At 51.8% G+C, this 60,948-nt stretch overlaps 2 protein-coding genes across 5 annotated transcripts; one reads left to right on the forward strand and one right to left on the reverse strand.

Annotated features, from left to right (window-relative positions):
- The first annotated feature begins 9,777 nt into the window (after positions 1-9,777).
- TMEM161A (transmembrane protein 161A) lies at positions 9,778-24,421 on the forward strand. 3 transcript variants are annotated; one of them, XM_050934064.1, is made up of 12 exons: positions 9,778-9,802; positions 12,785-12,888; positions 13,213-13,293; positions 14,176-14,273; positions 14,654-14,810; positions 16,825-16,976; positions 19,223-19,283; positions 20,196-20,339; positions 20,842-20,955; positions 21,419-21,593; positions 22,150-22,246; positions 22,942-24,421. In XM_050934064.1, the coding sequence occupies exons 2-12, from the start codon at positions 12,791-12,793 to the stop codon at positions 23,211-23,213; spliced, it is 1,449 nt and encodes a 482-aa protein (XP_050790021.1). In that variant the 5' UTR covers positions 9,778-9,802; positions 12,785-12,790; the 3' UTR covers positions 23,214-24,421. The 3 variants fall into 3 exon arrangements, with proteins under 3 accessions (XP_050790021.1, XP_050790020.1, XP_050790019.1); XM_050934063.1 differs by lacking the exon at positions 9,778-9,802 and adding an exon at positions 9,860-9,958; XM_050934062.1 differs by lacking the exon at positions 9,778-9,802 and adding an exon at positions 12,007-12,039.
- A 6,566-nt stretch (positions 24,422-30,987) lies between these two features.
- SLC25A42 (solute carrier family 25 member 42) lies at positions 30,988-60,565 on the reverse strand. 2 transcript variants are annotated; one of them, XM_050934085.1, is made up of 9 exons: positions 60,476-60,547; positions 46,212-46,298; positions 45,054-45,173; positions 42,138-42,249; positions 39,704-39,729; positions 38,031-38,197; positions 37,237-37,353; positions 36,457-36,608; positions 30,988-36,085 (listed from the first exon to the last, which is right to left on the reverse strand). In XM_050934085.1, exons 2-9 carry the CDS (start codon positions 46,215-46,217, stop codon positions 35,760-35,762), a joined length of 1,026 nt encoding a protein of 341 aa, XP_050790042.1. In that variant the 5' UTR covers positions 46,218-46,298; positions 60,476-60,547; the 3' UTR covers positions 30,988-35,759. The 2 variants fall into 2 exon arrangements, with proteins under 2 accessions (XP_050790042.1, XP_050790043.1); XM_050934086.1 differs by lacking the exon at positions 46,212-46,298 and having other exon boundaries at positions 60,476-60,565.
- Between the last annotated feature and the right edge of the window lie 383 nt (positions 60,566-60,948).

Genomic DNA, 60,948 nt, shown 5'->3' on the forward strand with positions numbered 1-60,948 from the left:
TTTGGGGACAGATTTTTCAAAGGTATTTAGGTGTCTAAAAATGCAAGTAGGTGCCTAAGGGGGTTTTCCAAAGCTGCTGAACCGATTACAAATGTCAATGCCTTGGCAAGCCTGGCCCTGAGTGTTCACTGCGGCAGCTGCATGATGTAGCCAGAGGACCACGAACTTGGCGAGCTCCTGCTGCCAGGAGCAGCTGCAGGGGGCTGGAACCTGGGGGTACAGGGGACACTTCCTGAGCTCACAAGCCAGACATGAGGCTGAACGTGTTAATGGCACCAGAGCTGCAGGGGAATTTGCTGGCAAAGGGAGCTGAGCCAAAATGTGACATTGAGATGTTACCCTTGACTGTTGCTACAGACCCCCAAACTCTGGCCAAGTGCATAGAGGAAAGGTCTGGGAACTTTTCCCTATCTCGGGCAGCAGAGATTCTGGGTTGGGCCAGGTCTGGGAATATCAAGCGCTACCCAAGGAGCTGCGCTGCTGGTTGATGAGGATACTCATCTGTTGCTGCTTGAATTTGTCTCAAGACTGGTTACATTGCTGCAAGAAAGGAATCAGTTCAATCCACCCCGGGCCTTTTCCTCGCTTTGGAGCGCGGCATGTGAGCTGGGTAGTGAGACCGCGTCTCAGCTCATCTCTCCTGCTCAGGAATTGGCTTTGCTTCATGGCCTGCACTATTCTGCAGATTAACATTAGTGTAAATAACTCTTTACCATCAGCAGCTACTGTTCAAGGCTCCCAGCAAAGCATAGCCCTGCAGCGCCCAAGCCTGCAAACACACGAGCCTGTGGAAAGCTATATCATGTGAGCAATCCCGCTGAAAGTCATTCCTACAGGAGTAAAGTATGTGCATGCTGGATCGGGGCCTGGGGGGCAGTGCTACTGGTAGCACAGGTGCAGTTGTTAAAGTTAAATTTATGGGCTAGTCCTTTAGCTGGCTGAAAGGTGCGCCACCGAGTCACATCAGCTGAGGATCTGGCCTGGGCTTTACCCCGGGGTCCAGAAGAGGCAATCCATATGTGGTGACCTTCCAGCCAGGCTGCCAGAATGCTGTGGGGGACCGAGGAAGAGGCAGAGGGGAATTCTTGTAGGTGACTGGCTGGCTGAGTTACTGGTGAATTGGTTGTGTGGATGCTGCTGAGATTCAGCTGCACTGTTCATAGTGTATTCAGGCACTGAGCACTTCAGGTAGGCATCTGCTAGGGATTATTTACACAGAAAGAAATAACTAATATTCTTCACTGACCCAACTTTATCCAGAGAGAGGGACAGGGACTAGCTGACTCGCCCCTCCGGGCAACTTGACAATGTGTGAGTCCCTGGGCTCAGAGTGCTGGGTTAGCACAGACCCCAGATGTGATTCTAGGGCAAGGGAAGGCTTCAAAATGTCCCTCTCTCCAGGCACTTCCTCTTCCCTAAGTGCTCTAAACAGGATTCCCGCCCTCCTCATCTGCACTCCACAGGGCTGCAGCCCCTGCAAGGAGAAGAGACAAAGGGAGACAGATGTGCGGAACATGTGGATGCCAAGGAACTGATTTCCCTGGCAACAGAGGGCTGCATTGTCAGTCGCTCCTCTCCTCGGTCAGCACCAAGTGCTTTTAGAGAGGTATGGAGGTTAACCCTTCCTCCGCTGGTCCTCCGAAGACCAGCTGGGCAATCATCAGATGTTAATATTCCATTGCCGTAAGGGTAGGGCACTTGGAGCTAGGGTTAAGGTTCCCACGGGTAGAGCTTCCCGCCCTAGGGTTAGGGTTCCTAAGGGTAGGGCACTTGGAGCTAGCTTTAGGGTTCCTATGGGTAGGACTTCGAGCCCTAGGTTTAGGGTTCCTATGGATAGGGCACTTGGAGCTATGGTTAGGTATCCTATGGGTAGGACGACCCACCCTAGGGTTAGGGTTCCTAAGGGTAGGGAACGTGGAGCTAGGGTTAGGGTTCCTATGGGTAGGGCACCCCGCCCTAGGGTTAGTGTTCCTATGGGTAGGGCAATTGGAGCTAGGGTTAGGGTTCCTGTGTGTAGGGCTCCCCACCCCAAGGTGAGGGTTCATAAGCGGGACACACTCTGGCACACTCAGCATCAGCCCCGGCACCTTCTAGCTGGACGTACCTATTTCATTTAGCAGCACAGCAGGTGTGTTCCACCAGATGCCCCTGGGACAGCCAGCAGCTTGGCAGGGGCTCTGCCTCGATGTACCTGGTACATACAGCAGATGCCTTCTACCTTAGCAGCATGGCAGGAAGGTGGGTTCTGCCTTGCTGTACCCCATGCATCTGGTCACGGGATGGGTTTCCACCTGGAATGTTCTGCAGCACCTGAACTGGAAAATAAGAATAAGAAGCAGAGCTCGATAGAGAAGCATCAGAAACTCCCAATGGCAAAATACTGCCCAGGGGACTGCTCTCCTTTATTCCAGAGACAGCCCCTGGCAGCTACGCTCTGAATTCAACATGGCACCATGCCCACGCCATGGACTCCACCCCCTTGGCTGCTTGCTGGGAGTACATATCCCCTGCTCAAGTGGCTATAGAGAGGTGCTCAGCTACTCTGATTCTAAGCACCGGATAAATACCCAGCGAGGTCAGAACAGGGGTCTAGAAAGGTCTGGCAAAGCACAGGAGGTGACGAACAGACTACGTCATGCTTTGGCACATGGTTCCTCTCGTTCGGTCATGGCTGCAGCTCCACCTCCCTCTTCATTCTGGTTAGTTCCTTTTCCCAGAGCACATGAGGAGCTCAGGCCTCAGCATTTGCGCTTCCTAGACTGAAATTCACAGGATGCAACTCAAAGCAGCCCTAGCAGGCTGCCAGGGATGGCTGAACGCATGCCCTCTCCCTGCGGCCACTTTGCCTGCACCCCCTCGCCCCAGCCCCCTCTATGAAAAGGGCAGCCTGGGTCCCAGTCCCAATCCTAGTGGGGCCACATCACAAAACCAGCATCACATTCCCAGCACACTGAGAGTGAGGGCCCCTCTCATGCCTCGGCTAGGCCCCTCCTTTGGCAGGAGGGCAGCATGGGGGGGTGGGATGCTCACCTTGCCACTGCCAGCTTTGCAGGCCAAAGGAGGAGCTGTCACCATCTTTCCCTGGCGCTAAAGCCCCTAAAAGAAGTTAGAGGTAAAAGGCACCTATGCGCGGGGAGGGGGGAATTCCAGGCCCTTCTGTATCCATCCTGCTGCCTAGGATGAGCGTCCCTCCGCCCCCAAGAGCAGACACAGGAAGGGCCTGGGTGGCGGGGCTGGAGGGGAACAGCTTGTTTATAGACTGAGGCGCCGGGGGGAACCTGGAGCAGCCCAGGTGAGAACTCTGATGGCAAACAGCCAGGTAGCAAGGGAGAGCATTCGTCTCTCGCTAAGCCCAGCTCTGCACAAAGGCTGTATGGGAGAGGGGAGTGACAGCCAGGCAGCTGGCTGGGATCACTTTCTTTTGCATCAAAAACTTAAAAACCCACCTTTGAAGTTTTTCCCGCAGCAGCTCACTTACAAAATGGAATAATTAAAGGCAGCTTAAGCTCTGCCCGTGACAGTCATTTGCATGCCAAAGCTACCGTTAAGATATTAGTCACTAGGTCGACTTATTTAGTGATTTGCAGGCGTCAGTTATCCAGGGCTTAGAGTCCCTCTGCCTTTAGCTTCCGTATGCCTGGGATCATAGCTGGACTACAAAAACTAGTGTCAAGGCAACGCTAAGGTGGAGGAATAGCCTGTCTGAAAGTCGAGTGATTCTGGACAGGCTGCCTCTCCCGTCAGGTTAACCCAGCCCTGTCACTTAGCCAGTCTGGACTTTACGACTTGCAATAACTAATGGCAAAGGCTGGGGTGGGGTGTGTGTGAAAGGAGTTTAAAGGGTGTTAGGCACCCAGCTCAGGTTCTGTTCTCTACTCTGCCACAGACTCCCTGTGTAACCTTGGGCAAATCACGTAACCTCTGTGCTTCAGTTCCCAGCTGTATATTAAGGATTATATTTAACAAGGAGGCAGACCATGCTACAGGGCAGGTTGATGTTGCAGGAGACATTTTAACTGTCTTGGTGTTTGATTGCTTGATTTGTCAGCGCCACTGTTACATTCAGGCTGTGGTTTTGCATTACATTTCCGGGGTGTGTGTGGGGGGGTATTTAAGACATGAAGGAATCTGGTGGATGTGAGACAGTGTGGGTGACAATGTCACCAATGAACCCAGCCTGCAGCACTCAGATTCTCCACGGGACTGGGGCTGGAGAAGCTGACAGATATGTCCTTACCTTACGAGTGTCATCCTTTAAAACACATGGGTAAAAAACAAAATCCCTATTGAAACGTCTGAAGGGGTGTGCACAGAAGAGCTGGTTTGTCTGCTTAACACGTACAGTGCAGCAGCTAAACTGATTGCCTTCAAACATGGCTTGATTCCCCCCCGAAGCGCATGATGCCAACAAGCTAAGGCTGACATGTCCACAGTTTTCTTGGAGTGATTCAAGCACAACCATTCGGACTGGGATGCATGCAGCAGTGTAGGATTTTCCACTTTCACGTCACTCAAAAATTGCTTAACTGCTTTTGATCCAACTTCCTCTCTCACACCCACCAAGAATTCACTATTGGGCTATACCCAGCACAGCCAACTTCAGCGGCCTGCTCCGGGGCCCCTCCCTTCCTAGAGACAGCACATGGGGGAGCGATGTCAGAGCTCCTCTGCAGAACGCCTCCCAGGCAGCTAATGGCACGTTTACGGGCAGCACCTCGATACCACCGTGATGGGCGCCATTGAAATACCTAAAGAGATTAAATGCTGTCAGAACAATTGTCCCAAACTGGAAAGAAAGGAATAGAACCAGGCATCCTGGCTCCCAGGCCTGTTCCCCTGCTCCAATCCCTTCCAGGGCTGGGGGTAGATCTCAGGCGGCCTGCTCAGGGAGCATGGGCTTAGGGTGACCAGATAGCAAATGTGAAAAACCAGGATGGGGGTGGGGGGTAATAGGAGTCTATATAAGAAAAAGACCCAAAAATCAGCACAGCCCCTACAAAATCGGGACATCTGGTCACCCTGCATGGGCTGCACAGCCTGCTCTCTGAACACACCCAGAGTGGCAGGAGCAGGCAGCAAAGGAGACGCTGCTGGGCCAAAGGCCTCGCTAGTCAGTACCAAGACGGGAAGGGGCTCAGTCCTGGCACACTCCGTGGGAGCCCCTGGGGGACTCCTGGCCGGCCGGCTCAGCAAGATGTCAGGATGTCAGACCAGGGGAGGCTGGGAGCCTGCCCCGCTGCCCGTTCCGGCCCAGAGAAGGGTGCAGGTATCGTGCTCTCCCAGCAGCTCCAGGCACAGACCTGTGCATCCTCTCCATTGGTTTGGTTTGCTGAGACCCCTCCACCCCCCGGTGCATTCACACCCTGCCTCTCACCACCACCATGCTGGCCACCTTTCTCCCACTTGGTGGACTGGGTACCCCCGCCTCCTGGTGCACCATAAAGTGACCCCCTCTCCATACTGCAGAACAGATGAAATGATGCTGTGCACATCCAACCCCCTCCCCACCTTAGGAAAGTGCTCTCCTCCTTGAGAACACCGCCCCCGCCCCCCCCCCCCCACATGGGGCTGGGGCAGCTGATCCAGAGCCATTTCCCAGCAGCCATTGTCTATTGGGATGGAATTTAGGAAAATAAAATAATCAAGCCGGGGAATAACCCGGGAGCCCCCACTTGCTGCACATCCACTCCTGGGGCAGCTCTATCCCAGGGGGCAGTTTCACGGCCTGCGTGCTGCAGACAGGCTCTGGAGAAGGGCATCCTGCCCACCCTGGCCCAGGCGCGGTAGGGAAGGTTAGAAGCGACACCTAGTGGGAAAGGAGCATCTTGTCGGCCTCTAAAGGGGACTGAGTGAGGCGTATTCAGGACGACTCCGCTCCCCTGCCTCATGGCAATACTCATGGCACAGGCCAGGCAAGCAGCAGCCCCGGACGGACCCCCTGTGCCCAGTGGCTGTAGCCTGATGACACAAGGAGCCCCAGCATCCCAGAGTAATATTGCCAGCCCCGTTCAGCCGGGAACCCTGAGTCAGGCCTCAAGACAATCATGAGATTGGCTTAAAAATCACAAGATTCTGGGGGGAAACAATAACATTGTGGTTCTTCGGAGTCACGTTAGCAAGCCTGCCTCTGCAGTCAGGCAGGCAAGACACTTCCTTCTTTTTAACGAAAGCCCAGAGTTTCCCCTCACCCCATGACTCCAGGATCTGAAGCTTTAGGGAAAGTGCCAAATTCACGAGAGCTGGTGTGATGGCAGAGCCAATTCAATCAAGCTTTCTAGGACTAAGGTCTCAGCTGAAGTAAGTGGAGGCTGTACGGGTGCCCAGCATCTCTGAAAATCAGGCCCTTTCAAAGTGTTTTAAACTGGGACCCAGGAGCCTTGATTCCCAGCCTTCCCTGCTCTAACTACTGGACCCCACTCCCCTCCCAGAACTGGGAATAGAACCCAGGAGTCCTGATTCCCAGCCTCCCCTGCTCTAACACAGTCTAGCCTCAACTCCCCTCCTGGTCCAGGAGCCAAACGCCACATTTGCCTCTCCAGCTGCACTCGCCTCCCTTAGCTGGGAATGGAACCCAGGAGTCCTGCACTGTAAACACCAATTTCTTACCTTGCCCAGCAGAAGGTGCTTCGCTGGGGAGGTCAGGGAATCAGTTCTGGGGTAAGTCTGACTACACAGAGGGCCCTCTGTACAGCCCAAAGGGCTCTCTGATGTGTTTTCACACACCCCATCGTCCTCACAACCCTTTTCATGCTCTTCCTGGGAGACATAAATGCTGTCATGCTGTAATGGAGGGATAAATCCAGGGAGGGAACCCATTTATCTTACAAGGAAGACTTGGGCAAAAGGACACAGTGTGCGGGCGAGATTGTTATCATCCGTTCTGAAGCACTGTCGCTCCCATCTCAAGGTAACACAGGAGAAGGAGGCATAAAATATTACAGAAATTCGCATATTTAAAAATGACATATGGCTGCCGCTCCCCATTAAATGGCCCAGAGTCCTGAGCAGAGGGAGAAAGGACTATGCAGTGCAGTGCCCCAGACAGCCAGGGCAGCAGGCTGCAAATCCAGCACCTACCACCCAAGCAGTTAATTGATTTTTGCTAGTGCCAGGGAAAGGGCCCAACCTGGCAGCCCCAGAAACTGGATTCTCCATTGTCCCGCACCTTTGGCAGTCCTTTGCATTGAGGATGTAAACCACAAGTGTTTCACACCCTCTGTGCACGAGTGTTAATGACTCCACAAGGTGCAATGCAATGAACAATCAAGCCCCTCTCTGGGTATGGCACAGGCAGAAGCTCCCGCACCCTGCACACTGCCCTCCCAGTCTGATTCACCCCTAAACCAGAGGGTTGGGAGGTGAGAGAGGAGTTCAGTCTCTGCCCCCAGCTCAGTTCAGGGACACCTGCCCCTAGAACGGGACTGAGACCAAACAAACTCATGACACAAAGAGCCAGCACTGCCCACCTGGTCTAGGATTGACCCTGCGACCGGCCCTGCACCCTGCTCCGGCCTCAGTCGCCCAGCACAGAGACGCAGTTAACCCTTTGTCTTTAAAGCATTTTTGGTAACATTTTGAGGGTGAGAAGGGAATCTGGAGGGAGCAGGGGACATGAATCTCTGAGTCTCTCTAGTCCTTTACAGGGGGTGGGGGAACGGGAGTGGTTTGGCCATTTCCAAAGCACATGGACAGAATCATAGCTTGTAATCCCTCTGCTAAATCCCCTGCTGTTCCCCGGCCAGAGTCCAAGCCACCATCCTGCTCTCTCTATGGAAGGCCAGGAACTCTGTGCTTTCTCTGATCCCTAAATGTGGCTTCCAGCTGCAGTGTTTATACTGGGATGCTCAGGGGTGGGGACACAATGGGGTGTGAGAAGTACAGATGCCTGCAAATAACGGGAGAGTGTGTGTGTGTCCGTGTGTATGTGTGCGTATGCGTGTGCCGTATGGGGGTGTATGTGCACCCATTTGTGCCCTGGAAGGCTGGAGTGGAGAGGCAGATGGGCAGGAGTGTAGCTGTGGCTGCGTCTTTGCACGGGGTGTGTCTGTGGCAAGGTGGTGCGTATGTGCACTTGTCTGCCCTATGCACCCACTGCTCTTTTTTTAGCACCGTCTTCTTAGAGTCCATCAGCAGAGTGGGTTGGCCCAGCTGCTGAGAGGCATTTTCAGGATTTCGTCTCAAGCGTAAGGACTCTCTTTGGTTTGCGCCCAGAGCTCTCACAACCCATGGTGGATTTGCTCCAGGCTAGGCCAGCTGAATAGCCCAGGGCCCGGAATTCCTTTACTGTTAATTAGGTAGAGACACATGTCTCAAGGCATGCTGCCTCGTGTCCAATCTGCTTCCAGCTACACATATTCACTGCAGCATCTACCACAGGGGTAGGCAACCTATGGCATGGGTACCGAAGGCGGTATGCGAGCTGATTTTCAGTGGCACTCACACTACCCGGGGCCTGGCCACCAGTCTGAGGAGCTCTGCATTTTAATTTAATTTTAAATGAAGCTTCTTAAACATTTTAAAAACCTTATTTACTTTACATACAACTATAGTTTAGTTACATATTATAGACTTATAGAAAGATACCTTCTAAAAACGTTAAAATCTACTACTGGCACGCAAAACCTTAAATCAGAGTGAATAACTGAAGACTTGGCACACCACTTCCGAAAGGTTGCTGACCGCTGCACTACCAGCTCAGCCTGGAGAAATGCTTGCCAGCTGAGCCGTCCCCAAGCTTAGCCTAGGAGGGGAGCAACCCCACAGGCAAGACCAGCTCAGCACAGCTCCTGCCAGCTCAGCCCAAGGTCAGAGGATTCCATACCAGAAACAGAGTAGCAGCCAGCCTGGCCAGGCATAGGAGATTCCCAGTATTGACCAACTCAGCCTAGGGCTGGGGGAGTTCCCTTTTGGCTCAGCTGATAGATCTGCTGCCCGTGCACTAGTCGGGTACCCCGATGCAGTCTGGCCACCAGGAAGGGGCTCCACTAGCCAACTACACTGACTGACCCTAGTGCATGACCCTGAAGAGGCTTATAATGCTGAAGAGCAAAAGACTCAACATCCAATTATCCCTGTGCTGCCTGGGGAGAGCAGTCTGCCTAGAGCAGCTGGGAGCACCCGTCTTACAGACCATCCCCCAGTCACTGAAACGAGGGTGGCCAAATGCCCCATTTTCCTTGTGAAAATGCACACGGGGGGGAGTGCTAGTTTGCCTCTCTCCCTCCACCTGACCCCGGCTTTACCATCCCATGTTCTGCACCTCCGGTGGTTCATATCCCTTGTCAGTGCTGACTAGTGGCTGGAGCAAGGGGCACTGAAGTCAGTCATTTCATCTCTCTGTCCCTCCGTACAATGGAAATACTAACAACTCATCATAGAATAAATAACCCATTCCTGTCTCACAACGGTGAATGGGAGAGTTACTTCACTGATGTTTCCAAGATGCGTTGGGATCCTCAAGCTGAACGGTGCCTTTTAACGGCATCGGGTTATAAACTATTATTATTTAAGGAAGGTCACTAAATTGTAAAGCACAATCAAAGTACACCATAGACCCCGCTGGAGAGACAGGAGCCAGCTGCCCCAGTGTCGCACTCACTGCACATCTGGAGAGCCGGCAGCCACGTGGGGGGAGGGTCATCCATCCAGAGCACATCTGGAGATGGTCGAAGTCAACCGGCCCCAGAGGCGTGACAAGGGAAAAAAAACTACAACTCCCGACATGCAATGCGCCGGACTCCTGAGAACCGGAACCAGGTGGGAGAGGAGGAGCGGGGCAGCCTTTACCCAGCACCTCTTTGCCGTGAGTCAAGGCCCGCCCCTCTCCCAATGGCTGCCCTATCATTGGCTAAGTCTCTGGCAGTCACCTGCAGAACGGCCTTTGATTGGTTGTGGGAGGGCTGGGGTTCCACGCGCTGAGTAGCAGCTGGCTTATTGCGCGCGGTACGGCTCCAGCATGGTGAGTGCGCGGTGCTGCCGGGACCCCGCTGGGAGCAGCCCCTGGCAACCTGCCCCCCTCCCCCCCCGCCAACCTGTGTGCCCCCCCTCGCCCCTGGCAACCTGCCCCCCCAATCTCCCTCCCTCCCCCCCAGCCAAGCTAACTCCTCCCCTGCCCCAGCCCCTGGCAACCTGCCCCTCCCCCCGCCAACCTATGTGCCCCTGGCAACCTGCCCCTCCAATCTACCCCCCCGCCCCAGCCCCTGGCAACCTGCCCCCCCAATCTCCCTCCCTCCCCCCCAGCCAAGCTAACTCCTCCCCTGCCCCAGCCCCTGGCAACCTGCCCCCCCCCGCCAACCTGTGTGCCCCTGGCAACCTGCCCCCCCAATCTACCTCCCCGCCCCCCCGCCCCAGCCAACCTAGCCCTCCCGCCCCTGCAACCTGCCCCCTCGCCCAGCCCCTGGCAACCTGCCCCCCCCCAGCCAACCTAGCCCCCCCGCCCCTGGCAACCTGCCCCCCCCAATCTCCCTCCCTCCCCCCCAGCCAAGCTAACTCCTCCCCTGCCCCAGCCCCTGGCAACCTGCCCCCCCCGCCAACCTGTGTGCCCCTGGCAACCTGCCCCCCCAATCTACCTCCCCGCCCCCCGCCCCAGCCCCTGGCAACCTGCCCCTCCCCCCGCCAACCTATGTGCCCCTGGCAACCTGCCCCTCCAATCTACCCCCCCGCCCCAGCCCCTGGCAACCTGCCCCCCAGCCAACCTATGTACCCCCCCTCGCCCCTGGCAACCTGCCCTTCCAATCTCCCTCCCTCCCCCCCCAGCCAAGCTAACTCCTCCCCTGCCCCAGCCCCTGGCAACCTGCCCCTCCCCCCGCCAACCTATGTGCCCCTGGCAACCTGCCCCTCCAATCTACCCCCCCGCCCCAGCCCCTGGCAACCTGCCCCCCAGCCAACCTATGTGCCCCCCCTCGCCCCTGGCAACCTGCCCCTCCAATCTACCTCCCCGCCCCCCCGCCCCAGCCAACCTAGCCCTCCCGCCCCTGCAACCTGCCCCCTCGCCCCAGCCCCTGGCAACCTGCCCCCCCCCCAGCCAACCTGGCCCCCCCGCCCCTGGCAACCTGCCCCCCCCAATCTCCCTCCCTCCCCCCCAACCAACCTAACTCCTCCCCTGCCCCAGCCCCTGGCAACCTGCCCCCCCCAACCAACCTATCTGCCCCCCCGCCCCTGCCAACCTGCCCCCCCCCAACCTACCTAACTCCTCCCCTGCCCCAGCCCCTGGCAACCTGTCCCCCCAATCTACCTCCCCGCCCCAGCCCCTCGTAACCCCCCCCTGCCAACCTAACTGGTAACCTGCCCCCCCAGCCAACCTATCTGCCCCCCCAGTCCCTGTCAACCTGCCCCCCAACCTACCTAACTCCTCCCCTGCCCCAGCCCCTGGCAACCTGCCCCCCCAACCTACCTCCCGCCCCAGCCCCCGGCAACCTGCCCCCCCCCACCAACCTAACTCCTCCCCTGCCCCAGCCCCTCGTAACCTGCCCCCCCAACCTCCCTCCCTCCCCCCAGACCTGGCAACTTGCCCTCCCCCAGCCAACCTCGCCCCTTCCCCTGCCCCAGCCCCTCATAACCCCCCCAATCTAACTGGTAACCTGCCCCCCCCAGCCAACCAACCAGTCTCCCCCCTCCCCAGCCAACTTAACTTCTTCCTGCCCCGCCCCAACCCCTGGTAACCTAACCCCCTAACCAACCAAGCAACTTCTCCCCCCCACCCCAGCCAACCTAACTTCTTCCTGCCCCAACCCCTGGTAACTTAACCCCCTTCCCCCCACGCCAGCCCCTGGTAACCTCCCTCCCTCTGCCCCAGCCCTGGTAACCTAACCCCTGCCCTGCAGCAGTGCCCTTCCCCTGCGCTTTACCAGACCCAAAAGCTTCCTGCCCCAGAGCAGTTGCTGCACTTCACTGGTGAATGAAACCCGCTGGCAGAGGAGGCGGCCTGGGACCTAGAACGATCTGAAGTATCAGGGCCGCTCTTCCTGCTCCTAGAAATGGGTGGCTCCTATAAATGGGTCTTCATTTCCTCGCCAGGCTGTGATGGGGGTGCAGCTGGTGGTGAGCCTGCTTACAAAGTGGGGATTCACCCACGAAAGCTCATGCTCCAAAACCTCTGTTAGTCTATAAGGTGCCACAGGACTCTTTGCTCCTATAAATAGGAGTTCACCTAGTGCCCTTTCCTGGGGCTTAGGAAGGCATTGCTGCTGCTGCAGGGGAGGTGTCTGTATCTGGTTTCCAGGCCTTACAGGCAGCATGAAATGGCTGCAGCGTATCTGCAGAAGTATCTTGTGTCTCCTTTCTCCAGCTGATTGTTAGAGGGTCTTTTTCTTTCGTTTCTCCTCGAGAGACGGATGGCAGCACCCTGACCTTGCTGTCCTGGCCGCTGCAGCTTAGTGGTTTATGCATTGGGTTTGAAACACGCAGGCTCCCGTCAAAAGCCAGGTTTGAATCCTGGAAGGATCCGCCTGGGCCCCAACTTTCTGAATTAAACAAAGTCCTTCAGGAGACACCAAGGCTAGGAAATTTGTGTCTGACTGGAACCTAGGGGACTACACAAACCTCTGTGCACCAAAGTCCCACGTTGTGCATAGGCCCTCTGCACTCAGCTGGGTTCAGAGAGCACCAGCTATATAGAGGATAGTTTTGGAAAACCCAGACGATCCCTTGGACAGAAAAGCCACTGAATGCTTGTTTGTGCGCCCAGGAATCTGGGCAGGGGTGTTCTGGCTCAGAGGATGTGCTGCGATGGGCAGGAGCCCTGTTGCTGACTTTGTGGTTCTGATTGTCTTTGTTTCCTCGCCAGGCTGTGATGGGAGTGCAGCTGGTGGTGAGCCTGCTTACGGCCAGCATCATGCAGAAGATGTCCCCGCACTGCTCCTTCGCTCGCTGGCTGCTCTGCAACGGCAGGTACTGGGGCTTTTCCAGCCAGCTCCAAACTGATGCCCCTGTTCTATGCTTGCATCTCTTCCTTCAAACACTGCACCCCAATCCCCACCCCTTCGCTATTCCTGCCTTTGGCTCCCGGCTGCGTGCACACCAGGCTCTGCCTAAGCACCACATCCCAACTCTTAGCACCCTCCCCTGTACAGCCCTGCCAACATCCTACAGCCCCTTCTCCAGACGCCTGCAGTGTTTCTGGTTTTCTCTCATCCAGTCAGACGTTTCTGACCCCCCGCAGCTGTTTGTTTATATTTTGTCCCATCAATGACCACCTCCTATACCTCCCTCCAGCCTGTACCGCTACAAGCACCCTTCGGAGGAGGAGTTGTGCGCCCTGGCTGGGAAGCAGAAGCCCAAGGCCAAGCGAGACCGGTGAGCAGATCCCCTGCTGTCCATGGTTTGTTATTGGGCGTGACGATTGGAAGGTTTGGAGTGAAAATTGTGCCTCTCCTCTTCCAGGCCTGACTTCTCCAACCTGCCCCCATCTTTAGGGAAAGACGCTGTGGTGGGCAGTCAGGGCAGGGGATCAGGCCTGGGGTTTAATAATGGTAGCACCCAGAGGCTCCAGTTGGGGACCTGGTGCAAGATGCACGCAAATATGCGCCCATCTGAAACAATGGCACGTTCTGTTGCGTTACCTACACTGGTCCAGTTGAAGCAGTGAAACACACGCACACTGTGAGTGTGGACACAGCTGTGTCTGGATAAATGTGCTGGTGGGGAAATAAGTTATACCAATAGTTCTCAAACCATGGGTCATGACCCTGTTTTCATGGGGCTGGCATTAGACTGCTGGGGCCTGAGCCCTACTGCCAGGGACCAAAGCTGAGGCCCGAGGGCGTCAGCCCTGGGTGGCGGGGGCTCAGGTTACAGGCCCCCCGGCCTGGAGTAGCAGGGCTTTGGTGGATTCAGGCTCCCCCCAGGGTCATGTAGTAATTTTTATTGTCAGAAGGGGCTCATGGTGCAAAGAAGTTTGAGAACCTGAGTTATACTGATAGTCGCTTTTATCCTGGGGTAACTGCGTCTACATGATGCATTGTACATGTATAACTGTACCACCCTAACTTACCTAGTTATACCAGAACCAAATTTGTGTGCGGACCAGGGCTAAGTCTACGGTAAGTGACAGCAGCTGGAGACAGCCAACGGAGGCAGGGAGCATGAATTCTAGCTCTGGGGGCTGCTATCCAGGAACTTTGTCCCACCCTCGCTGTCCTCTGTTCCTGCCATTCTGAGCCTGTTTCTCTCTCGCAGGAGGCCGAATGGGGTCGCAGAGGATAAGCCCCTGTCAGTGCCCAAGGACATCAACCTGCACTTGGAGACCACCCCAGTAACCACAGTGGATGCTCTTGGTAATTCCCACACATCAGAGGCAGTCTGTGCGCAGTGGCTGAAGGCCTGTGGGGTGGAGACAGGGGCGTGACTGACCTGAGTTTTCTAAGACAGAGCCAGGGAATAGACCCCAGGAGTCCTGACTCCCAAGCCCCCCTGCTCTAATCTATGGGACCCCAATCACTTCCCAGAACCTGTTACAGAACCCCAGAGTCCTGATTCTCAGGGCCTTTGTTCAGGCCCATGGCCCTGTGAGGGCCAAAGGAGTTCAATTAGGGAAGTGTCCCTCGCTGCCCCCCCTCCACACGCACACACGCTGCAAGGCGGTGGGGGCAGGGTGAGCTTGCTCCTTGCACACTGGCTGGTGGTGACAGCCCCGTGTCTCTCTGCCCGTTCCCAGTGCTGCGCTATTTCCTGGAGTACCAGTGGTTCGTGGATTTTGCCGTCTACTCTACCCTCGTCTACCTTTTCACTGAAGGCTACTACTGTCTGGTGGACCCTCAGAAGGAGATGAATGTTGGCATCCTGTGGTGCCTGCTTACAGTCGTCTTCTCCTTGTATCCTTCCTTTCCTACCCTGCCCCCTCTGCCGTGGGGGCTGGAGCAGGGTTCCCAAGGGGGGCTGGAATTCCCTAACCACGTGCCGGGGTCTGGAAGGAGAGGGCAGTGCCCGCAGCTCCGTAAGGCTGCCAGCGAAAGGCAAAATAACGGAGGAAGAAACCCACCATCCTCTTCAATCAGAAGCCTGGCTAAGGCTGAATGGCTTAATTTATGGACTTATAAACAGTTCCCTGACAAGTGATAAAGCTGCGTAATGAGAGCCTTCCCCTCTGAGAACCGGGCAGGGGCCTGCTGCAGTGAGTGCTTTACGAGGTGCTAATGCCATGGCGGCTGCAATCTGTATGGATGGAAGGGCTCATGGACACTTTTACAGGCTGCAGTAAAGCAGGGACGCCTGGGCCGTCTGTCTATCCTCATTGAAAAGGCTGCCGGCCCACTCCCCGGCGGTTTATTTAGGGTTTATGTGAACGTGTACATAGCACCGAGTAGCCTGCCAGTCCCTCCCCCTTCCCTGCGGCTGATGGATGCAGGGCTCCGGGGGATTGGCAGCACGGGCCGAGCCTTGGGGCCTGGCTGCTAATGGGGGTGGGGAGCAAAACCCGGCCTTGGGGACCCTAAAGAAAGGGCTTGAATTGTTTCCTGTCATTACCCATAATCGCCTTGTTGCCAGCAGGCGACACCCCAGAGAGCCCCTCTGAGTTAACCTCTCAGGCCTTCCCCGTAGGTGCAGTCACACGCTTCTCCCCCTCTCCGGCCTGGCCCCAGGCTGTGGCACCCAGCAGATCGATCGTGCTCAGCCTGCAGGTCGGGCCGCCTCACCTGCTCGCAGCTCTTCCCTGCAGAGCATGTGGCCAGGGGTGGATACAACAACCAGGCAGCGGCCCTAATGCCAGCGTATTTAACCTCAGCAGTAGGCACAAGGCATCCCGCCCTAGGTCCCGATCGTTCAGGGAAACCCTGATTCTCCCCTTGGCAGGAGGCTGTGGTATAAACCCCTCCCTGCCACAGTCACCTGGGAGGGGCTGCTGGCAGCCAAGTCAGCCCTGCCTATGCTGTGATCATCTGAATGGAGAGGGGAGAATCCCCTTTGGCCTCGGCCTGTCCCTCGTAGCTAGCAGGGCCTGGTTTGGGGGGGCTGAGCTGTGCTTCTGAGAGCCTGCCAGCTTGGCAGAGTGAGCCCTGGGGTCAGGCCCCAGTGTGTAACCCAGAGGGACAAAACCTCCCCATGCTGGGCCACCTGTTGCGTTGATTGTGTCTCCCCCCACACACACTCAGGCCCCAGTGAGGATCTTGTTACAGGAGCCTCCCCCAAATGAGATCGGGGGCCCATTGTGCCAGCTGCTCCCTAGACCTCTGCTAACAGACAGCCCCTGCCCCATAGACAGACCAAGGCGTTGGGGGATTCGCCTCCCTGCCTTACAGATGGGAACTGAGGCCCAGGTTGGCTAAGTGCCTTACCCAAGGCCACACACAGAGTGACAGAGCTGGTCTCTCATCACCATGACTACAAGGGCCTTCCTGATGGCTGCAGCCCGGGTCTCTCCCAGCCCTCAGACAGTGACTAGATAGAGGCATGTGTTTGGTTTCATACTGGTTTGTAGTCCCCTATGAAAGGTGCCAGATCCACGTTCTCTGAGGCTCAGGCACGCATGTCCCCCACTCCTGAGCGCTGCTCCTCGTCCCTGTTGGGGGACTCACTGCCAGACCCGAGGGGGCAGCTTGCTCTCCGTGGCCCACCCAGCCTTTGGCCTCTCTGCCACGGCCTCCAGTCATGGCCTCCAGCCATGGCCATGCATGAGAGGGAGACCTTTCTCCATTAGGAGTTACGCTGAGGCCCAGCAAACTGGCCTCACCCCGGGGCCAGCAGGCAGGAGCCATCCGAAGGGGGAGAACTGTCTGTAGCCACCAAGCGGGGTCCCCTGGTGTGAGATGTCTGTTCAGTGAGCGTTTGAGGCTATGTAAAGGCCAAGCCCCGCTGGTTTCTTTAACACCAACCCCCCTGCGCCTGCAGCAAGATCTTCTTCATGGTGATGCACCATTACTTCCGCTCAGAGGAGGGGGGCGAGCGCTCCGTCTGCCTCACCTTTGCCTTCTTCTTCCTCCTCATCGCCATGGTGGTGCTCGTCGTGCGGGAAGACTACTTGGAGTTCGGCCTCAACTCGGGTCAGCGAGCGGTGGGGCTGGGGCCATGCCGGGTTGGGGGAGAGAGCTGGGGATTGGGCGGACGGGTGGATTTGAGCACCACAGCAGCAGGTCCCTCAATAAGGATGAGCCGGGCCTGCCCATGGACTTACCAGCTGTGGTTGGAACTGTCTGCAGATGTGGCTGTGGCAGGGGACGTATCTGCATGCGGTGATCCTGCTAGTGTGCACCCATGGCTCTGTGCTTCGGGATCCGATAGTGGGAGGGGGGCCCATTACCTCTGTGTGCCCAGATGTACTGGGGGAGTTGTGCATAGCACCGTTGTTCTGTGACCAACCCCAGTCTATGGTAGATGCAAGAGTGTGGCAGGAAATCTGCCCTGTTTGGCCATTGTGGTACAAACCTGTCCCCATGCATGTTAAACTGTTAGACAGCCCTGCAGGGGCGTTTAGACTAAGAAAAGCGCTTGAAGTTAGTTTGGGATGAGCCAAGCCATTCTGGCTAACCTCAATCTCTTCCCTGATATCAGTGCAGGTTAACCCTTAACTCAGTCAGCTAACCCCAATCTAACGTCAACCGCTCCTAGCCAGACAGGCTCACAGACATAGGCAGGCAGGTTGAAGCTGTTACAGTGCTCTCCCTGATGCAGGAGCTTTTGCTGTAATGATGGGCCCTGAGCACTGTGCTATCCATGGCCCAGGTAGCCACTTTATTGCATGGAAAAGCACTTCCCTTGTATTCATTTAAACAGTAAACCTGTGGAACTCACTGCTGTAAAACAGCACTGAGGCCAAGAGCTCAGCAGGATTTTGTGCAAAAAGATTAATATGGAGGACAAGACTATGTAATGTTACAGCAGTAAGGATTTAAAAACCCCAAGAGTTTGAGAAGGGCTAAAAATCCCCAAGCTCCAGGGCATTAGCCAACTCTAAGTAGCTGGGGTCAGGAAGGAACATTCCCTGGGGACAGGTTAGCCCACTGCTGGGTTTCCTGTGCCTTCCTCTGAAGCAGCTGGTACTGGCCACTATTGGAGACAGGAGACTGGACTAGGTGGATACTGGCCATCCCTGTATTCCGATTGCTGAACAGCGTGCAGACCTGCCCTGGGCATGGTTTTGGACCCAGCTGTAAGCAGCCTGGTGCTCCGTGCCAAAGGACTGCCCCACCCAGTCTTTGCAGTAAGGTCATGTGATGCGACGTACCACCGTGGGCTCTGAATCCCCCCCCTGCTTTTGTCTAGTTAAATGCTGGATAATTACTTTTACTGCTGGTTTTTATCACCCTTTGACCAGCCACATTGGTGGGGTGGCAAAGGAGCCTACGAAGGGCTGTCTGACTAGCTCCTGGGAGCCAGCAACTCCTCGCAGGAGACGGCCTGATTCTGCTCTCCCTTATAGCCCGGGAAGTCTCCTGCCAGCAATGGGGTTACTCCCTATTTTCACCAGTGGAAGTGATGAGGGATCAGGCTCTCTCTGCCCGATGAAATAGTGCTGTGCAGAAAAATGACCCCCAGACTCCTCTCCAGATGAGCCGTTTAGGGGGCTGGAGGGTGGGATGCGCTTGCTTTCAGTCTGTGGGTTTGGGGTTCTGTTTCCCTACTCGTTCTCTTGTTACAACCCCTTAAACAGATGAATAATATTTATCCCAGCCAGCTCCTTGCACCCCAAGGGATCTCACTGTCACTCACGAACTGACCCACCCACATGTGCGTAGCTCTAAAGCTTGGAGTCCCACATGTCGGGAAGTGCTCTGCTCGATCAAATTGCTCCTCGTGTGGACACACTGCAGTCTGGCACAGCTGTGCTTGGGCCGGTCTAATGTTGTGCTCCTGAAGGAGAGAGGGGGGTTGACTGTGTCAGTATGAAGCGGGTCTTTGCCATTATAGCTGCATCCATGCTAGACGCACTTTGCTGGCATAGTTCATTAGTACGCCGGCACTCATAAAGCACACCAAAGTAGTTTTTACCATTTCCAAAGCAATATAAGCGAAACTTTAAAAAGGCCCCTTTACTGGACTCAGCGTGTCTCCATGGGATTCTATACTGATATTACTGCAGTGGTTTAAATTCACCCCCTATCTGATACTGGTATAACTTTTCCATGTTGACTAGCCCTTAGATGCTTTTGACCATTTCACTCTGAGTGACTTACTGAGGAACCTGCTGTAGCGACTGGAATAAAGCTACACCATTGCTTTCCCCGTCACCTGCTGCCTCTTCCCTTCCAACACAATCTCTCCTACTCACCCATGTCTTGGTTTTCTACAGGGCTTGCCAATGTCAGTGATAACCTGGAGATTTTCTTAAAGCAGCAAGGATGGGAATGGACGTAAGTGTGGCCGAGCAGATAATAGAAAGGCACGTGGGATGGGGGGGGAGGTTTGAGCTTTTTGAGTCTTTGCAGCCATTCCGGTCACCAGTTCAGCAGCCTTCTATAAGGTGGCTGAGTTTCAGTTCCATAGAGTAAGTATTTTTATTTTCATTGGATTTTTTGTTGCTCGTTTTTTAACCTTTGAAATATCAGGAATGTTGAGTCTGATTTTGCTGGAGGATTTCTTGGAGGTCTCAGAGATGTAAGCTGCCTTTAACTGAAGAGGGGAGAGGGATAGCTCAATGGTTTGAGCATGGGCCTGCTAAACCCAGGGTTGTGAGTTCAGTCCTTGAGAGGGCCATTTAGGGATCAGGGGAAAATCTGTCAGGGACAGTACTTGGTCCTGCTAGTGAAGACAGGGGACTGGACTCAATGACCTTCAAGGTCCTTTCCAGTTCTATGAGATAGGCATTTCTCCATATAGTTAGAAGGGATGGGAGGGCTTGAATCTTTAACAAAGACTATTTTTCTCCTAAGTGTGTTTTGGACATTGGAGTTAAATGAACGTTAACTAACCTGACAAAAACAAAGACTGAATAAAAACACCTTACCCGTCAGATTTCTCTTCTGTGATGTCATAATGCCACTAGTTCCCCAGCCAGCCACCCATCCTCTTCTGGGGAGAACCAGGGTCAGAAAGGCTTGGAAAGATTCTCTTAATGCTAGCATTATGGAGCGAACCTTTCCCGACCTTTTTTTATCCATCAGATAGAAGCATAAAAAGGGCACAAGGTCTGTGTGTTTTCGCTTCTGCTGGTCCCTGAGGAAGAGCCTTCCCTGTCCTCGTGCTAACTCGGCCACAGGCTGAATTCTGTCTGTTAAATGTCGTGGCCTTATCTGACCCTTGATGACCCCGCTCCGTGTCTGCAGAGTTCCCATCACCAAACTGACCTTCAAGCTGGGGCTGGTGGCCCTTTGTTCGTTCATTGGCGCATGTCTGACGTTCCCGGGGTTGCGACTGGCGCAGACTCACCTGGACGCTCTGAAGATGGCTGCGGACAGGCCAATGACCCAGTTGAGTAACCTCTCGCTTGTCTTTGAAGCAGCCAGCGTTATTGGTGGGCTGTGAGATGGCACAAGGCCGCCACCCCGGCTGCTGTCTGACCATGTGGGGAGCTCTGTTCCCCTGGGTACTGCCCCACCCCAGAGGTGGCAGCAGTGTGAGCCATGCACAAGCCCTGTGGCATGGGAGATGCTTTGCAGATGTAAAGCAGAGGTGTCATTCAAACACAGGGGGGTGGGGGTGTAGAGACAGGAGCTCTGCCAGGAAATGGACCTCTGATAAGTTTGACAGGTCTATGCAGGTGCTCACTGTATGCTGGGGGCAGGACATGGGCCAGGTTCCCTGGCTCTGTCCCTCTAAAATCCCTCCCCCTCTAGCTCACTCCCCTCAGATACCCGGAGGGTGTTGCTTTTCCCGAGGGGGCCAGCTGGTTGAGGGTGCTGCCCTGGGGCGGAGATGGGGGAAACCTGGACTCTGACAGGCTCTGACTCCAGTTCTTTGTCCCCCCGGCAGGATCCTGCTCCATGCGAGTTTCCTGGCACCCCTGGTCGTGGTGCTTATGTGGATCAAGCCCATTTCCCGAGACTTGCTGCTTCATGCACCCATGGGGAAGCAAACGGTCCAGATGTGAGTGGGTCCCTGTGCTCAGCAGACAGGCAAAGGGGAGGGAGTGTTCAAGTCTGCTCCCTTCCCCATCCACATGGTGCAGACATGGGTCCGTCCTGTGCCCTGTGCTACCCCCGGCCATCCCAGCATCCGCCAGTGCTTTGTTAGTTCAGACGTGCCACATGAGTGCTTGGTAGAACCAAGAAATAGAACCCAGGAGTCCTGGCGCCCCGATGCTCCTGCCTCTAACTGCTAGACCCCACTCCCCTCCCAGAGCTGGGGACAGAACCCAAGAGTCCTGGCTCTGTCTCTGTCCTACTATTGGTAACAAATCTGACTTTTCTGGCAGTGCTGGCTAAACTCCCATCAGACCCTGCTGTTTCTGATGTGTCCCTTGCTGTATAGTCCAGGCACTGTCCAAGCTGTGCCCTTTGCAGGTGAATTCTGCCCCCTTCACGCTAACTCTCCTGTCCTCTTGCCCCAGCATGTCGGACTCTGCCTACAACTCCACGCGCCTCTGGACCATTGTCGCCCTCTGCCTGCTGCGCCTGGCCATGACGCGCCACCACCTGCAGGCCTACCTCCAGCTGGCGGAGCGCTGGGTGGAGCAGATGAAGAGGGAAGCTGGGCGCATCACCGCCCTGGAGATCCAGCGCAAGGTGGGCGCCGGCGAGGCACAGAGTAACTCAGGCAGCTGGGCAAAAAGCAGATTCAGACTCCGTGCTGTGGAAACAGCCCAGGAATCTGAGGCCGGTCGCTCTCCAGCCTCCTCGGAGGCTTGTGAACCAGCTCCATTCAGCCAGCCGTAGGACCCTGGGTCCCAGCACCCCTCAGCTCCAGAGAGATCCCCCCCCTCCTGGCTGTAGCTAGATCTGTTCCCTTGTAAGCACCAAGCCCGAGACGGTGCGTGGGCGACCCACACCGGGGTCTAGACAGCACTGGCCTTGGGCAAAGACAGGAGTGTTTCCTTCCCTCTCGGTCTCTTTCCTTCCTGGCTCTCCCCTCTAGTATGGGTTTTACAGCTGCACCGTGCAGGCCTCATTCTGCCAGGCCCAGCCCCAGGAGACAGTCCCTTCTGCATGGGCAGGAGAGAGGCACCGAGAGGGTAGTGACTTGTCCAGGCTTGCAGAGCCATCTGGTGCTCCTACCCACGAGGTCGTGCGCTGCCCTGCATCGCTCACGTCCCATCAGTGCTGATTCCCTCTCCGTTTCTAGGTCGCGAGGATTTACTGCTACGTCACCGTGGTCAGCCTGCAGTACCTGGGCCCCATCATCCTCACGCTGCACTGCACGCTGCTTCTCAAATCTCTGGGTAGGGAGCCGGCTGGGGGCTGGCGGGCCCTTTGCAACTTGCCACCCCAAGAGGTGGGAGTCGGGGGGGGGGAACCTTTCAGAGCCTTGCTTAAGGGATCCACATCGGGACTGCAGTTTGGAGCAGGTCACTGGAACTGCGTCTGCCTCCAACTGCTATCCCTGGTTACCTCTCTGCTGCAGCTGAGGGGCCCTGTGTGAAATGAGTTTGTTGGGTCTCAGGCCACTGCCTGATGGGCAGTTGTCCAGGGCCCAGACTGAACAGGGGTCCCTGCACCTGGGACTGGCTGGCAGGGGAAGGGAGCCCTAGCCCTAAACATCCAGTTTGGAAGGAAGGTTCGGTGTCCTGCTGCAGGGGTTGGGAGGGCAGATTGTCCCACATCTGCAGGTTCATGCACCTCCTGCAGTGGCTGGTGCTGGCCCTAGTCTGAGCCAGCCTGGCTGGCAGTCCCTTGCTGGTCTGTAAACTGGGGCACACCTCCCCTGGGCCTGAGTCACCGTTTGCAGTGGGCTGAGCAGGGCCAGGAAACACCCCAGCAGCTGGGGGACAGGACAGGTGCTGCAGGGAGCAGTTGGAGGGACCTGTCCCCTCAGGGCTGGCTGGGACTAGAGGGGTGCGCTCTGCCCCTGCCGGGATGGGGGTCAGCTTGGCTCCCCTCATGCTCACCAGTCCCTCTTGTCCCCTCTGCCTTGCAGGTGACTACTCGTGGGGCCTGTTCCCCGAGCACACACCCATCTCCCCAGGGATGGGCGCTGCACCAGCCCGGCCCGCTGTTCCCTCAGCTGAGGAGGAGGGAGGAGAGGACATGCAGGCCACAGTGGCGCAGATCACGGGCGCGCTGGGCGCCATCCTTACCCCGCTTTTCTACCGCGGACTCTTTGCCTTCCTGACCTGGTGGGTGGCTGTTTGCCAAGTGATCACCAGCCTCTTTGGCCTCTACTTCCACCAGTACCTGGCAGCCTCCTAACCACAGCTGCAGCAGGGCCCGGGTGTCCCGTGACCTGCAGGGCTCCAGTGTGGAAAGAACCCTGTGGGCTACCTGCCACGGGCTGGGGCTGTGACTCGTTCCCACCCAATGGCTCTCTGCCCTGCGTCCAGCCCATCTCCTCTCCTGCCTGGGCACACCAGCTGCCCCCACTTTGTGTAGAGACAACCAGCCTCCCTGCTGGGACACACCTGTCAGGCTGAGGCCACTGGCTGGTTGTCTGTGCCTGCCAAGGGGGCAGGAGTAACGCGGCCGGGGTGTTGGCATATCAATGTCTCCCCAGCCTGCACTGGAGCCGGTTGGGAGATGTAAGGGGGGGCCCCAAGCTCAGCCAGAATGGGGACAGCATCTTCTAGGCTATTTCTCCCCAACTTGCTTCGGCCAAGCAGCTCCCTCTCCCCTACATGGCTTCTTGTGCATGGACCACGTTTTACTGCCAGCATCCCCCTGACTGCTCAGGTACCCTCGCAGCCAGCGATTCTAAATCCAGCCTCAGCCTCCTCCCCCACCTCCCACCCAGGAAGGAGCCTGCTGGTGGGTAACATGAGATGGTTCAGCTAGGAGCCAGAGACCTAGAGGGCTGGGGGGGGGTCTCTGGGGTCATGAGCAGGCGTTAGGGGCTGGGACCCTGCACAGGTGTTGGAGGGGTCTCTGGGGCCTTGTGCAGGTGTTGGGGGGGGTCTCCAGGGCTCTGCGCAGGCATTGTGGGGTTGGGAGGGGGTCTCCGTGGCCCTGTGCAGGCATTGACCCCAGTGCAGCATGCTCCCATTCTGCTCTGACATGGCCACACAGGGCAATGGAGGAAGGGGGACTAGACCTGCAAGTCAAATGGGCCTTGCCCTAGATTCCCCGACGCAGCCGAGCTCTAATGCTTGGTGCTGCAGGAAGCGGGGGGCTGGGATGATGCTGAGGCTGGGGAAGGGGGAGAGGACGCTGGCTCAGAGCCACACCTAGAAGCCGGAATGGAAATCCCTGGTGCAGCAGAGGAGCCGGGCTGGCCACAGGGCAGCCTCCCGCATGGCAGACAGAGAGGTGGCTGCACAGCACCCATCCCTTGGCCCAGGTGTCAGGCGCAACCCGGATCCCGTCACTTGGGTGCCTGCTGCTCTAGGAGCCGGGCCCTTTTGCTGCTCCGGCTCTCGCAGCAGGACCCCAGAGCAAACGCCATCCCAGCAAGGAACTTGCAGCCCTTGCCTGTGCTTACCAGGCTTGCACAGCTGGGCCGGGCTGATGGTCATGGCGGGCAGGCATGTGTTGTGGAAAATCACTGATGAGCTATTAGAACAAAGTGTTTTTTTGGTAGCTTTATTTTTGCACAGCTCAAGTCCAAAAAAAAAAAAAAAAAAAAAAAAAAAAAAAAAAAAAAAAAAAAAAAACAAAAAAAAAAAAAAAAAAAAAGTCCTACCACGGCCAAGGCCCTCGCTCCCTGCAGGGGCAGGGGTTGGACGTTTGCCCTGGAGGGAGCTTAAAGGAGGGCATAAAGAGCGATTCTCCCTAAGACTGGGAGTGGTGTGCGTGGGGTTTCTGGGGCCTGCATTTGATTTAATTTCTCCTCAGGAAACGATCCCCCTGCTCTGTGTAAAATCACCCAGCTGCCTTACTCATTCTGACATCTAGAATAAATGCAACCAGGTACAGGGATATTTTATGAATAAAACTGGTAACCTGCTTCCTGATCAGATTCCTGCAGTGGTAGCTGGACAGAGGATTCTTCAAGTCCCCATCCAAATGCATGCTGCAGTGGGCTGTTAAAGCATCTGCTGTGTTCCACCCCAGAGGTGGCTGCATTTGTGTAATGGGAGAGGGGAAGTCACCAGCTCTAGAACCCTAGGATAAGCTGGGGCTCAAAGCTATTGCAGCAATATAGGATGGGGCAGGAATGTGACCCAAACAGCAGCTCATCCCCAGCACCCTGTGGGGGGTGGGGGGGGGGCAGGGACTGCAGGCCCTCCCAGTGGAGGCGAGGGCAAGAGGGAGACTAGAGCTGCCCGGGCAGGAGTGAGCGAGGCCAACAACTGGGCCAAGCATTTCCGAGGGGGTGGGGGAGTTTTTTGCAGCGTCTCACCCCTTATGTAACCAGTGTCTGTTCCTGATTCCTTGGGCCTGAGGCTCAGGCGGAGGTGGGCGGGGGGCAGCAACCTGGCTGCAGAGAGGCCCACAAGGCCCTGGCAGCTGGGTTCCCTGCAGGCTGGCAGTTGCAGACTGCAGTATGGTGGGGGAAATTCCTTCACCGTGGGCTGGTGGGGCAGCGAGGAGGAAGTTAAGTCTCGGCTGTGGGGCTAGCGTTGTATGCCCATAAATCCCAGCGATGGCTGTAAGCAAGTCCCTCAGCCTTAGGCACAGATCAGGGGAGAACAGGGTAAGCTGGGCCACCTCTGCCCTTCCCTGGCCAGGGCCCAGGTGACAGTGATGCAGCCGCCTGGAGCATGGGCCACCTGTGAGCTTGGCCCCTCAGCCAAAGCACAGCTCCCTGCACCCCTGCAGTCAAGGAGCCCCCAGGAAAAGGAGCAGCTTGTAACCAGTGAGGAAAGGGGCAGGACTGCAAACACACAGACACACACACCGCTACCCTGCAGCTGGTGCAGTCACACACTAGCACAGCGAGGCTGTGAAACCCAAACCCTGCCACAGCTGAATGGCAGCTGCCTAGGCCTGTCCCTGACAGCACACGGGGAACTGGGGGGGTAGGCATGGCGCTTGTAGCCTTCAGCTGAGCAGCCTACCAGGCCCCCCTGCACAGACCCCCCATCTGCAGCTGCCCCCGGGAAGGGAGGCTGCTGCCGAGGCTCATTTCCATCCCCCATTGCAGGGGGTCAGGCCCTACAGGTGCCTCACAAGGAGGGTTTGGCTCCCCTGGCTCAGGCATCACCCACATCCCAGGCCCCAAAGCACCCAGAACCCCCATGCGTGTCTGGCCTGGGGCAGTAGCCCCTCCCTCCCCCCTAGGAGCCTCCAGCCCCCAGGGGCCTTCACCCCCCTCCCATCCCTCCACTGGATTCGGCTTTCCCCTTCCTCCACACCCATAGCACGTGCTCCCCAGCCCAGCAGCATCTGCATCGTTCTGCAGCCCCCGTGGGGAGAATGGAAATGGGGGCTCCCTGCTAGACATGGGTGGAAAGCACAGGCAGAGCCTGCAGAAACCCCAGCAGGTGCTCACTGGCCCCAGCCCCGGTCAGGGGGAGCCACAGCTGGGACCAGCTTTGGAGAAGGAACGGCAGGGCCACATTTTCAGCTCAAGCTTCAGTTAAGCCACCCCAAATCCTGGCATGGCCAGAGGGGCTGGGACAGCAGAGGCTGGTTCAAAACCTGCTGTCCCTTTCCAGCCCCGAGAGCTCATTTGTCTGATTTTCTCGAAGGCTGGGGCCCGAGTGCCCAGGGAGGCGGTTGCTAGGGCCCTGTGTTGTGCTGCATTCAGACACGCAGACAGTTTCTCCCCAGAGATCTGCCCAGACGTGATCCCTGGGCTGGGACAATGACTGATAGACTATCCAGGAACGTGGGGGGAGAGAATTCACAGGCGCTGTAATTGGGCAACAAAAAAAGAAACCCCCCAGCCCCTACTACAAAATTATTCATAAAAAAAAAATGCACAAGCTGTTAATGGGGGAGCATCACACCAGGGCCCCGTTCCCAGGGCTCAGCCAAGAGAAGAATCTATTGGGATCAGTTCTTTGCTTGGTGTTGGAATTGCTTGTGAAGGGAGCCAAGGGGCCAGCGCCTGACTCCACCCCACAGCACAGATGTCCCCCACTGTGTCCCATAATTCTCCCCCCAGGAGAAGAACCATGACCACAGGTAAAGGATTTGAAATTAGGCCTTCAAACAGGGGGGCCAAAAACTTACTGACTCACCCAGCCCCGTATGACGATTTTCAGAAGTTCGAGAGATGGGGCTGCTCTGCTGGGGTTTGGCCTTTCAGCCTCGTTCCTGCCGAAGCCCAGGCAGGCCTCGCGGAGTTGAAGCCCTGAGATCCCCATCCTTGCTGGGCAGCTGCCCCTACCCTCCCCACTCACTGCAAGGCAGAGGTCCCCCACCAATCTGGTAGGTGGAGAATGGGGGTGGGGGACTCCGCAAGCCAGACTAACTATAAAGAGCTGCATACAGCTCCCGAACCAGGGCTTGGCCATCCCTGCCTTCTAGTGACAGACACCAGGAGCTCACCCAAGAGGAAGTTGGGGGGTGATGGGACACACACTAAGTGTCCCTACTTAGGGAACATAGATTTAAGGCTGCGCTCTTCAATCTAGCAGGGAAAAGGCCAAACACAGTCCCCTGGCTGGAAGTTGAAGCCAGACATTGGAACAATTTACTAAATGTCGTGGTGGATTCTCCATTACCGACAGCTTTTATATCACGATTGGACGTTTCTCCTGCAAGCTCCAGTCCAGGAACCTGGGAGGAGGGTCTCTGGCCTGCAATAGCCAGGATGACCCTTCTGGCCTTGGGATCTATTATAACAGTTCCACAAGGCCCCCTCAGCCTCCCCCTTCATCACAGCACAGGGACAGATGGGGCTAGAACTCCGACCCTTCCCCCCCCAAAAGTGTGTTTGAGACCCCTGGTTTAGAGCCTCTCGGGAGCTCGCAAGAGAGAAAATGGGACATTTGCCGAACACACTCAGGGGCACTCGCTCCACTGCCTTAGGCAACAGCAACTGAGGCTGATTTTACCCCCTGCTACACGTGGAGCTGCCCCATGGCTAAAGCCAGCTGCCCAGAAAGGGAACAGGAAAGATACAGGAGAAAAGAAAGTAAACTAAGCTGTCCCTGAGCCTTCCCCTGTGCAGGCCCCAGGGTCTGGCAGCCTGTAATTACACATTCCACCTGCCCCAAACGGTGAGGGATCAGCAGCCCGTAAATGAAGAGCAATCGCAGCATGAGGACGAACACAGAGCCCAAACCTGGCTCCGCTCAGGAAGCGTGTAAGGGTGCTCAGTGCTGTACAAAACCCCCAGGCTCCAATCCAAACAGCCACACAGCCCTGGGAGAGTAGAGGGTGGTTATCCAAGTAGATGGGAGGGACAGCACAGTGATTAGGGTGCTAGCCTGAGAGAACTGGGTTCAATGCCCCATTTCCCTACTTTGCCACAGACTTCCTACGTGACCATGGGCAAGTCACTTGCCTTTCTGGACCTCAGAGCCAGACCAGCATCACCCCACTTCACCGACAGCAATAGGAGCCATGCAAGTGTCCATGAGAGTTAGAAATTGATTCTTACAATGCAAGAAACCAATAAGTGAGAAATCCGTTGCTGTCTTATTGGCTGCATCTTGCAAATTGAGCTAAAGTCTTGTGAGTCCTGCCTGCTGAGTGCAGCACTAAGGATTTGCATGTCCTGCATGCACCTTGCAAACTTCAGCTCGAGGCCTTACTGGGCCTGGCCTATGCACCTTTCCCAGTTAGGGCCCCGAACTTCTCCCTCACAAGAGCCAGAGCAATGAAAACTGACCCAGCAGCACCCCCTTCTGCCAGAATGCTCAACTGCGCCCTTCTTTTCAAACTCCTGGTCTGTGCACAGCTGCTCTCCCACACTCCTGCAGCAGCCCCCAGCAGCTTGGGCTTTTCCTCATCTGTGCCTGGTGAGAAGGCTGCGGCTCCTCCCTCCAAAACAGACCATGTTATGGTCATTCCTGCCTTAGGCACATCAACCTTAGACCACTGCACCTTGGGAGGGTGCTAGGAAGTCTGGGATATGGGTGGGTGGACTCGGGCCTGCATAATGCAGGGTAGACACTGGACCCCCAGGTTGGGACCCAAGATTCACTTGGGGTTACAAATGAGTGTAGACGCTCAGGTCCTAGGTTAACAAACCCAGGATTTGCCAGTTCTAACAACCTTTGGCTTCTGTTGCAGCGTAGACATATCCTCAGAGACCAGGCTTATGGCTAAGGTCCTGTGCTGGAACTCAAGAGATCTGAGCTCTGCAGAGACTCCTTGTTGGGCAAGCCAAAGTCTCTCTGTGCCTTAGTTCAAGGAGATGATCCCTCCTTTCTCCCATTCATCTCTCTAGACTGGAGGCTGATTGGGGCAGAGATTCTTTCACTCTACGTTGGTGCAGCACACAGCACCCAATGGGATCCTAGCAACAGCAAGTAGAAAGAGACCTGGGCCGAGAAAAGCCACATCCAAGAAATTTAAGGCTTTCCTACAGATTTCACTGTGTCCTTTCAGATAAGAGCCCCATCGAGGGGGAGGTTTCTGACCTCACAGAGCCAATAGCCGCAGCCAAACAAACCTACCAGCAATTTTCTTTCCATGCAGCTTAGCCAGGCACAAACAGCTGAAAGAAGCCTTTACAATGCTGTATTTTCAGGGAGAGGCACCAGCCCAGAGCTCCCATGGACCAAAGTCCTCCATGCACACAGAACAGCACCACCAGTTGCACAGCTAACAGCTGCCCGGGCTCAGCCCAGAGCTAGAGGACATTCAGACCCCAGGGCCCATTCAGTCCTGGACACCTGAGCTAAGAATTGCCAAAAAGAGGCCCAATTTAGTAACCTTTGGGGGTGGGTTTTAGGAGTCTGGCACCATGGCTGAAACCCTGGACCCATTGAAGTCTCTGGGAGTTTTACCAGAGAAGACAGGGAGGCTGGGATTCCCTCCATCCCGACTCCCATGTTTTTGGTACTAGATCTTACTGAGCGTTGTGGTTTATCAAACTAACCGTGTGGTATCCTGGGATTACCCTCCATCAGAGAGGTCATTAGATACAACACGAGTTCATCATTTCCTTACTGTGATGACCTACCAGGCAACCATAGCAGCTGCATTTACCCAGAGTCATGGCATCCCTGTCATACCCTGATGCTCCATCCCCCTGAAGAGGGCTGCCCACCAGGGCTCTGAATCTGCTGTCTCTTAAGCACAAGCAGGGCTCCGCCAGCCCCATCTCACACTGGCTTCTTCTCTGGGGTTCTGTAACTGTTTTGAACGGAGGGTGTTTGAGGGGCAGGTTATTGGCCTATCGCTCATCCCCAGCCTGGAGGGCCAGCAGGCGGCACTTCTGGCCATGCCTGCATCCACATAGCTCCCCAAATCATTGGAAGAAATGGGCCTTCCCGCTGCGTCACCGTGCCATCCCCGGGGAGAGAAGTTCTGAATACACAGAGCCAAATATTCTTTCAATAGCCTGAGTACTGAGGGGTGTGCTTCCTTGCCTGCCAGCCACTTTAACCATTAACAAGGTCAGGACGGCAGGAGGTCTCTAGGAGAATGTTCAGCACCAGCAGAGGCCAGCTAGGAGCTTGTATTTGGGAAAGACATTGGGAAGGGGGGGAGAAGAGACCGGCTATTGATCTGGGAGCAGAGAAAGTCAGAGATGCTGCCCTAAACCCGCTGAGGGAAGCTCTTCCAGTTGGACAACATGAGCAAGGGAACAGTGTCTGGTGCAGGAAGCTGCTGTGTGTAACAGGAAGCACCTGAAGTGCATGTCGTGCTGGACAATACGGGAGAAGGGAGATGACTAAGTCCTGTAGGAGGAGAGAGAAGAGATTTGAGCAGGCTCAGCCTGCTCTGGATTCAGAGGAGCTCAATGCGTGAGGGCTTTTCTGGTGCTGGGCACTGTTGAAAATCAGGTGCTAAAGGGGCCCAATGCTGGTGGCTACAGCTTCTGCTTTCTTACCCTCTCAACCCTGGCCCCAGTTCTGTTGGGTAGAGAGGAGAGCCCCCGTTTTGTCCTGCAATCCCTATTGTGAGTGCAACCAGCACCTCCTGGTGACAGAGGTGCAACCCAGAGCACACCCAAAGAGAATCCAGAGTCAGTTAATTTTTTATTAAATATACTCCTCTCTTGGCACAAATTTTAAAATATATATATAAACATTATATAACAGTGTCTTCACTGCATTAAAATAGAACTCCAGACCCAAGGAAAGCAGTCAAGTTTGACACACATTAGTGAGTGAGAACATCTTTACAAAAGGCATTTGTGCTTTACGCATAGACAGACAAGTGCCTGCATAACGCAGCATTAAAAAGGGTACAGGGCAGGTAAGAGGAACCAGACATTGCAATGAAAAAGCCATTTCCATCTCTGGCTCTGAGCCACGGACTGAGCCCAAAACATAACTCTTATCCCAGGGCTAATGTGCTAAGTAATTACATTCAGGTATTTACTGTTTTCAATGCAACTTTTCCTCTTCAATATTTCGCTTCCCCTTTGCCACCAATGCTGTACCCACCGATGCCGGATGTCACAGACTTTTCAGATTGGTGCTACCCTGCAAAGTCCATTTATCACGCACTTCTTGTTAAAAAAAGTTTCTTCCGAAATGCACTGACTGCTTCTGTGTTAAAGCAACCACAGTGCAAGACCTGTAATACTTAAGCACTGCCAGGCTGACGGCTGTCAGGTGAAGTTACAGACGTACCATCATTTCCTCAGACCAGCTGCTGGGCGGGGCTTCTAAAAATTACCATGAAAGTATCAATGGATATTCCCACTCCACTGCCTGCTTTGCAGGGACTATCACCCTCATGACTTCCACCGATAGTGAACTTTTACAGGTGCCAAGGGTCCTCAGCATTCCCCTTTCCCCACCAGAGTCCTCTGCACACACAGAGATCTGCCTTCCACCTTGGTTGCTGCTAGCCTGTCTTGGCACTCTTAGGCCCTGCGGCCATGTGTTCCCGGAAAACCAGGAGAAGACTGCTTGGAGCACGTGTCCAGGGATCGGTGAGGACTCCCAGCTGCAGCAAGGGGTCTGCACCAAATGGATAAGTTCTGCCTTGCCCCACTGCTGGAAAGCCTGCCCAGCTTCCCACACTAGTGCCCGTTACCTGACCCTCAGGACTCTTTGGAAAGAGCCAGCTCCCCAGTGTTCTCCACCCAGGCAACCACCACTTCACAAAGCCAAAAAGCTGGGCCCAGGCCCTGCGAGGAGCTGCCATTTCACATCCAGCAGGGAAGGGGAAGGAATCACACTGAACAAATGATACTCAAGGACTTTCCAAAGGAACACTCATCCCTGGTATCTAATCCTCATTAGAAATGAAACTCTCCCCACGGCATTCAACAAGGAGGGTTCTGATGCTCGACTGTTCTGGGAACCAGCATCAAACCTGCACTTGTGCCAGTTTAGATAGTCTCCATCAGACCTGCCTTCCCCGAACAGCCAGTGGTGGATCCAGGGCGCTCGACTATGGTAGAGGGGAGCTGAAGGAAGGAAATGCAAATAAATAGTGTTTGACCGCTAACTAGTATAGTTTTCAAGAGAGTCACACAATTTGGGGTCAGATGGTCAACAATTCCACAGAAACGGGAGGGGAGAAAGAAAAGATTTACATTGGACTTCTCCTTTCTGAGGGATACAGAACAGACTCATGAGAGATTCCTGGACCAAAACGAAGGTCATTCCATTACACACAGTGGCACTGTCCCCTTCTACCCAGCAAACTAGAGAAGCTTCAGGGCCCCGCATTTCAGGCAGCAGATTTGGAACAAGTTTTAATTCATGCAAGAAAATTAAAATTAAGCACTTTGGGTTCCCCCCTTGTACATCCAAACAGGGGGGAACCAGCCATTTAAAACATACACAACACACACACAGTTATTTTAAGAACCCTATTGTTCAAGAAACCCAAGACCACTGCTAACATGGTTAGACTGAAATCAGGTCTGCTTCTGGACTAAACACAGTCGGGAAAGTCAGAAAAAAGGTTTGGCTAAAAATGGTTTTTAAAATTAGCTGCAGTGCCAGCAACAAAACACACCTCTTCACTCCTCTGGGTCCAGGGTCCAGTGCTTTCACACTGGCACTGCCCTCGAGTCTCCCTTCTCACCTTGAAGGTTTTGGTACAGACAGCCCAGGCTTCTAAACAGGCAGATCTCACCACCCTTGCACTGTTCTCACTCCTATCCTAGTGGGCACCCCCAGGAGTTACGTGGCTGAAGGCTGCAGCCCATCAGGACGTCTGGTGCCAGTCTCTCTTCAGAGCAGTGCTCACATTTAATACAATGGGGTGGGGGGAGATGTCTCAGAAGGACTCGGTTCCATTTCCGAGTTTGGGGCTTTCCCCATGGATGCGTCCCTTTTGCCAGAGTCAGAATCCTACAAGGGACTGCACACACGCTGCTGCTGCTGACTGCAGGGGTGGGCTGAGGGGGTTCAGGACATAGGATCAGGCCCCTAAACGAGAGTCCATCTTCAAATGGCAGGTGCAGCTCATTCGCTATCTGCTGTGTTGGGTGACCCCCTCCAGTGGTCACGTCACCACCCAGCAGGATGCAGTCTAACCCTGACCACAGTGCAGACAAGAGAGCCCCCTCTCGCGCACATGCTCTGCGAGGGCGCACCCACCACACAGGAAGTCTCTGCATATGGAGAGCCTGATAGTGAGTAGATTTACCTTGGATGCTAACACGAGTGCCGCTGCTCTGGGATCTCCATTCAGGTCATCATGCTGCCATCTTGACACTCCCTCCCCCAGAGCCCCATCCAATAATGGGGAGAAAGACGGAAGTAACCAGCTTTTCCACTGGGGAAAGGAAAGCGTCAGAGTTCGTGCAAAGGTGCCTGCCACTGATACAAAGAACTTTGCTCACCTGATGCTGGCTGGACTCGCCTCCCACCAATGGCGAGGACTGTTCTTTTAGGGCTCATTTGTACCATCTGTCACAAGAGAGTTTCCAGTTTCTTAAAAGTCTTTTTAAAATTCAATTACTTTGTACTTAGCTGACATGACCAGACTGAGTTTACACTGGATATCGCCTTTAAGCCAGAAGTGTCAGACACCTCACAGAGGTTATGTCCTATCTGTGCGCCTGCTGGTAGCACAATACCAACACTACACTTTTGCGCAGAAGAATATGCACACCAATACTCCAGGGTCTAGACTCTCTGGCCAATCCCACAGGAGGATAAAGAACCCAGGGCCAGAGTAGGTGCTTCTCATTAATCACTAGGAAAATATTTGGCATTAGAGGCAGGTTCTGCTCCAAAGAGAGTGCAAAGACCAAAGAAAAGAGGGGTTTAATTTTACCAGTGGCAATTATCTTCATTCTGACGAATGAACTCGATACAAGATTTGAACAATAATGAACATCTGTCAGGAAGGGACAGGTTTTAACTACAACCTATTTACGCCTTCTGCTCCATCTCTGTTCCACACAAGCAGCAGAGAAGGATACTGCCTGGGAGCGGGGAGACACTGGGGTCATTCGAGAAGGCTGGACAATTCTTCCACCTCTCCGGTGGTCCAAGTTTAAAATAGAGCCACTCACCCTTCCAAGTCTCTCAAAGTTCTGGTTCCCAAAACATCATCAGCACTGACCTGTCACACTCAAAAGGTGCCTTGGGGTTCATTTCATACTTGCAGCTGGGAAGGACTGGCACACCTGGCACAATCCCCAGTGGGTGACAATTATGTGACTCTTGGCAAACTGGGTCTATTTTCTACGAGCCAAGTTGGTCCAGCATAATTCTAAGAATAAACTACTGGAATCAAAGGTAATCAGCTGAGGTGACATGCTCTACAGAGCATGTGCGCAAAAGGGTGTTCCAAAGCAGGGCAGCAGCTTTAGATAAAGAGGAGGTTGACCCCATTCAAAACAGCCACCTTGAAAGGTTATTCATAGGTGTGCCCCCCGCAGAGTTTATTCTCACACTGCAGTTTAAGCAGCAACCACAGTAATGAAAGATATTGGTTAAAAAACACTCCCCCCTCTTAATCTCCAGGTCTTAATACTGCAAGCTGCTAAATCCTTCTGAAAATACTGCTTTTAAAAATACAACTCCGGATAGAGAGGTTTTTAAAGTAGCCTGAAAGCAATACTGCTTCGAGTGAATCCAGTTTAAGACCGCAGGCATAGGAATTCCAGACTGAAAGCTGATCTCCTAACTCTCAGTCGTCGTTGATTTTAGAGAGAAGGGCGTTGCTGAGGTGGGATGTTTTGCTGAACACAAAGTAAAACCAAAATGAGTGATATCGGAAGGGAGGAACACTTCCACACTTCCTGCCAGAGCTTACCTCCAAATTTTGGAGTAAAAATGGTTTTAAAATAAAAAACTTAAATACTGGATGTTTCATTTCAAAGGCGATTAACCCTCTCAACTCACACGTGCAGTTCATTGCAGACTCACACTGAAATGCTGCTTGCCAGGGTGCTTACCATTGTGCAGTTACTAAGAACTGCCTGGCAGGGACTCCTTTCACCTCCCAGATTTCCAGCTCCATCCAGCAGCCCGGCAGCCCCTCTTCTATAATCCACACCACCTCATCAACCCACTGAGCCCAGGAGAGAAGGCAGCAATAGCTTAGTGTGTATCAAAGAGTTAAACACAAGGAGGCAGCTACTCTAGAGAAGGCAGCTCCGCTGTCACCGAGAACCATGGGGAGAATCCCATTTTAGTGAAGGTCACTTGCATCTCTGGGTTTGGCGATAACTCGGAAGCTTGTTAAAAAAAAAGAAAAACCGAAAGTAAAGTCTCAGCAGTGGGGGTGGCACTAACAGAATGGGACAATGCTAGGGTTTGTTAGACACACATACTTCCACTGTACTTCTCCCCTGTTCACTTGGGAAGGACGCCACTACCGTTCAATATTAGTGCTGAACTGTAATTTACGGAGAAGGATTTGGGTAAGGTCAAAGGTCGTGAAACTGATTCCCACGGCAATTGGACCTTTGACCCAGTTCATGCTGAGTCCTTTGTACAAGCCTCGGATTAGTCCCTCTTCTCTTATAATCTCTTGCATGGTGGGCAGGATGGAACCGTACACGTGTCCCGTGACCCCCGCAGTCTGCATTCGCCGACGCACCACATCCAGAGGGTAGGAGGCTGACTGGCCGATCAAGCCCGCACAGGCACCAAACGCAAGACGTTCCAGGGGGTATGGCTGGGCTCTCCCACTGTGATCTGGGAAAGAGAGGAAGAGGCAGTGTATAAATAGCTTCCTGGAGTAACTGCATGACTACAAAGTTACACGGTCTAATGGTCAATACAGCAGAGAGGGCATCAGGAATCCTGGATTCTTTTCCACTAGCTGACTCAGTGTGACCCTACACAAGGCCTTGAGTGTCAGTTTATTCAGCTATAAAATGAGGATGATGTACCACATCCTGCTGCTTCCCAGTCCGACAGAAGTGAGGAGAGAGGAGACAGCCTTGAGTGCAGAACCAGGGAGGCAGCTTTAAGCCCTTTATGACCAAGTGCTAAAGCTCTGAGATGCTGCCAGCCTGAGCTCTCGTCACCAAGGTGTCAGCATTCTGACGCAGAGTGCGCTTTACCTGCATGCAGTTTCTTCAGCGACTCATAGGTGAAAAAGCTAAGTCCAGCATACGGAATCACTCCAAGGATAGTGGGCGCAAAGCCCCTGTACAAGGTCTTCAGCCCCTCTTCCCGGGAGATTCGGATGAAGACATGGAGGATGTTGCTGTACCTGTCGAAACACAGACCCCCAGACATTACTGCCTGTGCAGGAAGGCCATTGGTAATGCTTCCAACCTGCCTCTCTGGGGGACCTACAGTTAACCTGCTTGCTCAGCTGGAGAAGTCCACCAACATTCAGTTCTGAGCATAGGACAGAGGAGCTCAGAAGGGACTTGCTTAAGAGCCAGCTCTTTCCACTAGCTTTATTGTGGTCATTTGTTCATGACCTGTTGACCTAGCAGAGGTCGTCAGGTTGGGCCTCTCCTGAAGGAGGCCAGTTTGACGCTACTCTCTGCACCAAGCCAGCACACGATACCTCTCACTTGTGAGCTGATCACTGTTTGAATATTGACTTTGTGGGGAAGTCTCTGGCCTGTGTTACATAGGAGGTCAGACTAGATGGCCTTGGAATCTATTAATCTCTTTCTGGAGAAGAAAGGCCACTGGACCAACTGCAGCCCCCAGGTCACTTGCATACATCAGACTTGCCGATTCCCAAGGCTGTCACACCGAACCCAGAGTCACAACAAAAGCTTAGAGAAAGGCATGAGCCAGAAAGTTGAATTAAAAACCATGTGACCTTCAAAACCATCCATCTGCATCCCAGGCACTTACACCCATTCCCATTAGCCACTTACATCTCCTTCGGCGTGACAGCCATTCGCGCTCGCACCAGATCCAACGGGTAGGTTAACATGGCAGCTGTCGTACCTGCCAGCGAACCAGCAATGAATCTGGGTAAAGGAGTCAATGTTCTAAATTCGAGAGGGAGACAAAAACAAACAGATCACACTTGCACGGAATAAAGATGGCGATTTTTCTTCGGCTTCCTCCCCCCACCACACTGAGCTGGCTTCCCAGCAGCTAGTTATACTGTGGGGCAGGGGGGAGGCTGATGCTGATGACAGGCTGGGGGCTGCAGCAAGCCTGATTCGGGTCTTTCAGACACCATCTGCCCTACAGCACAGAGAAGGGAGCAAGCAGCCATGCACTAAAGCGCAAGGTGTTTGGTTTTCAGTGTTCTGGGGAGGCTGCGTCCCGTTGCTTCTCTTGGCAGCAGAAAGACACTTCGTACTGGCCACCTGGCAGCACCGAGTGCTAACCCCCAAAGCTCTCTGGGCCACTCCCTGCTCACCCCTCTAGAAGGCAGGATCTTATCAGCCAGAGGGAATCTGCCTGGGACACAATCCAGACTCTAGGCAGCAGGGACACCCCACACTGCTTAGCTCCTGCCCCACGGCTCTCCACCAGGACAGCGTTCAAGCCAAGTAGCAACACTCTCTGCTAATCAGTGATGGGGCCTCTAGGCTGTGGGAACCTGTCACCTACATAACAAACCTAATTCCCACAAGCCTCCAGTCCACACAACCCCTCCCACCCCAACAGTCAGACTCTGTTCCCAGGACAAGGCTCAACACCAGCAGCATCTTACTTTCCATGAAAGCCGTAGTAGCTTCCCAGGAGCTGCTTGTACTCTTCGTGCGCACAGAACTGGATGGCAGCGTAAGGGATCACCCGGACCATCGTGGCTGAGTTCCCGCGCCACAGGCTCAAGAAACCCTCAGTGAGGTAGGTGCGGTAGATCAGCCTATAGGCTTCCTGCATGCAACAGAAAACAAGAACGGGGTCGAAGGTGAGAGGAGGCGGAGGAGGAGATGCTTTCCACTCTTCACCTAGGATGCAGCCAGAACGTCTCCAGCGGAAGGAAGCAAGATGGCTTCCCTTGGCCCCCCACCACAACGAGGTGGGAAGACAGTCACTCCTTTGGGCTGTGCCCTGGATACACAGAACTAGAGCATCAATGTCCCTCTGACACGAAAAGCGTCTTTTCAAAGAGAATCGGACACAAGCAAAGCTGTGAAGAATCGAAGGGCTCAGAGCTGTTTAAAGACAACATGCCTTTTAGTTTCTTCTTCCAGTGCTGGAGCGATGTTTGCCCAGACCACTTTTCAACCCAAATCAATAGGTTTGGGGGATTATAAATATTAGCACAGACTATCTGTAGCATCAACCTGGCACAAACATCATAAAGCACTCTACTAACCACAGGGAGGGGTGCCTGTCCAAACTCAACTGTGCAATAATCTTTTAAACAATTCCACTGCTGTCTGAGTGATAACATTGGGTGGGGGAAATACACAATATCGCATTGTGCCCAGCAAGGTGGAGCCCAGGGTGCCACCGGATGAAGAACTGATTATTCATAGCGCAGTAGCATCTCTAGGCCCAGAACAAGTATAGGATTAAGATAGTTCAAAAGGGTTTGATTTCTAAAATAAATGAATGTTTTGCGGTTTTAACCTTCAAATATCAACCTTCCTTAGGGGACCCGAAGATGTGGTTTGGGAGATTTTACAGCACCTACTTCAAAGGAATTGAATAGATGTTGCTTGTTTGGTATTTGTGACATGATAAACAAGTCATATCTTGACTCATCTGCAAAATTTGTTAAGTGAAACTTGATAGACAAAACCTGAATGTATAATGGGATGTTGGATGGGATGGGATCTGATTTACTGCAGAGAATTCTTTTCTGAGTGAGTCTGAGTGGCTGGTGAGTCTTGCCCACATGCTCAGGGTTTAGCTGATCGCCATATTTGGGGTCAGGAAGGAATTTTCCTCCGGGGCAGATTGGCAGAGGCCCTGGAGGTTTTTCGCCTTCCTCTGCCGCGTGGGGCACGGGTCACTTGCTGGTGGATTCTCTGCAGCCTGAGGTCTTCAAATTTGAGGTCTTCACAATTTGAAGACTTCAATAACTCGGACATAGGTTAGGGGTTTGTTATAGAAGTGGATGGGTAGGGTTCTGTGGCCTGCTTTGTGCAGGGGGTCGGACTAGATGATCACATTGGTCCCTTCTGATCCTAGAATCTATGAGTCTATAAGGCTGACACTTGGCGAAGAGCTGTACACAGGTATGAAGACAACAGTTCTCCTTGGGGCAAGGCTGTCAGTTACACCGTTACAAACCTTTTCCTCTCTGCTAGTTCACTATAAACACTGCTAATAAAATTCAAGCCAGACAGTTAAATACAACAGAGGGCACTTTTTACTATTAGTGCCATTAATCAAACCCTTTAGGTCAACAGGAGACAGACAGCACCTCACCTTGGCAGAAAATCTTTTTGCCGACACTAAAAAAGAGAAAAAAAGAGAAGAACATTAGGGTGAAGCCTCGCTGCACGTTGAACTAGACAGAGTCCGATGGCCATGCAATGTAGTGAGTAAAAACTCCAGGGATGAACCTGGCACCACAGTAGCTGCAAGCTGTTATCCAGCCTTTTTTATTTCTTCAAAGCCATAAGTTGCATAAAGGAGCAACACAGTGAGAACTTGTTTGCATGTGACCGTTGCATGGCCTTGAGAGGATTACAAATCTGTCAGGAACTGGAAAGCAACTGCTGAAGGTGCCGGATTGCTAAAGAAACAAGGTTTTGTTGTTTGTCTTGTTGTAGCCGGTTTTATATCTGCAATAGGAGTGTTATTGGGACAGAGCATTTAAACACCCTGGAATTTCATCTCTAAATACCTTGCATGTCACACAGTTAAAGGAATGTGGTCAAAACTTTGAACAGCTGCAAGAAAAGAAATTAAGCCCAGTCTTGCAATGAGCTCCAGGCAGGGGTCCTCTCTCCTCCATGGAGTCCCGTTGAAGTCCTGCCCTTTGCAGAATAGTGGCCTCCGTTTGTAACTTGTGCGTGGAAGGGATCTGCTAAAATATGCTCGACTCTTAACCTGAGAGACCGGCTTACGTGCCACAAGATCTGTGAGCATCCGCACAGTAACTTGCAGGCGCTGTATGCTTGCTGAGGAAGAAACCTTCATCTGCTGAGTGCTGTCTGGAAACTTGAAACTGTTTATTGCAAATGTCCACTGCAGTGAAACCAGCATTTCTGCCCTCTCAACAGCAGGCTGCCACACAAGGTAACTTTTGTAGCTCAGATGGCCCAAGGCTGCTTCCAGCTGCCTGAATAGGAAAGCAACTGCCAGCCAAAACCCCCAGACAGTGAGAGAGAAGGAAACTCTGCTGGAGATCAAGAGATTAGCCAGAAGTGATAGTTTCTAATCATATCATTTGCCTCCTCTGCAGAGAGATTAACTGGACAGAGTCCTTGGCTTTTTATAAAACATAGGCCTGTACAAGTTAATGCTGATTTGTACAGATAGCTGCTAACTCACCCCTATTCTCCAGCTCCCATTACACCCTTCAGCTCTGAATTTGGATCTTATTGAAAGACAAACAGGTGCAGTGAAGGGCTCACCTCAATGAGGTAGACAGTGCAGGTAGGTGCTAAGCTACACACAACCCTGCCAGTGCACCTCTAGCCCAACCTAGAGTCACCCTGGCTATCCTAGCTCTCCCCCACCTACCTACATGAGCTCTGCTGACGCACTTCAGGCCTGGCCTGCAGCCCCCTGCTATTCTAGGTAGGGGCCTCTGCTAAGCACATATTGATGATCAAGTCAAAATCGCCTCAAAATGAAATCGGATCTAAGGATTAGATTAAATCTAACAAACTCATTTAATCTGAGATGCAAACCAGATTTAAATCCGTGGCCTCTCTAAAAGTCTACTGCACGCGCACACACATGTAATATTTAATATTCCTGGGTAGTTCTTGCACTGAAACAGGGATTTGTCAGCCTATAGCTGCAATCTGACAGATGATAAAATTGCTCCCAGTTCTGATCAAATGCATGAGGATTTTCTAGTCAAAGCAGCTGAACTTGGGTTTTCAGTTGTGCACATTCAACATACGGGATGTGAAAGGGATTTGTAGTATAGAGCCAGATATTTTGGACTCTACTTCACTGACTCTTGAAGCAGTCTGTACAATTGATTTAACTTGCAACCACAATAATTTTAGATCAAGTTAATTTTTCAGTAGAAACAATGTAAGTTTGATTAAACACATTCTACTTACCCATCCTTTAACAGGAAACCCCAGGTGTGTGTTTACTTCCTTCTGATTGTCACCATGTCCCCATTCCTTCCTTCCCATATTCCCTGAGGTTATGGAGCCCAATAGCATCTTTGTACTTTTCAATGTATGTCTCCAACCAGAACAGTCTCCCAAAGCCCAGACATGGAAACCCAATCCATCACACACCCGTTCAGTTTTAACCGCAACACCTTACAATGCATGGCTGCTACATGTTTCGAGAACCTCTCTCATGCCCACAGACGATAAGAACATGCCAGACCCACACCCACAAGCTCATCTTCCACTGAGAAACAGTGGGCTCAGTCCTACACCACAGAAGTAAATGGCAAAATCCCTATGACAACAGGAATAGGAGCCAGACATATGGGCTTAATCCTAACTGAGATTTGTGGCTGATTGTCACCTCTCGGGATCAGGACTTGTATCCCAAGCAGGAAACAAAGGTCTCGTGCTCCTGTCAAAGCCGCACAGGGTTTTCTGCAGGTTTAGGAAGAGCAAAACGTCAGAGGACAGATCAGCTGTACTGCTGACAGCGGATAACAGGCACTCTGTTCTTTTAGAAGCTGGCTGCTTTCTCAAGGGCTCACAGTATTCACCTTGAAATATGATTTTCGTCCTATCCAGCGGAGCTACTGCTGTTTTTGCAACAGCACCAGCCAATGCACCAGACATCAGGGAGTGGATCACTTTCCTTTTCTCCGGGCTCCCCTAGGGAAAAACCAACAACACATAACATATTACATTGCTCAATGAAGGGACAGAGTTAGGTGACTGGGATGCAAACCAACCTTCCTGTACATAGGGTCTAAGCATATGCCTGCACTGCAGAGGTCTGAGCACTGAGATATGGGAACCAGAGTCAGCCACACTGGGTGCGACTGACCCTGCTAAGCAGCACTCGAGTCATACCTGTATAGCTGCATCCCTGCTGGTGCTGCACTAACCCCGGTGAGCCCCAGAAAATCCTACAGCCTGTCTCAAGATTCTCAGTGCTGCACTAAGCTGCTCTACAAATTGTTTCCCAGTGCATTATAGGAGAATTTGTCTGTCCTTCCTAACCCCTTCAGGGCTATGGGCGCCCAGGTTACAATCTGCACCCACCCTGCAAAGCAGATGGGGAAAGTGAAGTCCTGGCTCTAATCTATGTACCCACCAGATAAGGAAGCCTGGATTCAAAGCACATATAAACCCAGGTGAAAGCTGTGCGAGGGTAGACGGTTTATGGCTAAAAGCCAGGCACAGTGGGGACATTCGTACAGCTGTCTCAGGGCTCTTGGGAGACCATTTGCTTAAATAGCATTTCAACATGTGGGAAATAGCAACTGGCAGTTCTTTGCTGCTCAGTTTCTTTAGTGAAGCCTTTTATTCACAGAGACTTGGACAAATGGAAACCAATGTCAGGGCTTCAGAAACTCCAATACAATCCCCAAAATGCCAGTTACGCCACAGCAGAAATTCATCTGGACCCTGAAGAACAAAGATTAAAACTAACTAGCAGGGTACGAAGTTCCAAAGTCAATGACCTCTTACCCATAAGGTGGCCTGTCCCTTCCCTGTTAAGATTACTGTGAAAAGCACTGCCCCCTCCTGATTTAAGCCAAAATACTGAAAGCAAGTTTCTTGTTTTATTTTCGACCTGCACTTCCAGGGACACCACAGCGTTATTCCAAACTGGCCCCAACATCATAGAAGCGTAAGGCAAGACAAGTTTCTCCTGCGAGATCACTGCAAAGGAAATAGCTTGGTTTCTTACATGCCTGTCATGGTTCAGATTTCGAGTGCAGTTTGCTTTTCAGATTACGTGCGCAGAAAGCAAGCAGAAGTGTTAAACACTGAAGGCAATGAACTGTCAGGAAAGCAGAGATGAGTCTCGTCCATGTTAGCTTTTAAAGACACGTTTTAGGTTTGTATGGCATGTATTGTATGGTAAGAGCTCTTTTTTCAGATGTATTTGCCCAATTTTGACTGAACTCCTTGGTAACGTTGACTCTGTTCCCCTCAACTAAAAATCTTTAAAAAGGTTCGTTACCAAAAATACTGCTCAACTGTAGTCAGCTTCTGACCTCTGCCCGCCCGACCCCAGACACAGGCAAGAGGTGAGCTCAACTTCTGCCCAAGTTCTGGACAAATAAATTAAGGGGAAAACAAGCTGTAATTACTTCTTTATGCAAGTCCTGTATCAGCCACACGCAGCCCTGGTTAACGTTTGCAGGGTTCTTGACAACAGTCTGCCACGAGACTTCTGCAAGGGCTCAGCCCAGTATCAAAGGCAGCAGCACCTGCTGCCATAGGTAGGATTCCCAGGTGCTGCCTTAGCGCCCAGAGAGCTGACAATGCCCCCCTCGGGCTCCCTCCCCCTCCCTTCTCCACCCACAGCAATCTTAAATTGACTCCAGACTGAGCTACATCCCAGCCAAGGCAGGAGAATGTGTTGGGCTGGTTTACCCTGAGCCTTTGGAGGGGATGAGGGAGCGAGTGAGCAGCCGGAAAAAAACCATTCCCAATCCTATTTGAACAGTTCAGCATAGTGCCAAGTTGTATGGAAGAGTATCAGGAGAACCTTGCTGGAAAATTCTGGAAGCGTTTCCAACCTTAGCCTGCTAGAGTCCCAGATAAGTAAGAGTTGGAGTTGGCAAAATTTGAGTGGCTTGTTCCACAATGATGCTGTGGAGTCTCACTAACCACAACCTACGCAGGTACAAACCCAGGAAGGTTGGGAGCAGGCAGCTACTCCCCGCACTGGCTCATTCTCAGAGTTACTTTTGTTCCTTTTCTGCCAGTTCCTTAGAACTGCATTTAAAAACCTACTACAGACACACGCTTGCTTCCCAATCATCTCCTGATGCCAGCCAGGGACAAACTCCTACATACCAGAGTTTGCTCCTCTCTTCCTCAGATTATTATAAAGGAAAGACAGGTTCTTGTGAATTTCACTGTGCCCCTTAGGTACATCAGGCTTAACAGACACTGCATTTGTAAAAAGGACATTGGGGACAGATGGTTTGACCTTCACGTGGAATTTAAAATCCACTGATTCCATTTCTATTACTTCCTATTCAATACTTTAAATACTTTTCCTCTTTTTACAACAGCAGCTTCATAACTACTGATACAACACAGCAAACACTCTGACCTAAGGCAGGCAGAGGAGATGCTGGTTATTAGAGCAAAGGCAGGAAATCAAGACTTGCGGCTTCTATTCCCAGCTCTGCAACCAAATACACAACCTTGGACAAGGAACAAGTTCTCTGTGACTCAGGGGGATATCTACCTACCTCCCAAAGGGTAGGCAGGAGACTGGAGGCATTTCATTGATGTTTGTAAAGTGCTTTGAAATCTTCAATGAAAGCCACTGTTGTACGGCATAATACTTGTAAGCACTGCAGCTGCTTCAGGGCTCCCCAAAAATCAGATCTCGTTTGCTTTTCCTTTCTGGAGTAGCAGCCAGCCAAACCAAACTTCCCCTCCTCCCCCTGGAAATCCATCACCCACACACCCCTCCCCACTCTTACCTCAGATAGAACGTGGGTGGGTACAATTGGCTCCACGCCATTCTGTTTTAAACCCACTTGACCTTCCTTCACACCATTACCCATACCAGTCGTGCTTACTAGGCAGAAGAGTTGTGGCTCCTAAATTTTAATACAAAAACAAAAAAACCCAAAAGCAGTGGTTAAGTGAGAGTAGAAAGGAACATTTGGGTCTTGTTACCAGCTTACACTGGAGTACGCAGCATCATCTGCAGCAGAGGCCACCTCCAACTGGTAAACCCATCTTAAACCACCAGCCAGCTTCGGCTTACTGTTTATCTCTGGCGCCACTGACAGTGTAACAGATCCATGCTCCAAGAGCATCTATTTGACTTCAGTGGAAATATATAATAATTGCATCTTTATTCCTTAATATTTTAATAAGAGGGGAAAAAAGTAACAGTCATTATGCTTGCTAACGTTACATATTAAGCCGCCAACTGGTACTGACTGTTCTAAAGGACAAATTCCCAGAGGAGGCACCACAGCATTTCAACTGTTCTAAGAACCAAAAGAGAGAAAAAACAGGTCAAAAGGAGATTTCTAGATTTATTCCTTGTATTTATTTGTGTCTTTGTGTGTCATTGACATCTTCCTATTAATTTTTTTCTGTTCTACTTCTTCCCACAAAGGATTTCAGTAGTAAATCGTATTACTGTTGCTAGGGAGTCTTTAAAATAGTCTATTGCATCTCTCCTCTAGAATGTATTTCTGCTATGGCCACTTTAACATCCCAGCTCTCGGGACGAGATCAAAACATGCATAATTTCCAGGAGCTAAGAATCAGATACTAGACTGTTTTATTCTATCGTTTGCTGTGAAGCATCCAAGTTGCCAATCAGTCTGAGCTTCTAGATCACATTGGACAAGGCACATTGAAATTAAAGACCTATGCATGGAAAATGGAAACAAAATTGTCCCAGCAATACCTTCAGGAAGTCTGGCCTGAGCAGCCGGGTGCTATTTTAGGAAAGTGATAGATCCAGTGCATCATATCTGCCATAGAGACTATTCTGACAATGCCAATGATTTAAGCGCATAAATATAAATACATAAGTGTCTCCAGAATTTCGTTTATTCACACTAGTTTCAAGCATGTGTGCACGGCAGCTCATTTAATACAGAAGGTTTTTTCCTCACTTTCATATACGCTCTCCAACTGTTTCATGAAGGGAAGGGTAGCTCAAACCTTTGCTACAGAAACACAGTGATACCGCAGATAAAGACCTGGAATACGAAACAAGTCGTCATTTCAATTCCTAACTTTCTGTCAGCATCTCAGCTCTTATACTTCGAGTTTTATATTTTCTCCACAACGAAAGAGATTCAAGGTTACATTTAAAAATTCTAAGCAAGCAGCTTTTATCTGAGGCAGCAAGTTACACTAGACTTCTTCACGAGTGGGTCAGAGCTTTCCTAGGGGCATGACTGCTCCAACATGAGGAGATCTCAAGTTGTCCCATTTTGTTAGTCTCCATTGCAGAGGGATCCTAGTCCCAGCACTGCCACACTCACTGTTCCCCTTCAGGCAAATTATTTCACCTTTGCCTTTGTTCTGCACATGGGGAAGGTGAGGCACACCAGCTGGCCTGTTAGAGAGGGGTTGTGAGGTTCTCTCAATTAGACCTAGATGTTCTTTTTATGAGAAGCACCGAACAAGCATTCTTATTGTGCTATTTTTTCCACATCATGGCCATAAAACACTTCCAAAAATCCCTTGGTCACTGCAGCAACACTAATGTAAAGTGAGACACAGAAGAGGTTTGTCTGCAATCACGCATGACCAATGTGTTCGTCAGGAAGCTATGCATGACCCATGCGCTCACTTTGAGAAGAAACTGCCCTGAGTATCTTCAGCAGCAGACGCTACCTGTTTGCTAGAGCTCTGGGAAGCTACGTCTTACATGTTTACCACTCCTTAGAGTGCCTCTTTTAAAATGAAAGCTCTCAAGAGGGGAGAGGGGTAGCTCAATGGTTTGAGCACTGGCCTGCTAAACTCAGGGTCGTGAGTTCAATCCTTAAGGGGGCCATTTAGGGAACTGGGGCAAAAATCTGTCTGAGGATTGGTCTTGCTTTGAGAAGGGGGTTGGACTAGATGACCTCCTGAGGTCCCTTCCAACCCTGATATTCTATGAGTCTAAGATGCTGCCCAGAGGGTAAGGATTCAAAATTTTAATGAAGAAGATATGTAGTAGTCCAAAGCACGATGCAAACAAGCAATAGGAATATTTGCATTGAAGAGATTCTATAAAGACAAGTTCGAACACAGTCACATCACACGACAGATGGATATTTTCATGGGGATAAAGATCATGGTGCCAGCCACATTCTGTAACAAAGCAACTAGAAGGGAGGACTTGATTCAACTCGTGTTGCTTTGCAGAAGAGTCTTGACTTCCCATGTGCCTTGTGTTTAGTTATTGGTTGCCCTGCTCCCTGTTTCCCAAAAGAAATCATCATAAAAGAGTGAAAACCACAGGCAAAGACAGTGTCTTTCATGAGCTCAGCTAAGGTAACCATAAGAACACAAGAACGACCACACTGAGTCAGACCAAAGGTCCATCCAGTCCAGTATCCTGTCAGCTGACAGTGGCCAATGCCAGGTGCCCCAGAGGGAGTGAACCAAACAGGTAATGATCAAGGCATCTCTCTCCTAGGAAGGAGAGCACCAAGGAAGCACAGGCCAAAATACAGATCCCAGATCCACTGAGGATAAAGACTTGTCAATGAAACTCATGCTGAAGGGTCCATAATTTAGGTTCTAGACAAAGAGGACAAGAAGGGACATAACCCAGAGGATTTTTAAGCACAGGTACACAAAGGATTCCAGTAGCCTGGGTGCATACATCTGTAATTATGGCGTTAGAGCTCTGGAACCCGACCTGAACCTGCTGGGACCTGACTACAAGTGTTAGGTCTGGGAGCCAGTGAACTGGGAAAACAAACAGACCCTCTCAGGCTCAGGTCAGCGCCCCTCCTCCTGCTCATGGAGTCCACACAGTGTCATCTGCGTGCCCTGCTGCTGCCAGCCCCCACCATCTCACTGCGCTGCGGAGTGAGTGTGCCGAGCAGTCGCAGCACCTCTCGCTCCACAGTGCGCAGGGGCCGGCAGGAATGGGCACACAGCCGCTGCCACACCAACCCCACAGGCACAAAGTGGCAGTGCTGACTCAGCGTCAGGTCAGAAAACAACTCGACCCTCCAGGGCTTGGGTAGGGTGGGTTTGTGTCCACACCAGGCCTTAAAGTTAGGCCCAAGCAGACCGCTAGGTGGCATCATCTTATTCAACTGTGTTCTCAAAGACAGCCTTGTTCACTGTTTAAGGACCCGATCCTGCAAAGAGTCCAGCAACTTCAAGGAGACCACTCACATGCATAACTGAAGCACATGCCTAAGTCTCCACAGGTTCAGGACATAGGAATGTTTACTATTTTTAGTCCTATTCGCTCTACAAATGTAGAACCACTCTCTGCCATATTTGCAGTCCTGGTGTGTCTTGTGCAGCACTGTGCATTAGACAGATTAGGCCAGGGTTAGCAGAGTAACAGCAAGCTGTCTGTACTTTATGCTGCAATAGCACACGGGGGCACCGAACAAGGACCAGGGCCCCCACTGTGCTAGGGGCTACACAGATTTGTAATAAGACATTCCCTGGCCAGGAGAATTTATAATCTGAAAGCAAAGATTTTGGCCAAGGTGGGCTTCAAGACTGAATAAAAAGTTAGCGAGTAACACACATTGTGGCTTTTAACAAGATTGTAGTAGCCTGCTGGAGAGTGTCAAAGAGATCATGACATCTACCGATTTAAAATCCTGTGAAACCCACTCTTGTTTTTCAAGGAGCAGAAGGAGAAATTTCTCTATGTTCTAGCCAGATGGAAGGTGGAATTTACCTCATTAGTCAGCAATCAAACACACAATATATTTTCATTGAGCACCCTCAAAAGAAGTTGGCTGTTAGTCACATTTATCCACACGCATGTGTTACAGACAAGTGTGTTACCTGGTTAGCTTACAAGCCACATATTTAGATTCTTTGTAGGCATCCTAAATATTTCGACATTTACTAAAATACGTTTATGTGAGCTAAAATGAACTGTCTGCCACATATCCGTTACTGGATGCACAGTATAGACTATGGATGTTAAATTAAGCAGCACTGTTTGACTTCTTTCTTTAGCTCTGCTCATTGAGTATTTGAGCAAACTGCAGCCTCCAGATTAATTAAATTGTAAAATTAACCCTTCACGAGGTCAGGTGTTCTGCTTTCTTAAAAGCTAGTTTTGGTAGCTCTCTCTAATTAAAGGAAGAGCAAAACTGAGTCAAGTTCTTCAAATAATGCAGACAACTCACTTGGTGAGAGGTTGCACAAGGAAGAATTTAGTTCATTGCCCAAACTGAATCCTAAGGCACCACGATCACGAGCTTTACAAAATCGCTGTGCTTTCATGGGCTGTGGCCTGAACCCTAAGGCATCAACAGCTCATTCACTAAAGAATTTAAAAAAAAAAAAAAAAAAAAAAAAAAAAAAAAAAGATTTCAAACTCATACCACAACTCATTGCATAAAGACAAATTAACCAAGATACCATGCAAATTGCAATAATTGGTGATAGGAAGGGTTAAGCCTGAGTTCTCTGGATATGCAGACAAAGTAACACAGTTACATTGCAGGTTACCAAGAGTCTTCTTTTAAACTGACTTCTCAATTCAACTTACTTACAAATAGTTTGACTTGATATAATCTGATCTACAGTACACATGAAATCCTCAGCTGGGCACCCAGCTCCTCCTTTCCTATTCTTGGCCCCCTGGCAAGAGCTAATCCTGCACTGATCACAAAGACACTCACATGGCAGATATCTATTCACTGCTTCACTAACACAGCTGTTCTGATGCTGTGCACAGATTTTGCAGTGCCCAGCTGCTCTTAAGCACTCTGACACCCTGGTAATCATAAAAGCAGACTTTGCTATTCCAGTTTACACATTTACTACTGTGGTCAGAATATAGCAGATGACCAGGCATCCAGCACACACAAACTGGCTTGCAGCCTGTCATTGCCAAAACACATTTGCCCTAAAAATCCCCACGGGAGCTTAGATCCATTGCAGGACACACAAATTTCTAATAGAACGTCAATTACTTCAGTGTGAATAGCAGAGATATTACAAAGCAAATGCTCAGCAGTGTCAGCTAGCTGCATGTCAGCTGTGGTTATTTTCTAAGAAGCCCTTGCTTTCAGCTTGGAGAATGCCAGTGGTGACTATGGAAATGGTCTTGAACACTGGACACTGAGTTCTGACTGACGAGCAGTGGCCTAACCATGCTGCTCTGGCCAACGGAGACATGCGTCCCATGTGCACAGATTCCATTTCACAAGAGCAGCAAGACAAGCAGTGCATTACAAGTTAGTTGCGTTTTTCCAGCAGTTAAGAGTTACTGTGGCTTTGTGCCACAAAAAATATGCTGTAAACACCCAGAAATACAGTTGTGATTGATCCTCAGCAGGTGCAGTGATTGAAGAAAAGCAGGTTTGAAGGTGGTAAGCAGCTATTAGGAGTAACAGGCACAAGGCATGCAGGGACCTAGAAGGCATTTCATTCTATATTTAAAGCTCAGAAGTAGATGGCCAGTGACAAAGGGAGATTGGAACGAAATTGCTGCTAGTTTTTCCAACACAAATTCACAAAATGGAGTTTAATAATTCACACCTACAACATGCCATTCACTCCCAAGAATTGCAAAGTACCTTATAAACGTATATCCATAGACACAGATTAACTTTACCCACTACCGAGATGCAGATACCACACACAGACCAACGCGTTTTGTGTGGGCTCCATATTAGCTTAGATCCATAAATGACAAATACTGCATTCAGCTGAAGCTGCAGAGGCATTTAGGAGGCAGGAGGTAATTGTGCATATGCTGAGCTAACATAGGCAACATGCCCAGCCATTTGACGGTGTTCTCAGCAGCCAGGTGGAGAGCTGGCAGCCCGCCGTCGGAAAAAGTCCATGGGGTGTTCGTCAAGGATATACGACGGTCTGAACTTGACCACAGCTGCATTGCAGGTCATTAGAAAAATCCCATTGAAAGAGATTGGCCGCACAGCTGCGCTGTCTGAAACTGGGTCAAAGACGACCACCGGTACCTTGGCAGATCAAAGCATGGTGGACAGAGGGTTGGGTCTGTGATGAGAGCCTGATGAACAACTGTCGTCAGTGACCACTCGGTGCGCCAAGCAGATTCCACCATCATGTCGTGTGGTGGCATAAGTGACCATAAAAGGCATCTAGTAGACAGGTGAGCTGGCAGGGGGTGGAAGAGGTCTGTGTACAAAGGCAGATCATTGTTCTCATGGAGCTTGGCCAGCACCACGACACAGGCTCTCTCACAGTGAATATGGGGCAATTCTAAGTATCGGTAGCCATGGCGATGGAGTTGCCCATAAAGTTCTGGTACCAGTACACATGGGTTTGTTAAGCTCTACATCAACCAGCCTCCTGTGAGATGAGCGATGCCAGACAGAACAACAGTGCTCTGCTGCTGAACAGCAACGGGCAAGGGCCGATGTTCTAAGCATCCGAGCGCTCACACCCTAGGTTGAGCCAGTCAATTTTCTGAGCAGGGTGTTCCAAGAGCTGACCTTGAGCTGCCGTCTTCCTCAAGTGGTTGCAGTACATTAATGACCAATCCAACGTCACACCAAAGTAAACTGGGTTTGGATCGTGCCGCAGGTGTTGGCTGTTGAGGAAAATGTTTAGCTTGTGGCTTGCACTTGCATTACCCAGATGAAATACACTAGAAACCATCTTGGAAAAGTTCAGCTGCAGGCGCCATCGACTACAATGGTCTGCCATGAGCTATTTTGCCTATGTTAAAATTTAACCAATACCCTAGGACTAACACCTGTTTTTGCTATAAGTATCGTGTTTGCGTCTCCTCTTCTCCCATCCCTTTGGGGTAGTTTTTCAGACTGTAAGCTTCTCAAGGAGGGAACCACATCTCCTTACATGAGGATACAGCACTGAAAACAACAGGACTGTGATCCTGATTATGGCCTCTAGGCACTACTATAATATAAACACTATCTGACGTAGGAATTCACATCAGGGTGGAATTTCATTTGGATGCAAGGAAAGTTACATACATAGCTCCCACTGCTACAAGGCTGGGCAAGTTCTATTCAGAAGTGTCAGTCTCACTCATTGACCAATAACTACTTAGTTCCTGTTGTTCAAAATCTCACCGATGACCATTCCTCCCCATCTTAGTTTATGGGAACTCACTTTGCACACATTTTCCCAGGCAAAGTGAACACTTAACTGAAGTTATTCAACATCAGTCAGGGAAGTCAATTGATTAGGTATGCCTCAGTTGTAAAACTGAGTAATTGAGCTTGACCAAAAAAGGGGTGTGGTAATAGCTGAAACGCCAGAGGCTGAAGGCTTGTCTACACTGGCAATTTACAGTGCTGCAACTTTCTTGCTCAGGGGTGTGAAAAACACCCCCCCGAGCACAGCCAATTGCAGCGCTGCAAAGTGCCATGCAAACAGTGCACCAGCGCTGGTAGCTGCGCCCCTTGGGGAGGTAGGTGTTTTAGAGCGCTGGGAGAGCTCTCTCGCAGTGCTGCACTGCAACCACACAAGGCATATTTAAGCACTCCTGCAGCCAGTGCAGACTAGCCCTAATTCCCTCCTTCAGTGAAAGCCTCATTGATTTTCACATTTGTCAAGCCAGCTGTGAAAGAGCTCACTCCATAGACTTGGACTGCAGCGTCAGTCCAAATACAGATCTGACAGGATAGCCTAATTTTGGCAATTAATTGATCTTTGATTATTAGCAGGTAAATATGCCCAGTGGTCTGTGATGGGATGTTAGATGGGGTGGGATCTGAGTTACTACAGAGAATTCTTTCCTGGGTGCTGGCTGGTGAGTTTTGCCCACATGCTCAGGGTTTAACCAATCACCATATTTGGTGTCGGGAAGGAATTTTCCTCCAGGGAAGATTGGCAGAGGCCCTGGAGGTTTTTCTCCTTCCAGCAAGTGACCTGGGCCCCACACTGCACAGGAGGATTCTCTGCACCTTGAGGTCTTTAAACCACGATTTGAGGGCTTCAGTAACTCAGACATAGGTTAGGGGTTTGTTACAGGAGTGGGTGGGTGAGATTCTGTGACCTGAATTGTGCAGGAGGTCAGACTACATGACCATAATGGTTCCTTCTGACCTTAAGTCTACGAGTCTTAGGTACAAACTTGACCCTGATGCATAAAGCCTGAAAAGTTCATGGAATTTCATCCTTTTAGCAGTTTGCACTGATGTTTTTTAGCGCAATATGAATGCACTCTTCAGTGATTCATTAATAAATCACTGAACGGACCTTTTGTTACTGGAAACGTATCTTCCCAGTTCCAAAGTACAGGCAAATGCTGCTTGTTTTCCTCTACTGCCAAAGAGGCAACATTATTCCAACCAGGACGATGACATATGAGAAAGGAGATAAAAATTCCTTACGTGGTTTTAGACTATCAAGTTTGAACTGAGAGAAAGTCACTGGCCATTGGGGAACAGTTATTTAAAAAGCTTAGTAATGAAGCCAACTGTGCTAGTCAGTGTTGTCCAGGACTCACGTTTGAACCAAGCTCAGAACGCCTGTTCCACAAAACAGAAAACTTGGCAACTTAAGAGACCACAACTGATTCTCTGAAGTGCAGCTGGGAACTCCTCACAATACCTGCTCTAACCAAAGACTGGAGACCAGTTCTTCGCTGCAAGACAAATAAGCAACCCTGTTGAATTGGGAGGGGGAGAAATTAATTGATTAGGGAAATCTGAGGAGCCAGACGATGAAGGGGAAGGAGTACACTCTCTCCACTGGAGAACACTCCTTTCTCACAGAGTCATCGCCACAGAAAATGAGAGAAAGGAAGTCACCCAGAAGTCTGCAACACTCTGGTCAGGCAAATGCAACCTTCCCACTGATTGGATGGAAAATCAAACACCCCTGCCACCAGGGGCACTGACACATGGGGGGATCTGGGAGGCCATGGCCCCATCACTTTTTACTGACTGTAAGGGTAAGCAACACGGAGGGGCTGGAAAGAAGCAAGCAAGGGACAGAGTCTGCAGGGAAGGGGCGATATGGGGGAAGGGCCACAGTCTGGGTGCCGATCCCCCCCACACCCAGTTTGAGAGAGCGTCTGTTGCCCCTGCCTGCCACCCTAGTGCGGGGTATTTCCTTTGCAAAAAGGCAGGAGACAAGAACACAGTTGAGGAAATGTATCACAAGCGACATGAGGGCGATATGACAGAGCTGCCAACAAATGTAACGCCAGGGTTCAGAAAAGGGCAACTCAAATGATTAGGGGTTTGGAGAGGGTCCCATACGAGGAGAGATTAAAGAGGCTAGGACTCTTCAGCTTGGAAAAGAGGAGACTAAGGGGGGATATGACAGCGGTATATAAAATCATGAATGATGTGGAGAAAGTGGATAAGGAAAAGTTATTTACTTATTCCCATAATACAAGAACTAGGGGTCACCAAATGAAATTAATAGGTAGCAGGTTTAAAACAAAAAGGAAGTTCTTCTTCACACAGCGCACAGTCAACTTGTGGAACTCCTTGCCTGAGGAGGTTGTGAAGGCTGGGACTATAACAATGTTTAAAAGGGAACTGGATAAATTCATGGTGGCTAAGCCCATGAATGGCTTTTAGCCAGGAAGGGTAAAGAATGGTGTCCCTAGCCTCTGTTCATCAAAGGATGGAGATAGATGGCAGGAGAGAGATCACTTGATCATTGCCTGTTAGCTTCACTCCCTCTGGGGCACCTGGCATTGGCCACTGTCGGTAGACAGATACTGGGCTAGATGGACCTTTGGTCTGACCCAGTACAGCCGTTCTTATGTCACTCACTCACCATACCCTGAATCATTACCACAAGACAAATGAGGTTTTACAACTCCAGAGGCACGCCTGGTGCTTTGCAGCATAAGTCAACACACCCCTTGCCCTGCAGAGCTTACATGCAATGCAAGGAGGGCAAAAGTTAAGAATTTGGGGATAAGGAGCAAAATGAGAGGGAGAAGTGATGGGATCTGTTTGTTTCACATTTATCTTGTCAGCATCAAATTTCTGCTGGTGAATTAGGCATGAAGCCAGGTACAAGCAGAGGGATGGGAACAGAGGCAGCAGAAAGCTAGCCTGGAGAGAGGAGTTTTGGGGAGGAGATGGAGGCTCTTGGCCCATGGAATGCAGTTCCAGAGACAGAAGGGGAAGAGGCACCAAGCCCCGAGCCGGGAGGAGGCAGAGGGTTTGTTAGGGTGAGCAGTGAGGGCACAGAGAGAGAATACAGGCTGGCAAATGTTACAAGAGTGACACATGGTTGATAGGTATGAGCTCATCCTGACAGCTGTCTAGACACTTGCTTTTTACCCAGTCCACTACTACGGTTCCTATAGTAATAGAAATAATACTTGGTGGTCTAGGCTTAGATCAATTCCAATTAAAATGGCTTAGAACGTGGCTGCGTGGCCTTTGGAAGAAAGCACAAAGGTGCTCGTTTAAAAATTTAACAAGGGAACGATGCAGGTGGCCATCATGGACTGACTAGAGGCAGGAGTCAACAAGAGATGGCAGGGAGCTTGGGGACAGGCTATGAAGGGTTTTGTAAGTGAATTCAAGCAGCTTACAGTATGAACCAATGGAGAAGGGGGAGCCAATGGAGGGGTGCAAAGAGAGGGGTGACCTGGTCAAAGCAACGGGCTAGGAGAATAATCTTGGCAGCAGCATTCTGAATGTAGCCGCAATCAAGCTGTGAGATGCTGAGAATCTGAATGAGAATTTTACCTGAGTGGATGGAAAGGAAAGGTTGTAGCTTAAAGATACTATGCAGAAAAACCTTGCAGAGTCTACACAGAGAGAGTCTGGAGGTGAGGGACTAGAAAAGAAGATCCCAAAGTAGCTATAAGCAAAGCGTTTCCCCCTTTCCTTACTGTTACTGACTAGAATACAAGCACTGCTGGTCTAAACACTTGCACTCTTCATCAGGAGCTATTTCAGTGCAACAGCTTTGATCATTAGAGCCTCTGCCTTAAAACCCACATTTATTTGTGTGTGTCAGAGCTCAAGATGATAAAACATTAACTCAGTCTTACCTCATTAAACCAAAACTGAAGTGGATGTGCCTTAAAAACATTTTCCTTATTTCTCAATAGTGAAGCTATTTCACGTTGCATACACGGTCTGAACTTTAGCTGGAGCCAATTATTTCAGTTCGTTTTAAGTGCGCTATTGCGCACCTTATATTAAGTTGCTACCGTGAACTTAAGATCCGTCCTGCCTAACCAAAGCACCTTGTACTACGCTGTTAAGATACATCCAGCTTGGTAGGCCCAAAATTTGACATAATGGCAAATCATATTTTGACTGTCGTGCATGACAGCAAGGTCCAGTGGATTAAGAGCAGATCTGGGAGCAAGGAACTCCAGATGTCTAAAAGTAAATCTGCCTGGGTTTGGGGTTATACAATTTACTCCAAGTTTCACAAACTATGTTTCTGCTCATCCCCTCTACAAAGCGGGGAAAACAACTTCCATTCCCTGCAGAATTGCAACAGTTAATACTTCTACCACAATTTGAAGAAGGAAAGCACATCAGCAGCATTAAGGTATTAGTGCCAGTTTTACATGAGAAAGAGACATACATCTAAAGCGTTGGTCGGCTGGGTATATTTAGCAGCAGAATTACCAAGGGAAAGGTGACTGGTTCCTGGACCTTTCCGAACACTAAATTTGTTTGGCCTGGTCCCTACTAAGCCCATGGTAATCTGCTTCAAGAGGTAATACACATTTCAAATCAGCACTGGCCATCTAGCATTGTATTTTCTTTAACCCCTTACAGTCGGCATGCCAGGTACAGTACATCTATGAAACACCTTGCCTCCAGGTGGCCCTGGCCCTGCCTAAGTCAGCGTACAGCCATTGTGAACAGCTGCTGCAGTGTAAAGATGTGACTGTGACAGAGGCTGTGAAACCGGCCTGGGGCCAGCAAGATGTCAAAGCTGGTGCTCTCTCTGCCCCAAGGACCCTGTCAACTGTATACAGAGTTCCTGCTGAAGTACAGGGGAAAACTCAGGGAGAGCTGATTGAGAGAGACTGCAAAGATGGAGGGGTGGGGGGAGGGATTCAGTGTGATTGGCTGATTTCCAGAAAAATGCCAAGTACCCACAATTCCAGCAGAAGGCAATGAGATGTGCAGAGACTCTGTGCCTCTGACAACCCAGCTCTGGTGTTTCAAACTAGGCACCTAAATTCAGTGACCACTTCGTTAAACATAGAAATTAGGCCAAAATTTTCCAATCGGATCATTTTTAATTGCATTCATTTTTAGATTGCAAGTGAGTCATACTAGCCCTCTAGAAACCCTTACAATACAGACTCTCTTCTCTGTTATTTTGTAACATCCACTGACTATGGATACCTCCGGTTCCCCTCATCACTTCAGCCATTAAAAAATAAACAAAAAAACATGTTTCCAAAACATCCCAAATTTACTAACCACACAAACCACCTCCAGAAAAAGCCTTGCATATTAAGAGATTGTGAAGCACAAGGATGCAACCTTGGCCATGTCTACATCTAAAATTTTGCAGCGCTGGTTGTTACAGCTGTATTAGTACAGCTGTATAGGGCCAGCGCTGCAGAGTGGCCACACTTACAGCAACCAGCGCTGCAAGTGGTGTTAGATGTGGCCACACTGCAGCGCTGTTGGGCGGCTTCAAGGGGGGTTCGGGGAACGCGAGAGCAAACCGGGAAAGGAGACCAGCTTCGCCGCGGTTTGCTCTCGCGTTCCCCGAACCACCCTGCAAAACCGCAGGGAAGGAGACCTGCTTGTTCGGGGGTTCGGGGAACGCGAGAGCAAACCGGGAAAGGAGACCAGCTTCGCCGCGGTTTGCTCTCGCGTTCCCCGAACCACCCTGCAAACCGCAGGGAAGGAGACCTGCTTGCTCGGGGTTCGGGGAACGCGAGAGCAAGCCGGGGAAGGAGACCAGCTTGATTACCAGAGGCTTCCTCAGGTATGCTGGGATACCTGCTTATTTCACGGAGGTCAAGAAAAGCGCTGGTAAGTGTCTATACTTGATTACCAGCGCTGGATCACCAGCGCTGGATCCTCTACACCCGAGACAAAACGGGAGTACGGCCAGCGCTGCAAACAGGGAGTTGCAGCGCTGGTGGTGCCCTGCAGATGTGTACACCTCCTAAGTTGCAGCGCTGTAACTCCCTCACCAGCGCTGCAACTTTCTGATGTAGACAAGCCCCTTATCTTCCAAGTGAGAATGAACTTCAATCCACATTTTTAAGCTAGCTGACTAGCATATTCCTGTTGGTAATGAAGTTAATGAATGCAGTTACATCTTTAAACCCTCAGCACTACCCAAGAGAGCAATTGTCTAGAAGCTTGACATTTTATAACGTAATAGCAGTAATGATTACACCTTTAATGTAGTACCTAGCACATTCAGCAGAAGCATAAAAATGATAACATGGCACTGATTAACTTACATGACCCTTTCCAGCATATCCTGTTTTTTGTTGTTGTTTTTTTTGTTTTGTTCCACCTTTAAGACTAGTTTGAGCATGTTTTCCCACTTCCATGTTTGGAGGCAGAGCCAGGGAAGTGGCTAAACTAGAGTGAGATAAGGGAGGAGAGATTCAGAGCACTCAGTTCTCCATGTGTTACTTTCTAGCCCTCCAGCATCTGTCCCTGAGTAATAACATCCAACCCCATATTCTTCCCACATTTATTTCAGCTTACAAAAATGCACTCATCTGGTGGTCTGGAAACACATCTCTGAAGGAGTATTTGGCTTGAACAGAACTTTGAGATGATCATATTTAAGGAACAGACACCTGATGAAGAAGATTTCTGTATCTGATGTATTATGTTTTCAGATTTGGTTTTACAGTGTTAAACGTGACATTCACAGGGAAACTGTGCCCCTTAAACACACATTGTTTGTGCAGAAACTTGCTGGTGGCAAGAACAGGAACAGCAAGTAGGCCTTTTACCATCAGAAGACCATGGGGGAAGGGAAGAGAGAACGGAATTATATCAAGTCAATACATTTGCTCACTATCTCCTCTTAATACATTGCATCTGAGAAGTCCAGGAAGAAATTATTCCTAGTTGTTGGCCAACTGACCAGCCCAGTAACTCAGCTTTACCCTTCTATTGCCAAATTTGACAGGAAGTTAAAACACTATGAAGCTTATCACCTGATCATTGAACCAAAGACAAAAGAAGAGGGAAGAGAGGGTGGGTGGGAAACATTGCAAAGTGTCCCCCAAATGCACACTAAGATGCTTTACCACCCGGAGAAAGACAACAACAGAGCAGAGCTTGCATGCTCCAGGCTGACAGAGCCAGCGATCTGATCCCTCTGACCCACAAGCCAGCTCTGTCCCCTAACACAGGGGCACCAACGAAGGAAGGTCAAAGGAATATTTACACAATATCACAGAGCTAATTCATGGGGGTGGGGGGGGCTTGTCCCATAATGAGGGAGGAAAATGGGTGCATCAGGAACACCCCTAACTCATACTTTAGGGTCCCGCATAACTCAGAAATGGAAGCGAGAAGGTTTCAGGTTGTCCCCTGAGAGCAGAATGCTGGGACAGGGTGCAACTCCCCCACCCACGGAGCAGGGGCTTCCCACGATGGTATTGGATCCCTGCAGTGCTGCTCCCCCTCTCGGCCCTTAGCACCCACTGGGCCCCAGCTGAGCCAGAAGGGGAGCTGGGCGACAGCAGAGGCACCAGCCTCCTGGCGAGTGCGGGGCCCTAGGGGACAGCTGGGGCTGCTGGGCCAGCGAGGAGGATGCCGGCTGCCCCCCCAGCTGCTCAGGGGCTCTGAGCCCCACAGGGTGCGGTGGTGGGAGGGGGAGAGGGCCAGACTGTTACCCCCCATCCCCCAGAGGGGCTGCGGTTACACCAGAGCCCAGGGGCAGTTACTCACCCGGCTCCTCTGCAGGTAGCGGGCGGCAACCCCCAGCCGGGGGCTTTCCCCCTCCAGCAACGGGGGGCAGCCAGCACTGCCCCAATACAATACTGGGGGGAGGGGACAGCCAGGGCTGGGGGGCAGGGCAGCCAATGGACCCACAAGCGCAGGGAGCGAGTCAGCCGGGGGGACACCCCCCATTCGGGGTTGGGGGAGGGGGGCAGCCGGGGGACCCCACAAGCGCTGGGGGTGGGGCAGCCAGGGGGACACCCCCCATTCGGGGCTGGGGGAGGGGGGCAGCCGGGGGGACACCCCCCATTCGGGGCTGGGGGGGGCAGCCGGGGGGACCCCACAAGCGCGGGGCGGCTCCAGTCGCCCCTCCCCCAGCGAAGCGCCGCACTCACCGGCTCGGCCCCGCTCCGCTGTCCAGCTGCGTCTCCGCGCTGCCGCTGTGGCCGCGGCCTCTTGGGTCCCCCGCGCTGCCGTAGGCGCTGGGCGGGGCTCCACTCCCAACCACCAATCAGTGCTGGGGCTGAGGGGCGGGGGCGGCATTCTGCCCGGTGAATGGCAGCAACCCCAAAGACGGACAGCTTCTTCAGCCAATCAGCGAAGGGGAGGGGCAGGGGGGTGTTGGCTTCTGCGTTCGCCTGCGTGTGCTGGGCGCTGTCCCTTGTATTGCCCCCGCCCCGCCCCCCACGCTGGGCCCTGCCCCCCTTCCTGGGCTCAGCCCCCTGCACTGCCTGCTCCTCACTGCACTGGTCACTGCCCTCCGCACTGCACCCTCTACTGCCCACGCCCCTCCCCCTTGCACCCTGCACAGACACTGCCTGCCCTTCACCCCCCCAGCACTGCACCCTGCACAGACACTGCCTGCCCT

Source organism: Gopherus flavomarginatus, chromosome 24, assembly GCF_025201925.1.
Source record: "Gopherus flavomarginatus isolate rGopFla2 chromosome 24, rGopFla2.mat.asm, whole genome shotgun sequence".
NCBI classification, from domain to species: Eukaryota; Metazoa; Chordata; order Testudines; family Testudinidae; genus Gopherus; species Gopherus flavomarginatus.

Excerpts from the sequence above, each read along its gene's own strand:
- TMEM161A (XM_050934062.1), top strand. Across the intron at positions 14,811-16,824 it reads CTTACAGTCGTCTTCTCCTT|CAAGATCTTCTTCATGGTGA; the intron begins GTATCCTTCCTT and ends CTGCGCCTGCAG. Across the intron at positions 21,594-22,149 it reads CCCTGGAGATCCAGCGCAAG|GTCGCGAGGATTTACTGCTA; the intron begins GTGGGCGCCGGC and ends CTCCGTTTCTAG.
- SLC25A42 (XM_050934085.1), bottom strand. Across the intron at positions 42,250-45,053 it reads CCACCCACGTTCTATCTGAG|GGGAGCCCGGAGAAAAGGAA; the intron begins GTAAGAGTGGGG and ends GTTTTTCCCTAG. Across the intron at positions 37,354-38,030 it reads TACTACGGCTTTCATGGAAA|AACATTGACTCCTTTACCCA; the intron begins GTAAGATGCTGC and ends TCTCGAATTTAG.